The sequence below is a fragment of the Balaenoptera physalus genome (genome assembly GCF_965194825.1).
Source record: "Balaenoptera physalus genome assembly, chromosome: 8".
Lineage (NCBI taxonomy): Eukaryota > Metazoa > Chordata > Mammalia > Artiodactyla > Balaenopteridae > Balaenoptera > Balaenoptera physalus.
In genome coordinates, this window is record NC_138887.1 from 31,389,888 (window position 1) to 31,461,976 (window position 72,089).

Here is a 72,089-nt window from a genome sequence, read left to right on the forward strand (position 1 = left end):
CCCGATCACACGGTGTACCATCTTCTGGGTTTCTCATGCCTGTTTTCGATGTAGGAAGATGCCCTTGAACCTGGAGATTTGGGACCCATGGGATGGGTACCACGCAGTATTACTTTAAAGGGTCTGCGTTTGCTCACCCAACCTCACCAAACCTCTCAGCCCCAAGAGTGTCCACCCTTATGTCTCAATCAGCTGTGGGTCTAGATATGGTCAATCCAGGTGGCATCACAGCCCCTGAACGAATTTTGGAAGAATTTCTCTCTCTTTCACTGTCTTTGTTTCACGGGTTTTTAAAAGTAATTGATTTTTATAATGGGGTTTAGCTGCTTTTCACTGCTGTGTTTATGCCGCTTTACACCCACTTGACTCACTTACAGAGAGATATCAATACATAGGTTTTAAGATTCTTACTAGTCAGATATATTCTTGGGCGGTGAATAGGGGGTGTTGAGTCCAATTCACTGAACTAGGAGTAGGTCTTGTCTATTACCTATTGGGTTTATGGAACGGTATCTGAGCTAATTTGAAACCCTTGTTTTATGCATCACCCCACCTCACCTTTCCCGTTAAGCAGCCATAGTGTGTTTTCTAAACGTGTGACTCGGTTCTGTTTTGTAATTCAGTTCAAGGGTAGCGGTGTTTACACTCCCTCTATAAGTGATATCTTATGATAAGTGTCTTTTTCTGTGTGACTTATTTGACATAAAATCGTCGTACCTAAATCCACTCATCATGCTGCTACTAGCCTTATGACGTTGATTTCATGGCTGAGTGATATTCCATTGTACATAAGGACCACAACTTCTTTATTCATTTTTCTCTTTCCTGGGATATTTAAGGTGTAACGAAGTGGAGGTTCTTGTCAACAGAGCAGCCCTAAACTTTGGGGTGCCTGTGTCTTGCTGATTTTTAGTTTTCCCAATTTATACGCCCATGAGTGGAAGTACCCTATGATCTCTAAGCTGAGTTTTTTATATGTTTCAGGACACACCGTACACTTCTCCAGAGTGGCTGTTGGCAATTTACATCCTGCCCATCAGCGTAGCAAGGCTCCCGTTTCTCCATGGCCTGTCCTGCATTTCTGGTTTTGACACTTTATTCAGCATGGCCCTCTTGACCGATGGGAAGCGAGACTTCTTTGTAGCGCTGATTTGCCTTTCCAGGTTGCTTGGTTGGCCAAAAAGGGCGTATGCGTTTTTTCCTGAATATATTCAGGAAAAAACGCATACGCCCTTTTTGGCCAAGGGCATCATTGTCGAGGTTTTGCCGCTTTTCCTGTGCTTTAAAGGCGATTCGAATCTCCCTCCTGAAATCTGTTTCCTGCAATTCTGCCTTGCTTTCAAATCCTCTTCGTTGCCTTCCCTCAATATATTTGTGGACGAGAGTGATCATTTATAAGTCTGCAGGTTTGTGAATTGCAGTGCCCCTGAGCTCCATTTTTCAACTCGCTTTCTTGGGAGCTGGCCGCAAAAGCGCAGGATTGCTTCAGGCCCTCCTCTGGTCACGGGCGGCAGGCTGAGCCTGTGGTTAATTCTTCTTCCTGATGGGAAAATAGAGTGACCTGTGCCTGTCCCAACACCTAGAGCTAGTCTCTCATTGGTTCCCCCTCTTCCCGTTCATCCTCAGGACAAATTGCAACCTGTACGGAACAGGAGGTTAAAGGTGCTGATTCTCCAAGGAGGGAGATTGCTTGTAAAGCGGCTGGAATGGCGAACCCGCGCACAAGGAGATGAGAAATGAGGTGCGTTTTAGAAACCTTTCCCGATCACACGGTGTACCATCTTCTGGGTTTCTCATGCATGTTTTCGATGTAGGAAGATGCCCTTGAACCTGGAGATTTGGGACCCATGGGATGGGTACCACGCAGTATTACTTTAAAGGGTCTGCCTTTGCTCACCCAACCTCACCAAACCTCTCAGCCCCAAGAGTGTCCAGCCTTATGTCTCAATCAGCTGTGGGTCTAGATATGGTCAATCCAGGTGGCATCACAGCCCCTGAACGAATTTTGTAAAATTTCTCTCTTTCACTGTCTTTGTTTCACGGGTTTTTAAAAGTAATTGATTTTTATAATGGGGTTTAGCTGCTTTTCACTGCTGTGTTTATGCCGCTTTACACCCACTTGACTCACTTACAGAGAGATATCAATACATAGGTTTTAAGATTCTTACTAGTCAGATATATTCTTGGGCGGTGAATAGGGGATGTTGAGTCCAATTCACTGAGCTAGGAGTAAGTCTTGTCTATTACATATTGGGTTTATGGAACGGTATCTGAGCTAATTTGAAACCCTTGTTTTATGCATCACCCCACCTCACCTTTCCCGTTAAGCAGCCATAGTGTGTTTTCTAAACGTGTGACTCGGTTCTGTTTTGTAATTCAGTTCAAGGGTAGCGGTGTTTACACTCCCTCTATAAGTGATATCTTATGATAATTGTCTTTCTCTGTGTGACTTATTTCACTTAGAATCGTCGTACCTAAATCCACTCATCATGCTGCTGCTAGCCTTATGAGGTTGATTTCATAGCTGAGTGATATTCCATTGTACATAAGGACCACAACTTCTTTATCCATTTTTCTCTTTCCTGGGATATTTAAGGTGTAACGAAGTGGAGGTTCTTGTCAACAGAGCAGCCCTAAACTTTGGGGTGCCTGTGTCTTGCTGATTTTTAGTTTTCCCAATTTATAAGCCCATAAGTGGAAGTGCCCTATGCTCTCTAAGCTGAGTTTTTTAGATGTTTCAGGACACACGTTACACTTCTCCAGAGTGGCTGTTGGCAATTTACATCCTGTCCATCAGCGTAGCAAGGCTCCCGTTTCTCCATGGCCTGTCCTGCATTTCTGGTTTTGACACTTTATTCAGCATGGCCCTTTTGACCGATGGGAAGCGAGACTTCTTTGTAGCGCTGATTTGCCTTTCCAGGTTGCTTGGTTGGCCAAAAAGGGCGTATGCGTTTTTTCCTGAATATATTCAGGAAAAAACGCATACGCCCTTTTTGGCCAAGGGCATCATTGTCGAGGTTTTGCCGCTTTTCCTGTGCTTTAAAGGCGATTCGAATCTCCCTCCTGAAATCTGTTTCCTGCAATTCTGCCTGGCTTTCAAATCCTCTTCATTGCCTTCCCTCAATATATTTGTGGACGAGAGTAATCATTTATAAGTCTGCAGGTTTGTGAATTGCAGTGCCCCTGAGCTCCATTTTTCAACTCGCTTTCTTGGGAGCTGGCCGCAAAAGCGCAGGATTGCTTCAGGCCCTACTCTGGTCCCGGGCGGCAGGCTGAGCCTGTGGTTAATTCTTCTTCCTGATGGGAAAATACAGTGACCTGTGCCTGTCCCAACACCTAGAGCTAGTCTCTCATTGGTTCCCCCTCTTCCCGTTCATCCTCAGGACAAATTGCAACCTGTACGGAACAGGAGGTTAAAGGTGCTGATTCTCCAAGGAGGGAGATTGCTTGTAAAGCGGCTGGAATGGCGAACCCGCGCACAAGGAGATGAGAAATGAGGTGCGTTTTAGAAACCTTTCCCGATCACACGGTGTACCATCTTCTGGGTTTCTCATGCATGTTTTCGATGTAGGAAGATGCCCTTGAACCTGGAGATTTGGGACCCATGGGATGGGTACCACGCAGTATTACTTTAAAGGGTCTGCGTTTGCTCACCCAACCTCACCAAACCTCTCATCCCCAAGAGTGTCCAGCCTTATGTCTCAATCAGCTGTGGGTCTAGATATGGTCAATCCAGGTGGCATCACAGCCCCTGAACGAATTTTGGAAGAATTTCTCTCTCTTTCACTGTCTTTGTTTCACGGGTTTTTAAAAGTAATTGATTTTTATAATGGGGTTTAGCTGCTTTTCACTGCTGTGTTTATGCCGCTTTACACCCACTTGACTCACTTACAGAGAGATATCAATACATAGGTTTTAAGATTCTTACTAGTCAGATATATTCTTGGGCGGTAAATAGGGGGTGTTGAGTCCAATTCACTGAACTAGGAGTAGGTCTTGTCTATTACCTATTGGGTTTATGGAACGGTATCTGAGCTAATTTGAAACCCTTGTTTTATGCATCACCCCACCTCACCTTTCCCGTTAAGCAGCCATAGTGTGTTTTCTAAACGTGTGACTCGGTTCTGTTTTGTAATTCAGTTCAAGGGTAGCGGTGTTTACACTCCCTCTATAAGTGATATCTTATGATAAGTGTCTTTTTCTGTGTTACTTATTTGACATAAAATCGTCGTACCTAAATCCACTCATCATGCTGCTACTAGCCTTATGACGTTGATTTCATGGCTGAGTGATATTCCATTGTACATAAGGACCACAACTTCTTTATTCATTTTTCTCTTTCCTGGGATATTTAAGGTGTAACGAAGTGGAGGTTCTTGTCAACAGAGCAGCCCTAAACTTTGGGGTGCCTGTGTCTTGCTGATTTTTAGTTTTCCCAATTTATACGCCCATGAGTGGAAGTACCCTATGATCTCTAAGCTGAGTTTTTTATATGTTTCAGGACACACCGTACACTTCTCCAGAGTGGCTGTTGGCAATTTACATCCTGCCCATCAGCGTAGCAAGGCTCCCGTTTCTCCATGGCCTGTCCTGCATTTCTGGTTTTGACACATTATTCAGCATGGCCCTGTTGACCGATGGGAAGCGAGACTTCTTTGTAGCGCTGATTTGCCTTTCCAGGTTGCTTGGTTGGCCAAAAAGGGCGTATGCGTTTTTTCCTGAATATATTCAGGAAAAAACGCATACGCCCTTTTTGGCCAAGGGCATCATTGTCGAGGTTTTGCCGCTTTTCCTGTGCTTTAAAGGCGATTCGAATCTCCCTCCTGAAATCTGTTTCCTGCAATTCTGCCTTGCTTTCAAATCCTCTTCGTTGCCTTCCCTCAATATATTTGTGGACGAGAGTGATCATTTATAAGTCTGCAGGTTTGTGAATTGCAGTGCCCCTGAGCTCCATTTTTCAACTCGCTTTCTTGGGAGCTGGCCGCAAAAGCGCAGGATTGCTTCAGGCCCTACTCTGGTCACGGGCGGCAGGCTGAGCCTGTGGTTAATTCTTCTTCCTGATGGGAAAATAGAGTGACCTGTGCCTGTCCCAACACCTAGAGCTAGTCTCTCATTGGTTCCCCCTCTTCCCGTTCATCCTCAGGACAAATTGCAACCTGTACGGAACAGGAGGTTAAAGGTGCTGATTCTCCAAGGAGGGAGATTGCTTGTAAAGCCGCTGGAATGGCGAACCCGCGCACAAGGAGATGAGAAATGAGGTGCGTTTTAGAAACCTTTCCCGATCACACGGTGTACCATCTTCTGGGTTTCTCATGCATGTTTTCGATGTAGGAAGATGCCCTTGAACCTGGAGATTTGGGACTCATGGGATGGGTACCACTCAGTATTACTTTAAAGGGTCTGCCTTTGCTCACCCAACCTCACCAAACCTCTCAGCCCCAAGAGTGTCCAGCCTTATGTCTCAATCAGCTGTGGGTCTAGATATGGTCAATCCAGGTGGCATCACAGCCCCTGAACGAATTTTGTAAAATTTCTCTCTTTCACTGTCTTTGTTTCACGGGTTTTTAAAAGTAATTGATTTTTATAATGGGGTTTAGCTGCTTTTCACTGCTGTGTTTATGCCGCTTTACACCCACTTGACTCACTTACAGAGAGATATCAATACATAGGTTTTAAGATTCTTACTAGTCAGATATATTCTTGGGCGGTGAATAGGGGGTGTTGAGTCCAATTCACTGAGCTAGGAGTAAGTCTTGTCTATTACATATTGGGTTTATGGAACGGTATCTGAGCTAATTTGAAACCCTTGTTTTATGCATCACCCCACCTCACCTTTCCCGTTAAGCAGCCATAGTGTGTTTTCTAAACGTGTGACTCTGTTCTGTTTTGTAATTCAGTTCAAGGGTAGCGGTGTTTACACTCCCTCTATAAGTGATATCTTATGATAATTGTCTTTTTCTGTGTGACTTATTTCACTTAGAATCGTCGTACCTAAATCCACTCATCATGCTGCTGCTAGCCTTATGACGTTGATTTCATGGCTGAGTGATATTCCATTGTACATAAGGACCACAACTTCTTTATCCATTTTTCTCTTTGCTGGGATATTTAAGGTGTAACGAAGTGGAGGTTCTTGTCAACAGAGCAGCCCTAAACTTTGGGGTGCCTGTGTCTTGCTGATTTTTAGTTTTCCCAATTTATAAGCCCATAAGTGGAAGTGCCCTATGCTCTCTAAGCTGAGTTTTTTAGATGTTTCAGGAAACACGGTACACTTCTGCAGAGTGGCTGTTGTCAATTTACATCCTGTCCATCAGCGTAGCAAGGCTCCCGTTTCTCCATGGCCTGTCCTGCATTTCTGGTTTTGACACTTTATTCAGCATGGCCCTTTTGACCGAAGGGAAGCGAGACTTCATTGTAGCGCTGATTTGCCTTTCCAGGTTGCTTGGTTGGCCAAAAAGGGCGTATGCGTTTTTTCCTGAATATATTCAGGAAAAAACGCATACGCCCTTTTTGGCCAAGGGCATCATTGTCGAGGTTTTGCCGCTTTTCCTGTGCTTTAAAGGCGATTCGAATCTCCCTCCTGAAATCTGTTTCCTGCAATTCTGCCTTGCTTTCAAATCCTCTTCGTTGCCTTCCCTCAATATATTTGTGGACGAGAGTGATCATTTATAAGTCTGCAGGTTTGTGAATTGCAGTGCCCCTGAGCTCCATTTTTCAACTCGCTTTCTTGGGAGCTGGCCGCAAAAGCGCAGGATTGCTTCAGGCCCTACTCTGGTCCCGGGCGGCAGGCTGAGCCTGTGGTTAATTCTTCTTCCTGATGGGAAAATACAGTGACCTGTGCCTGTCCCAACACCTAGAGCTAGTCTCTCATTGGTTCCCCCTCTTCCCGTTCATCCTCAGGACAAATTGCAACCTGTACGGAACAGGAGGTTAAAGGTGCTGATTCTCCAAGGAGGGAGATTGCTTGTAAAGCGGCTGGAATGGCGAACCCGCGCACAAGGAGATGAGAAATGAGGTGCGTTTTAGAAACCTTTCCCGATCACACGGTGTACCATCTTCTGGGTTTCTCATGCATGTTTTCGATGTAGGAAGATGCCCTTGAACCTGGAGATTTGGGACCCATGGGATGGGTACCACGCAGTATTACTTTAAAGGGTCTGCGTTTGCTCACCCAACCTCACCAAACCTCTTATCCCCAAGAGTGTCCACCCTTATGTCTCAATCAGCTGTGGGTCTAGATATGGTCAATCCAGGTGGCATCACAGCCCCTGAACGAATTTTGGAAGAATTTCTCTCTCTTTCACTGTCTTTGTTTCACGGGTTTTTAAAAGTAATTGATTTTTATAATGGGGTTTAGCTGCTTTTCACTGCTGTGTTTATGCCGCTTTACACCCACTTGACTCACTTACAGAGAGATATCAATACATAGGTTTTAAGATTCTTACTAGTCAGATATATTCTTGGGCGGTGAATAGGGGGTGTTGAGTCCAATTCACTGAACTAGGAGTAGGTCTTGTCTATTACCTATTGGGTTTATGGAACGGTATCTGAGCTAATTTGAAACCCTTGTTTTATGCATCACCCCACCTCACCTTTCCCGTTAAGCAGCCATAGTGTGTTTTCTAAACGTGTGACTCGGTTCTGTTTTGTAATTCACTTCAAGGGTAGCGGTGTTTACACTCCCTCTATAAGTGATATCTTATGATAAGTGTCTTTTTCTGTGTGACTTATTTCACATAGAATCGTCGTACCTAAATCCACTCATCATGCTGCTACTAGCCTTATGACGTTGATTTCATGGCTGAGTGATATTCCATTGTACATAAGGACCACAACTTCTTTATTCATTTTTCTCTTTCCTGGGATATTTAACGTGTAACGAAGTGGAGGTTCTTGTCAACAGAGCAGCCCTAAACTTTGGGGTGCCTGTGTCTTGCTGATTTTTAGTTTTCCCAATTTATACGCCCATGAGTGGAAGTACCCTATGATCTCTAAGCTGAGTTTTTTATATGTTTCAGGACACACCGTACACTTCTCCAGAGTGGCTGTTGGCAATTTACATCCTGCCCATCAGCGTAGCAAGGCTCCCGTTTCTCCATGGCCTGTCCTGCATTTCTGGTTTTGACACTTTATTCAGCATGGCCCTCTTGACCGATGGGAAGCGAGACTTCTTTGTAGCGCTGATTTGCCTTTCCAGGTTGCTTGGTTGGCCAAAAAGGGCGTATGCGTTTTTTCCTGAATATATTCAGGAAAAAACGCATACGCCCTTTTTGGCCAAGGGCATCATTGTCGAGGTTTTGCCGCTTTTCCTGTGCTTTAAAGGCGATTCGAATCTCCCTCCTGAAATCTGTTTCCTGCAATTCTGCCTTGCTTTCAAATCCTCTTCGTTGCCTTCCCTCAATATATTTTTGGATGACAGTGATCATTTATAAGTCTGCAGGTTTGTGAATTGCAGTGCCCCTGAGCTCCATTTTTCAACTCGCTTTCTTGGGAGCTGGCCGCAAAAGCGCAGGATTGCTTCAGGCCCTCCTCTGGTCACGGGCGGCAGGCTGAGCCTGTGGTTAATTCTTCTTCCTGATGGGAAAATAGAGTGACCTGTGCCTGTCCCAACACCTAGAGCTAGTCTCTCATTGGTTCCCCCTCTTCCCGTTCATCCTCAGGACAAATTGCAACCTGTACGGAACAGGAGGTTAAAGGTGCTGATTCTCCAAGGAGGGAGATTGCTTGTAAAGCGGCTGGAATGGCGAACCCGCGCACAAGGAGATGAGAAATGAGGTGCGTTTTAGAAACCTTTCCCGATCACACGGTGTACCATCTTCTGGGTTTCTCATGCATGTTTTCGATGTAGGAAGATGCCCTTGAACCTGGAGATTTGGGACCCATGGGATGGGTACCACGCAGAATTACTTTAAAGGGTCTGCGTTTGCTCACCCAACCTCACCAAACCTCTCAGCCCCAAGAGTGTCCAGCCTTATGTCTCAATCAGCTGTGGGTCTAGATATGGTCAATCCAGGTGGCATCACAGCCCCTGAACGAATTTTGGAAGAATTTCTCTCTCTTTCACTGTCTTTGTTTCACGGGTTTTTAAAAGTAATTGATTTTTATAATGGGGTTTAGCTGCTTTTCACTGCTCTGTTTATGCCGCTTTACACCCACTTGACTCACTTACAGAGAGATATCAATACATAGGTTTTAAGATTCTTACTAGTCAGATATATTCTTGGGCGGTGAATAGGGGGTGTTGAGTCCAATTCACTGAACTAGGAGTAGGTCTTGTCTATTACCTATTGGGTTTATGGAACGGTATCTGAGCTAATTTGAAACCCTTGTTTTATGCATCACCCCACCTCACCTTTCCCGTTAAGCAGCCATAGTGTGTTTTCTAAACGTGTGACTCTGTTCTGTTTTGTAATTCAGTTCAAGGGTAGCGGTGTTTACACTCCCTCTATAAGTGATATCTTATGATAAGTGTCTTTTTCTGTGTGACTTATTTCACATAGAATCGTCGTACCTAAATCCACTCATCATGCTGCTACTAGCCTTATGACGTTGATTTCATGGCTGAGTGATATTCCATTGTACATAAGGACCACAACTTCTTTATTCATTTTTCTCTTTCCTGGGATATTTAAGGTGTAACGAAGTGGAGGTTCTTGTCAACAGAGCAGCCCTAAACTTTGGGGTGCCTGTGTCTTGCTGATTTTTAGTTTTCCCAATTTATACGCCCATGAGTGGAAGTACCCTATGATCTCTAAGCTGAGTTTTTTATATGTTTCAGGACACACCGTACACTTCTCCAGAGTGGCTGTTGGCAATTTACATCCTGCCCATCAGCGTAGCAAGGCTCCCGTTTCTCCATGGCCTGTCCTGCATTTCTGGTTTTGACACTTTATTCAGCATGGCCCTCTTGACCGATGGGAAGCGAGACTTCTTTGTAGCGCTGATTTGCCTTTCCAGGTTGCTTGGTTGGCCAAAAAGGGCGTATGCGTTTTTTCCTGAATATATTCAGGAAAAAACGCATACGCCCTTTTTGGCCAAGGGCATCATTGTCGAGGTTTTGCCGCTTTTCCTGTGCTTTAAAGGCGATTCGAATCTCCCTCCTGAAATCTGTTTCCTGCAATTCTGCCTTGCTTTCAAATCCTCTTCGTTGCCTTCCCTCAATATATTTTTGGACGAGAGTGATCATTTATAAGACTGCAGGTTTGTGAATTGCAGTGCCCCTGAGCTCCATTTTTCAACTCGCTTTCTTGGGAGCTGGCCGCAAAAGCGCAGGATTGCTTCAGGCCCTCCTCTGGTCACGGGCGGCAGGCTGAGCCTGTGGTTAATTCTTCTTCCTGATGGGAAAATAGAGTGACCTGTGCCTGTCCCAACACCTAGAGCTAGTCTCTCATTGGTTCCCCCTCTTCCCGTTCATCCTCAGGACAAATTGCAACCTGTACGGAACAGGAGGTTAAAGGTGCTGATTCTCCAAGGAGGGAGATTGCTTGTAAAGCGGCTGGAATGGCGAACCCGCGCACAAGGAGATGAGAAATGAGGTGCGTTTTAGAAACCTTTCCCGATCACACGGTGTACCATCTTCTGGGTTTCTCATGCATGTTTTCGATGTAGGAAGATGCCCTTGAACCTGGAGATTTGGGACCCATGGGATGGGTACCACGCAGTATTACTTTAAAGGGTCTGCGTTTGCTCACCCAACCTCACCAAACCTCTCAGCCCCAAGAGTGTCCAGCCTTATGTCTCAATCAGCTGTGGGTCTAGATATGGTCAATCCAGGTGGCATCACAGCCCCTGAACGAATTTTGGAAGAATTTCTCTCTCTTTCACTGTCTTTGTTTCACGGGTTTTTAAAAGTAATTGATTTTTATAATGGGGTTTAGCTGCTTTTCACTGCTGTGTTTATGCCGCTTTACACCCACTTGACTCACTTACAGAGAGATATCAATACATAGGTTTTAAGATTCTTACTAGTCAGATATATTCTTGGGCGGTGAATAGGGGGTGTTGAGTCCAATTCACTGAGCTAGGAGTAAGTCTTGTCTATTACATATTGGGTTTATGGAACGGTATCTGAGCTAATTTGAAACCCTTGTTTTATGCATCACCCCACCTCACCTTTCCCGTTAAGCAGCCATAGTGTGTTTTCTAAACGTGTGACTCTGTTCTGTTTTGTAATTCAGTTCAAGGGTAGCGGTGTTTACACTCCCTCTATAAGTGATATCTTATGATAATTGTCTTTCTCTGTGTGACTTATTTCACTTAGAATCATCGTACCTAAATCCACTCATCATGCTGCTGCTAGCCTTATGACGTTGATTTCATGGCTGAGTGATATTCCATTGTACATAAGGACCACAACTTCTTTATCCATTTTTCTCTTTCCTGGGATATTTAAGGTGTAACGAAGTGGAGGTTCTTGTCAACAGAGCAGCCCTAAACTTTGGGGTGCCTGTGTCTTGCTGATTTTTAGTTTTCCCAATTTATAAGCCCATAAGTGGAAGTGCCCTATGCTCTCTAAGCTGAGTTTTTTAGATGTTTCAGGACACACGTTACACTTCTCCAGAGTGGCTGTTGGCAATTTACATCCTGTCCATCAGCGTAGCAAGGCTCCCGTTTCTCCATGGCCTGTCCTGCATTTCTGGTTTTGACACTTTATTCAGCATGGCCCTTTTGACCGATGGGAAGCGAGACTTCTTTGTAGCGCTGATTTGCCTTTCCAGGTTGCTTGGTTGGCCAAAAAGGGCGTATGCGTTTTTTCCTGAATATATTCAGGAAAAAACGCATACGCCCTTTTTGGCCAAGGGCATCATTGTCGAGGTTTTGCCGCTTTTTCTTTGCTTTAAAGGCGATTCGAATCTCCCTCCTGAAATCTGTTTCCTGCAATTCTGCCTGGCTTTCAAATCCTCTTCGTTGCCTTCCCTCAATATATTTGTGGACGAGAGTGATCATTTATAAGTCTGCAGGTTTGTGAATTGCAGTGCCCCTGAGCTCCATTTTTCAACTCGCTTTCTTGGGAGCTGGCCGCAAAAGCGCAGGATTGCTTCAGGCCCTACTCTGGTCCCGGGCGGCAGGCTGAGCCTGTGGTTAATTCTTCTTCCTGATGGGAAAATACAGTGCCCTGTGCCTGTCCCAACACCTAGAGCTAGTCTCTCATTGGTTCCCCCTCTTCCCGTTCATCCTCAGGACAAATTGCAACCTGTACGGAACAGGAGGTTAAAGGTGCTGATTCTACAAGGAGGGAGATTGCTTGTAAAGCGGCTGGAATGGCGAACCCGCGCACAAGGAGATGAGAAATGAGGTGCGTTTTAGAAACCTTTCCCGATCACACGGTGTACCATCTTCTGGGTTTCTCATGCATGTTTTCGATGTAGGAAGATGCCCTTGAACCTGGAGATTTGGGACCCATGGGATGGGTACCACGCAGTATTACTTTAAAGGGTCTGCGTTTGCTCACCCAACCTCACCAAACCTCTCATCCCCAAGAGTGTCCACCCTTATGTCTCAATCAGCTGTGGGTCTAGATATGGTCAATCCAGGTGGCATCACAGCCCCTGAACGAATTTTGGAAGAATTTCTCTCTCTTTCACTGTCTTTGTTTCACGGGTTTTTAAAAGTAATTGATTTTTATAATGGGGTTTAGCTGCTTTTCACTGCTGTGTTTATGCCGCTTTACACCCACTTGACTCACTTACAGAGAGATATCAATACATAGGTTTTAAGATTCTTACTAGTCAGATATATTCTTGGGCGGTGAATAGGGGGTGTTGAGTCCAATTCACTGAACTAGGAGTAGGTCTTGTCTATTACCTATTGGGTTTATGGAACGGTATCTGAGCTAATTTGAAACCCTTGTTTTATGCATCACCCCACCTCACCTTTCCCGTTAAGCAGCCATAGTGTGTTTTCTAAACGTGTGACTCGGTTCTGTTTTGTAATTCAGTTCAAGGGTAGCGGTGTTTACACTCCCTCTATAAGTGATATCTTATGATAAGTGTCTTTTTCTGTGTGACTTATTTGACATAAAATCGTCGTACCTAAATCCACTCATCATGCTGCTACTAGCCTTATGACGTTGATTTCATGGCTGAGTGATATTCCATTGTACATAAGGACCACAACTTCTTTATTCATTTTTCTCTTTCCTGGGATATTTAAGGTGTAACGAAGTGGAGGTTCTTGTCAACAGAGCAGCCCTAAACTTTGGGGTGCCTGTGTCTTGCTGATTTTTAGTTTTCCCAATTTATACGCCCATGAGTGGAAGTACCCTATGATCTCTAAGCTGAGTTTTTTATATGTTTCAGGACACACCGTACACTTCTCCAGAGTGGCTGTTGGCAATTTACATCCTGCCCATCAGCGTAGCAAGGCTCCCGTTTCTCCATGGCCTGTCCTGCATTTCTGGTTTTGACACTTTATTCAGCATGGCCCTCTTGACCGATGGGAAGCGAGACTTCTTTGTAGCGCTGATTTGCCTTTCCAGGTTGCTTGGTTGGCCAAAAAGGGCGTATGCGTTTTTTCCTGAATATATTCAGGAAAAAACGCATACGCCCTTTTTGGCCAAGGGCATCATTGTCGAGGTTTTGCCGCTTTTCCTGTGCTTTAAAGGCGATTCGAATCTCCCTCCTGAAATCTGTTTCCTGCAATTCTGCCTTGCTTTCAAATCCTCTTCGTTGCCTTCCCTCAATATATTTGTGGACGAGAGTGATCATTTATAAGTCTGCAGGTTTGTGAATTGCAGTGCCCCTGAGCTCCATTTTTCAACTCGCTTTCTTGGGAGCTGGCCGCAAAAGCGCAGGATTGCTTCAGGCCCTCCTCTGGTCACGGGCGGCAGGCTGAGCCTGTGGTTAATTCTTCTTCCTGATGGGAAAATAGAGTGACCTGTGCCTGTCCCAACACCTAGAGCTAGTCTCTCATTGGTTCCCCCTCTTCCCGTTCATCCTCAGGACAAATTGCAACCTGTACGGAACAGGAGGTTAAAGGTGCTGATTCTCCAAGGAGGGAGATTGCTTGTAAAGCGGCTGGAATGGCGAACCCGCGCACAAGGAGATGAGAAATGAGGTGCGTTTTAGAAACCTTTCCCGATCACACGGTGTACCATCTTCTGGGTTTCTCATGCATGTTTTCGATGTAGGAAGATGCCCTTGAACCTGGAGATTTGGGACCCATGGGATGGGTACCACGCAGTATTACTTTAAAGGGTCTGCCTTTGCTCACCCAACCTCACCAAACCTCTCAGCCCCAAGAGTGTCCAGCCTTATGTCTCAATCAGCTGTGGGTCTAGATATGGTCAATCCAGGTGGCATCACAGCCCCTGAACGAATTTTGGAAGAATTTCTCTCTCTTTCACTGTCTTTGTTTCACGGGTTTTTAAAAGTAATTGATTTTTATAATGGGGTTTAGCTGCTTTTCACTGCTGTGTTTATGCCGCTTTACACCCACTTGACTCACTTACAGAGAGATATCAATACATAGGTTTTAAGATTCTTACTAGTCAGATATATTCTTGGGCGGTGAATAGGGGGTGTTGAGTCCAATTCACTGAACTAGGAGTAGGTCTTGTCTATTACCTATTGGGTTTATGGAACGGTATCTGAGCTAATTTGAAACCCTTGTTTTATGCATCACCCCACCTCACCTTTCCCGTTAAGCAGCCATAGTGTGTTTTCTAAACGTGTGACTCGGTTCTGTTTTGTAATTCAGTTCAAGGGTAGCGGTGTTTACACTCCCTCTATAAGTGATATCTTATGATAAGTGTCTTTTTCTGTGTTACTTATTTGACATAAAATCGTCGTACCTAAATCCACTCATCATGCTGCTACTAGCCTTATGACGTTGATTTCATGGCTGAGTGATATTCCATTGTACATAAGGACCACAACTTCTTTATTCATTTTTCTCTTTCCTGGGATATTTAAGGTGTAACGAAGTGGAGGTTCTTGTCAACAGAGCAGCCCTAAACTTTGGGGTGCCTGTGTCTTGCTGATTTTTAGTTTTCCCAATTTATACGCCCATGAGTGGAAGTACCCTATGATCTCTAAGCTGAGTTTTTTATATGTTTCAGGACACACCGTACACTTCTCCAGAGTGGCTGTTGGCAATTTACATCCTGCCCATCAGCGTAGCAAGGCTCCCGTTTCTCCATGGCCTGTCCTGCATTTCTGGTTTTGACACATTATTCAGCATGGCCCTGTTGACCGATGGGAAGCGAGACTTCTTTGTAGCGCTGATTTGCCTTTCCAGGTTGCTTGGTTGGCCAAAAAGGGCGTATGCGTTTTTTCCTGAATATATTCAGGAAAAAACGCATACGCCCTTTTTGGCCAAGGGCATCATTGTCGAGGTTTTGCCGCTTTTCCTGTGCTTTAAAGGCGATTCGAATCTCCCTCCTGAAATCTGTTTCCTGCAATTCTGCCTTGCTTTCAAATCCTCTTCGTTGCCTTCCCTCAATATATTTGTGGACGAGAGTGATCATTTATAAGTCTGCAGGTTTGTGAATTGCAGTGCCCCTGAGCTCCATTTTCCAACTCGCTTTCTTGGGAGCTGGCCGCAAAAGCGCAGGATTGCTTCAGGCCCTACTTCTGTCCCGGGCGGCAGGCTGAGCCTGTGGTTAATTCTTCTTCCTGATGGGAAAATAGAGTGACCTGTGTCTGTCCCAACACCTAGAGCTAGTCTCTCATTGGTTCCCCCTCTGCCCGTTCATCCTCAGGACAAATTGCAACCTGTACGGAACAGGAGGTTAAAGGTGCTGATTCTCCAAGGAGGGAGATTGCTAGTAAAGCGGCTGGAATGGCGAACCCGCGCACAAGGAGATGAGAAATGAGGTGCGTTTTAGAAACCTTTCCCGATCACACGGTGTACCATCTTCTGGGTTTCTCATGCATGTTTTCGATGTAGGAAGATGCCCTTGAACCTGGAGATTTGGGACCCATGGGATGGGTACCACGCAGTATTACTTTAAAGGGTCTGCGTTTGCTCACCCAACCTCACCAAACCTCTCAGCCCCAAGAGTGTCCAGCCTTATGTCTCAATCAGCTGTGTGTCTAGATATGGTCAATCCAGGTGGCATCACAGCCCCTGAACGAATTTTGGAAGAATTTCTCTCTCTTTCACTGTCTTTGTTTCACGGGTTTTTAAAAGTAATTGATTTTTATAATGGGGTTTAGCTGCTTTTCACTGCTGTGTTTATGCCGCTTTACACCCACTTGACTCACTTACAGAGAAATATCAATACATAGGTTTTAAGATTCTTACTAGTCAGATATATTCTTGGGCGGTGAATAGGGGGTGTTGAGTCCAATTCACTGAGCTAGGAGTAAGTCTTGTCTATTACCTATTGGGTTTATGGAACGGTATCTGAGCTAATTTGAAACCCTTGTTTTATGCATCACCCCACCTCACCTTTCCCGTTAAGCAGCCATAGTGGGTTTTCTAAACGTGTGACTCTGTTCTGTTTTGTAATTCAGTTCAAGGGTAGCGGTGTTTACACTCCCTCTATAAGTGATATCTTATGATAAGTGTCTTTTTCTGTGTGACTTATTTCACGTAGAATCGTCGTACCTAAATCCACTCATCATCCTGCTGCTAGCCTTATGACGTTGATTTCATGGCTGAGTGATATTCCATTGTACATAAGGACCACAACTTCTTTATCCATTTTTCTCTTTCCTGGGATATTTAAGGTGTAACGAAGTGGAGGTTCTTGTCAACAGAGCAGCCCTAAACTTTGGGGTGCCTGTGTCTTGCTGATTTTTAGTTTTCCCAATTTATAAGCCCATAAGTGGAAGTGCCCTATGCTCTCTAAGCTGAGTTTTTTAGATGTTTCAGGACACACGTTACACTTCTCCAGAGTGGCTGTTGTCAATTTACATCCTGTCCATCAGCGTAGCAAGGCTCCCGTTTCTCCATGGCCTGTCCTGCATTTCTGGTTTTGACACTTTATTCAGCATGGCCCTTTTGACCGATGGGAAGCGAGACTTCTTTGTAGCGCTGATTTGCCTTTCCAGGTTGCTTGGTTGGCCAAAAAGGGCGTATGTGTTTTTTCCTGAATATATTCAGGAAAAAACGCATACGCCCTTTTTGGCCAAGGGCATCATTGTCGAGGTTTTGCCGCTTTTCCTGTGCTTTAAAGGCGATTCGAATCTCCCTCCTGAAATCTGTTTCCTGCAATTCTGCCTGGCTTTCAAATCCTCTTCGTTGCCTTCCCTCAATATATTTGTGGACGAGAGTGATCATTTATAAGTCTGCAGGTTTGTGAATTGCAGTGCCCCTGAGCTCCATTTTTCAAGTCGCTTTCTTGGGAGCTGGCCGCAAAAGCACAGGATTGCTTCAGGCCCTACTCTGGTCCCGGGCGGCAGGCTGAGCCTGTGGTTAATTCTTCTTCCTGATGGGAAAATAGAGTGACCTGTTCCTGTCCCAACACCTAGAGCTAGTCTCTCATTGGTTCCCCCTCTTCCCGTTCATCCTCAGGACAAATTGCAACCTGTACGGAACAGGAGGTTAAAGGTGCTGATTCTCCAAGGAGGGAGAATGCTTGTAAAGCGGCTGGAATGGCGAACCCGCGCACAAGGAGATGAGAAATGAGGTGCGTTTTAGAAACCTTTCCCGATCACACGGTGTACCATCTTCTGGGTTTCTCATGCATGTTTTCGATGTAGGAAGATGCCCTTGAACCTGGAGATTTGGGACCCATGGGATGGGTACCACGCAGTATTACTTTAAAGGGTCTGCGTTTGCTCACCCAACCTCACCAAACCTCTCATCCCCAAGAGTGTCCACCCTTATGTCTCAATCAGCTGTGGGTCTAGATATGGTCAATCCAGGTGGCATCACAGCCCCTGAACGAATTTTGGAAGAATTTCTCTCTCTTTCACTGTCTTTGTTTCACGGGTTTTTAAAAGTAATTGATTTTTATAATGGGGTTTAGCTGCTTTTCACTGCTGTGTTTATGCCGCTTTACACCCACTTGACTCACTTACAGAGAGATATCAATACATAGGTTTTAAGATTCTTACTAGTCAGATATATTCTTGGGCGGTGAATAGGGGGTGTTGAGTCCAATTCACTGAACTAGGAGTAGGTCTTGTCTATTACCTATTGGGTTTATGGAACGGTATCTGAGCTAATTTGAAACCCTTGTTTTATGCATCACCCCACCTCACCTTTCCCGTTAAGCAGCCATAGTGTGTTTTCTAAACGTGTGACTCGGTTCTGTTTTGTAATTCAGTTCAAGGGTAGCGGTGTTTACACTCCCTCTATAAGTGATATCTTATGATAAGTGTCTTTTTCTGTGTGACTTATTTCACATAGAATCGTCGTACCTAAATCCACTCATCATGCTGCTACTAGCCTTATGACGTTGATTTCATGGCTGTGTGATATTCCATTGTACATAAGGACCACAACTTCTTTATTCATTTTTCTCTTTCCTGGGATATTTAAGGTGTAACGAAGTGGAGGTTCTTGTCAACAGAGCAGCCCTAAACTTTGGGGTGCCTGTGTCTTGCTGATTTTTAGTTTTCCCAATTTATACGCCCATGAGTGGAAGTACCCTATGATCTCTAAGCTGAGTTTTTTATATGTTTCAGGACACACCGTACACTTCTCCAGAGTGGCTGTTGGCAATTTACATCCTGCCCATCAGCGTAGCAAGGCTCCCGTTTCTCCATGGCCTGTCCTGCATTTCTGGTTTTGACACTTTATTCAGCATGGCCCTCTTGACCGATGGGAAGCGAGACTTCTTTGTAGCGCTGATTTGCCTTTCCAGGTTGCTTGGTTGGCCAAAAAGGGCGTATGCGATTTTTCCTGAATATATTCAGGAAAAAACGCATACGCCCTTTTTGGCCAAGGGCATCATTGTCGAGGTTTTGCCGCTTTTCCTGTGCTTTAAAGGCGATTCGAATCTCCCTCCTGAAATCTGTTTCCTGCAATTCTGCCTGGCTTTCAAATCCTCTTCGTTGCCTTCCCTCAATATATTTGTGGACGAGAGTGATCATTTATAAGTCTGCAGGTTTGTGAATTGCAGTGCCCCTGAGCTTCATTTTTCAACTCGCTTTCTTGGGAGCTGGGCGCAAAAGCGCAGACTTGCTTCAGGCCCTATTCTGGTCCCGGGCGGCAGGCTGAGCCTGTGGTTAATTCTTCTTCCTGATGGGAAAATAGAGTGACCTGTGCCTGTCCCAACACCTAGAGCTAGTCTCTCATTGGTTCCCCCTCTTCCCGTTCATCCTCAGGACAAATTGCAACCTGTACGGAACAGGAGGTTAAAGGTGCTGATTCTCCAAGGAGGGAGATTGCTAGTAAAGCGGCTGGATTGGTGAACCCGAGCACAAGGAGATGAGAAATGAGGTGCCTTTTAGAAACCTTTCCCGATCACACGGTGTACCATCTTCTGGGTTTCTCGTGCATGTTTTCGATGTAGGAAGATGCCCTTGAACCTGGAGATTTGGGACCCATGGGATGGGTACCAGGCAGTATTACTTTAAAGGGTCTGCGTTTGCTCACCCAACCTCACCAAACCTCTCAGCCCCAAGAGTGTCCACCCTTATGTCTCAATCAGCTGTGGGTCTAGATATGGTCAATCCAGGTGGCATCACAGCCCCTGAACGAATTTTGTAAGAATTTCTCTCTCTTTCACTGTCTTTGTTTCACGGATTTTTAAAAGTAATTGATTTTTATAATGGGGTTTAGCTGCTTTTCACTGCTGTGTTTATGCCGCTTTACACCCACTTGACTCACTTACAGAGAGATATCAATACATAGGTTTTAAGATTCTTACTAGTCAGATATATTCTTGGGAGGTGAATAGGGGGTGTTGAGTCCAATTCACTGAGAAAGGAGTAGGTCTTGTCTATTACCTATTGGGTTTATGGAACAGTATCTGAGCTAATTTGAAACCCTTGTTTTATGCACCACCCCACCTCACCTTTCCCGTTAAGCAGACATAGTGTGTTTTCTAAACGTGTGACTCTGTTCTGGTTTGTAAATCAGTTCAAGGGTAGCGGTTTTTACATTCCCTCTATAAGTGATATCTTATGATAAGTGTCTTTTTCTGTGTGACTTATTTCACTTAGAATCGTCGCACCTAAATCCACTCATTATGCTGCTACTAGCCTTATGACGTTGATTTCATGCCTGAGTGATATTCCATTGTACATAAGGACCACAACTTCTTTATCCATTTTTCTCTTTCCTGGGATATTTAAGGTGTAACGAAGTGGAGGTTCTTGTCAACAGAGCAGCCCTAAACTTTGGGGTGCCTGTGTCTTGCTGATTTTTAGTTTTCCCAATTTATACGCCCATGAGTGGAAGTGCCCTATGCTCTCTAAGCTGAGTGTTTTAGATGTTTCAGGACACACCGTACACTTCTCCAGAGTGGCTGTTGGCAATTTACATTCTGCCCATCAGCGTACCAAGGCTCCCGTTTCTCCATGGCCTGTCCTGCATTTCTGGTTTTGACACTTTATTCAGCATGGCCCTTTTGACCAATGAGAAGCGAGACTTCTTTGTAGCGCTGATTTGCCTTTCCAGGTTCCTTGGTTGGCCAAAAAGGGCGTATGCGTTTTTTCCTGAATATATTCAGGAAAAAACGTATACGCCCTTTTTGGCCAAGGGCATCATTGTCCAGGTTTTGCCGCTTTTCCTGTGCTTTAAAGGCGATTCGAATCTCCCTCCTGAAATCTGTTTCCTGCAATTCTGCCTTGCTTTCAAATCCTCTTCGTTGCCTTCCCTCAATATATTTGTGGACGAGAGTGATCATTTATAAGTCTGCAGATTTGTGAATTGCAGTGCCCCTGAGCTCCATTTTTCAACTCGCTTTCTTGGGAGCTGGCCGCAAAAGCGCAGGATTGCTTCAGGCCCTATTCTGGTCCCGGGCGGCAGGCTGAGCCTGTGGTTAATTCTTCTTCCTGATGGGAAAATAGATTGACCTGTGCCTGTTCCAACACCTAGAGGTTGTCTCTCATTGGTTCCCCCTCTTCCCGTTCATCCTCAGGACAAATTGCAACCTGTACGGAACAGGAGGTTAAAGGTGCTGATTCTCCAAGGAGGGAGATTGCTTGTAAAGCGGCTGGAATGGCGAACCCGCGCACAAGGAGATGAGAAATGAGGTGCGTTTTAGAAACCTTTCCCGATCACACGGTGTACCATCTTCTGGGTTTCTCATGCATGTTTTCGATGTAGGAAGATGCCCTTGAACCTGGAGATTTGGGACCCATGGGATGGGTACCACGCAGTATTACTTTAAAGGGTCTGCGTTTGCTCACCCAACCTCACCAAACCTCTCAGCCCCAAGAGTGTCCACCCTTATGTCTCAATCAGCTGTGGGTCTAGATATGGTGAATCCAGGTGGCATCACAGCCCCTGAACGAATTTTGTAAGAATTTCTCTCTCTTTCACTGTCTTTGTTTCACGGATTTTTAAAAGTAATTGATTTTTATAATGGGGTTTAGCTGCTTTTCACTGCTGTGTTTATGCCGCTTTGCACCCACTTGACTCACTTACAGAGAGATATCAATACATAGGTTTTAAGATTCTTACTAGTCAGATATATTCTTGGGCGGTGAATAGGGGGTGTTGAGTCCAATTCACTGAGAAAGGAGTAGGTCTTGTCTATTACCTATTGGGTTTATGGAACGGTATCTGAGCTAATTTGAAACCCTTGTTTTATGCACCACCCCACCTCACCTTTCCCGTTAAGCAGACATAGTGTGTTTTCTAAACGTGTGACTCTGTTCTGGTTTGTAAATCAGTTCAAGGGTAGCTGTTTTTACATTCCCTCTATAAGTGATATCTTATGATAAGTGTCTTTTTCTGTGTGACTTATTTCACTTAGAATCGTCGTACCTAAATCCACTCATCATGCTGCTACTAGCCTTATGACGTTGATTTCATGGCTGAGTGATATTCCATTGTACATAAGGACCACAACTTCTTTATCCATTTTTCTCTTTCCTGGGATATTTAAGGTGTAACGAAGTGGAGGTTCTTGTCAACAGAGCAGCCCTAAACTTTGGGGTGCCTGTGTCTTGCTGATTTTTAGTTTTCCCAATTTATACGCCCATGAGTGGAAGTGCCCTATGCTCTCTAAGCTGAGTTTTTTAGATGTTTCAGGACACACCGTACACTTCTCCAGAGTGTTTGTTGGCAGTTTACATCCTGCCCATCAGCGTACCAAGGCTCCCGTTTCTCCATGGCCTCTCCTGCATTTCTGGTTTTGACACTTTATTCAGCATGGCCCTTTTGACCGATGAGAAGCGAGACTTCTTTGTAGCGCTGATTTGCCTTTCCAGGTTCCTTGGTTGGCCAAAAAGGGCGTATGCGTTTTTTCCTGAATATATTCAGGAAAAAACGCATACGCCCTTTTTGGCCAAGGGCATCATTGTCGAGGTTTTGCCACTTTTCCTGTGCTTTAAAGGCGATTCGAATCTCCCTCCTGAAATCTGTTTCCTGCAATTCTGCCTTGCTTTCAAATCCTCTTCGTTCCCTTCCCTCAATATATTTGTGGACGAGAGTGATCATTTATAAGTCTGCAGGTTTGTGAATTGCAGTGCCCCTGAGCTCCATTTTTCAACTCGCTTTCTTGGGAGCTGGCCGCAAAAGCGCAGGATTGCTTCAGGCCCTACTCTGGTCCCGGGCGGCAGGCTGAGCCTGTGGTTAATTCTTCTTCCTGATGGGAAAATAGAGTGACCTGTGCCTGTCCCAACACCTAGAGCTAGTCTCTCATTGGTTCCCCCTCTTCCCGTTCATCCTCAGGACAAATTGCAACCTGTACGGAACAGGAGGTTAAAGGTGCTGATTCTCCAAGGAGGGAGATTGCTAGTAAAGCGGCTGGAATGGCCAACCCGAGCACAAGGAGATGAGAAATGAGGTGCGTTTTGGAAACCTTTCCCGATCACACGGTGTACCATCTTCTGGGTTTCTCATGCATGTTTTCGATGTAGGAAGATGCCCTTGAACCTGGAGATTTGGGTCCCATGGGATGGGTACCACGCAGTATTACTTTAAAGGGTCTGCGTTTCCTCATCCAAACTCAGCAAACCTCTCAGCCACAAGAGTGTCCACCCTTATGTCTCAATCAGCTGTGGGTCTAGATATGGTAAATCCAGGTGGCATCACACCCCCTGAACGAATTTTGTAAGAATTTCTCTCTCTTTCACTGTCTTTGTTTCACGGGTTTTTAAAAGTAATTGATTTTTATAATGGGGTTTATCTGCTTTTCACTGCTGTGTTTATGCTGCTTTACACCCACTTGACTCACTTATAGAGAGATATCAATACATAGGTTTTAAGATTCTTACTAGTCAGATATATTCTTGCGCGGTGAATAGGGGGTGTTGAGTCCAATTCACTGAACTAGGAGTAGGTCTTGTCTATTACCTATTGGGTTTATGGAACGGTATCTGAGCTAATTTGAAACCCTTGTTTTATGCATCATCCCACCTCACCTTTCCCGTTAAGCAGCCATAGTGTGTTTTCTAAACGTGTGACTCTGTTCTGTTTTGTAATTCAGTTCAAGGGTAGCGGTTTTTATGTTCCCTCTATAAGTGATATTTATGATAAGTGTCTTTTTCTGTGTGACTTATTTCACTTAGAATCGTCGTACCTCAATCCACTCATCATGCTGCTACTAGCCTTATGACGTTGATTTCATGGCTGAGTGATATTCCATTGTAAATAAGGACCACTACTTCTTTATCCAGTTTTCTCTTTCCTGGGATATTTAAGGTGTAACGAAATGGAGGTTCTTGTCAACAGAGCAGCCCTAAACTTTGGGGTGCCTGTGTCTTGCTGATTTTTAATTTTCCCAATTTATATGCCCATGAGTTGAAGTGCCCTATGCTCTCTAAGCTCAGTTTTTTAGATGTTTCAGGACACACCGTACACTTCTCCAGAAAGGCTGTTCGCAATTTACATCCTGCCCATCAGCGTAGCAAGGCTCCCGTTTCTCCATGGCCTGTCCTGCATTTCTGGATTTGACACTTTATTCAGCATGGCCCTTTTGACCGATGGGAAGCGATACTTCTTTGTAGCGCTGATTTGCCTTTCCAGGTTGCTTGGTTGGCCAAAAAGGGCGTATGCGTTTTTTCCTGAATATATTCAGGAAAAAACGCATACGCCCTTTTTGGCCAAGGGCATCATTGTCGAGGTTTTGCCGCTTTTCCTGTGCTTTAAAGGCGATTCGAATCTCCCTCTTGAAATCTGTTTCCTGCAATTCTGCCTTGCTTTCAAATCCTCTTCGTTGCCTTCCCTCAATATATTTGTGGACGAGAGTGATCATTTATAAGACTGCAGGTTTGTGAATTGCAGTGCCCCTGAGCTCCATTTTTCAACTCGCTTTCTTGGGAGCTGGCCGCAAAAGCGCAGGATTGCTTCAGGCCCTATTCTGGTCCCGGGCGGCAGGCTTAGCCTGTGGTTAATTCTTCTTCCTGATGGGAAAATAGAGTGACCTGTGCCTGTCCCAACACCTAGAGCTAGTCTCTCATTGGTTCCCCCTCTTCCCGTTCATCCTCAGGACAACTTGCAACCTGTACGGAACAGGAGGTTAAAGGTGCTGATTCTCCAAAGAGGGAGATTGCTAGTAAAGCGGCTGGAATGGCGAACCCGAGCACAAGGAGATGAGAAATTAGGTGCGTTTTAGAAACCTTTCCCGATCACACGGTGTGTGACTTCTGGGTTTCTCATGCATGTTTTCGATGTAGGAAGATGCCCTTGAACCTGGAGATTTGGGACCCATGGGATGGGTACCACGCAGTATTACTTTAAAGGGTGTGCATTTGCTCACCCAACCTCAGCAAACCTCTCAGCCCCAAGAGTGTCCAGCCTTATGTCTCAATCAGCTGTGGGTCTAGATATGGTCAATCCAGGTGGCATCACAGCCCCTGCACGAATTTTGTAAGAATTGTTCTCTCTTTCCCTGTCTTTGTTTCACGGGTTTTTAAAAGTAATTGATTTTTATAATGGGGTTTAGCTGCTTTTCACTGCTGTGTTTATGCCGCTTTACACCCACTTGACTCACTTGCAGAGAGATATCAATACATAGGTTTTAAGATTCTTACTAGTCTGATATATTCTTGGGCGGTGAATAGGGGGTGTTGAGTCCAATTCACTGAGCAAGCAGTAGGTCTTGTCTATTACATATTGGGTTTATGGAACGGTATCTGAGCTAATTTGAAACCCTTGTTTTATGCATCACCCCACCTCACCTTTCCCGTTAAGCAGCCATAGTGTGTTTTCTAAACGTGTGACTCTGTTCTGTTTTGTAATTCAGTTCAAGCGTAGCGGTTTTTATGTTCCCTCTATAAGTGATATCTTATGATAAGTGTCTTTTTCTGTGTGACTTATTTCACTTAGAATCGTCCTACCTAAATCCACTCATCATGCTGCTACTAGCCTTATGACGTTGATTTCATGGCTGAGTGATATTCCTTTGTACATAAGGACCACAACTTCTTTATCCATTTTTCTCTTTCCTGGGATATTTAAGGTGTAACGAAGTGGAGGTTCTTGTCAACAGAGCAGCCCTAAACTTTGGGGTGCCTGTGTCTTGCTGATTTTTAGTTTTCCCAATTTATACGCCCATAAGTGGAAGTGCCCTATGCTCTCTAAGTTGAGTTTTTTAGATGTTTCAGGACACACGCTACACTTCTCCAGAGTGGCTGTTGTCAATTTACATCCTGTCCATCAGCGTAGCAAGGCTCCCGTTTCTCCATGGCCTGTCCTGCATTTCTGGTTTTGACACTTTATTCAGCATGGCCCTTTTGACCGATGGGAAGCGAGACTTCTTTGTAGCGCTGATTTGCCTTTCCAGGTTGCTTGGTTGGCCAAAAGGGCGTATGCGTTTTTTCCTGAATATATTCAGGAAAAAACGCATACGCCCTTTTTGGCCAAGGGCATCATTGTCGAGGTTTTGCCGCTTTTCCTGTGCTTTAAAGGCGATTCGAATCTCCCTCCAGAAATCTGTTTCCTGCAATTCTGCCTTGCTTTCAAATCCTCTTCGTTGCCTTCTCTCAATATATTTGTGGACGAGAGTGATCATTTATAAGTCTGCAGGTTTGTGAATTGCAGTGCCCCTGAGCTCCATTTTTCAACTCGCTTTCTTGGGAGCTGGCCGCAAAAGCGCAGGATTGCTTCAGGCCTTACTCTGGTCCCGGGCGGCAGGCTGAGCCTGTGGTTAATTCTTCTTCCTGATGGGAAAATAGAGTGACCTGTGCCTGTCCCAACACCTAGAGCTAGTCTCTCATTGGTTCCCCCTCTTCCCGTTCATCCTCAGGACAAATTGCAACCTGTACGGAACAGGAGGTTAAAGGTGCTGATTCTCCAAGGAGGGAGATTGCTTGTAAAGCGGCTGGAATGGCGAACCCGCGCACAAGGAGATGAGAAATGAGGTGCGTTTTAGAAACCTTTCCCGATCACACAGTGTACCATCTTCTGGGTTTCTCATGCATGTTTTCGATGTAGGAAGATGCCCTTGAACCTGGAGATTTGCGACCCATGGGATGGGTACCACGCAGTATTACTTTAAAGGGTCTGCGTTTGCTCACCCAACCTCACCAAACCTCTCAGCCCCAAGAGTGTCCACCCTTATGTCTCAATCAGCTGTGTGTCTAGATATGGTCAATCCAGGTGGCATCACAGCTCTTGAACGAATTTTGGAAGAATTTCTCTCTCTTTCACTGTCTTTGTTTCACGGGTTTTTAAAAGTAATTGATTTTTATAATGGGGTTTAGCTGCTTTTCACTGCTGTGTTTATGCCGCTTTACACCCACTTGACTCACTTACAGAGAGATATCAATACATAGGATTTAAGATTCTTACTAGTCAGATATATTCTTCGGCGGTGAATAGGGGGTGTTGAGTCCAATTCACTGAGCTAGGAGTAAGTCTTGTCTATTACATATTGGGTTTATGGAACGGTATCTGAGCTAATTTGAAACCCTTGTTTTATGCATCACCCCACCTCACCTTTCCCGTTAAGCAGCCATAGTGTGTTTTCTAAACGTGTGACTCTGTTCTGTTTTGTAATTCAGTTCAAGGGTAGCGGTGTTTACACTCCCTCTATAAGTGATATCTTATGATAAGTGTCTTTTTCTGTGTGACTTATTTCACTTAGAATCGTCGTACCTAAATCCACTCATCATGCTGCTGCTAGCCTTAGGACGTTGATTTCATGGCTGAGTGATATTCCATTGTACATAAGGACCACAACTTCTTTATCCATTTTTCTCTTTCCTGGGATATTTAAGGTGTAACGAAGTGGAGGTTCTTGTCAACAGAGCAGCCCTAAACTTTGGGGTGCCTGTGTCTTGCTGATTTTTAGTTTTCCCAATTTATACGCCCATAAGTGGAAGTGCCCTATGCTCTCTAAGTTGAGTTTTTTAGATGTTTCAGGACACACGGTACACTTCTCCAGAGTGGCTGTTGTCAATTTACATCCTGTCCATCAGCGTAGCAAGGCTCCCGTTTCTCTATGGCCTGTCCTGCATTTCTGGTTTTGACACTTTATTCAGCATGGCCCTTTTGACCGATGGGAAGCGAGACTTCTTTGTAGCGCTGATTTGCCTTTCCAGGTTGCTTGGTTGGCCAAAAAGGGCGTATGAGTTTTTTAATGAATATATTCAGGAAAAAACGCATACGCCCTTTTTGGCCAATGGCATCATTGTCGAGGTTTTGCCGCTTTTCCTGTGCTTTAAAGGCGATTCGAATCTCCCTCCTGAAATCTGTTTCCTGCAATTCTGCCTTGCTTTCAAATCCTCTTCGTTGCCTTCCCTCAATATATTTGTGGACGAGAATGATCATTTATAAATCTGCAGGTTTGTGAATTGCAGTGCCCCTGAGCTCCATTTTTCAACTCGGTTTCTTGGGAGCTGGCCGCAAAAGCGCAGGATTGCTTCAGGCCCTACTCTGGTCCCAGGCGGCAGGCTGAGCCTGTGGTAAATTCTTCTTCCTGATGGGAAAATAGAGTGCCCTGTGCCTGTCCCAACACCTAGAGCTAGTCTCTCATTGGTTCCCCCTCTTCCCGTTCATCCTCAGGACAAATTGCAACCTGTACGGAACAGGAGGTTAAAGGTGCTGATTCTCCAAGGAGGGAGATTGCTTGTAAAGCGGCTGGAATGGCGAACCCGCGCACAAGGGAGATGAGAAATGAGGTGCGTTTTAGAAACCTTTCCCGATCACACGGTGTACCATCTTCTGGGTTTCTCATGCATGTTTTCGATGTAGGAAGATGCCCTTGAACCTGGAGATTTGGGACCCATGGGATGGGTACCACGCAGTATTACTTTAAAGGGTCTGCGTTTGCTCACCCAACCTCACCAAACCTCTCAGCCCCAAGAGTGTCCACCCTTATGTCTCAATCAGCTGTGGGTCTAGATATGGTCAATCCAGGTGGCATCACAGCCCCTGAACGAATTTTGTAAGAATTTCTCTCTCTTTCACTGTCTTTGTTTCACGGGTTTTTAAAAGTAATTGATTTTTATAATGGGGTATAGCTGCTTTTCACTGCTGTGTTTATGCCGCTTTACACCCACTTGACTCACTTACAGAGAGATATCAATACATAGGTTTTAAGATTCTTACTAGTCAGATATATTCTTGGGCGGTGAATAGGGGGTGTTGAGTCCAATTCACTGAGCTAGGAGTAAGTCTTGTCTATTACATATTGGGTTTATGGAACGGTGTCTGAGCTAATTTGAAACTCTTGTTTTATGCATCACCCCACCTCACCTTTCCCGTTAAGCAGCCATAGTGTGTTTTCTAAACGTGTGACTCTGTTCTGTTTTGTAATTCAGTTCAAGGGTAGCGGTGTTTACACTCCCTCTATAAGTGATATCTTATGATAAGTATCTTTTTCTGTGTGACTTATTTCACTTAGAATCGTCGTACCTAAATCCACTCATCATGCTGCTGCTAGCCTTATGACGTTGATTTCATGGCTGAGTGATATTCCATTGTACATAAGGACCACAACTTCTTTATCCATTTTTCTCTTTCCTGGGATATTTAAGGTGTAACGAAGTGGAGGTTCTTGTCAACAGAGCAGCCCTAAACTTTGGGGTGCCTGTGTCTTGCTGATTTTTAGTTTTCCCAATTTATACGCCCATGAGTGGAAGTACCCTATGATCTCTAAGCTGAGTTTTTTATATGTTTCAGGACACACCGTACACTTCTCCAGAGTGCCTGTTGGCAATTTACATCCTGCCCATCAGCGTAGCAAGGCTCCCGTTTCTCCATGGCCTGTCCTGCATTTCTGGTTTTGACACTTTATTCAGCATGGCCCTTTTGACCGATGGGAAGCGAGACTTCTTTGTAGCGCTGATTTGCCTTTCCAGGTTGCTTGGTTGGCCAAAAAGGGCGTATGCGTTTTTTCCTGAATATATTCAGGAAAAAACGCATACGCCCTTTTTGGCCAAGGGCATCATTGTCGAGGTTTTGCCGCTTTTCCTGTGCTTTAAAGGCGATTCGTATCTCCCTCCTGAAATCTGTTTCCTGCAATTCTGCCTTACTTTCAAATCCTCTTCGTTGCCTTCCCTCAATATATTTGTGGACGAGAGTGATCATTTATAAGTCTGCAGGTTTGTGAATTGCAGTGCCCCTGAGCTCCATTTTTCAACTCGCTTTCTTGGGAGCTGGCCGCAAAAGCGCAGGATTGCTTCAGGCCCTCCTCTGGTCACGGGCGGCAGGCTGAGCCTGTGGTTAATTCTTCTTCCTGATGGGAAAATAGAGTGACCTGTGCCTGTCCCAACACCTAGAGCTAGTCTCTCATTGGTTCCCCCTCTTCCCGTTCATCCTCAGGACAAATTGCAACCTGTACGGAACAGGAGGTTAAAGGTGCTGATTCTCCAAGGAGGGAGATTGCTTGTAAAGCGGCTGGAATGGCGAACCCGCGCACAAGGAGATGAGAAATGAGGTGCGTTTTAGAAACCTTTCCCGATCACACGGTGTACCATCTTCTGGGTTTCTCATGCATGTTTTCGATGTAGGAAGATGCCCTTGAACCTGGAGATTTGGGACCCATGGGATGGGTACCACGCAGTATTACTTTAAAGGGTCTGCGTTTGCTCACCCAACCTCACCAAACCTCTCAGCCCCAAGAGTGTCCAGCCTTATGTCTCAATCAGCTGTGGGTCTAGATATGGTCAATCCAGGTGGCATCACAGCCCCTGAACGAATTTTGGAAGAATTTCTCTCTCTTTCACTGTCTTTGTTTCACGGGTTTTTAAAAGTAATTGATTTTTATAATGGGGTTTAGCTGCTTTTCACTGCTGTGTTTATGCCGCTTTACACCCACTTGACTCACTTACAGAGAGATATCAATACATAGGTTTGAAGATTCTTACTAGTCAGATATATTCTTGGGCGGTGAATAGGGGGTGTTGAGTCCAATTCACTGAACTAGGAGTAGGTCTTGTCTATTACCTATTGGGTTTATGGAACGGTATCTGAGCTAATTTGAAACCCTTGTTTTATGCATCACCCCACCTCACCTTTCCCGTTAAGCAGCCATAGTGTGTTTTCTAAACGTGTGACTCGGTTCTGTTTTGTAATTCAGGTCAAGGGTAGCGGTGTTTACACTCCCTCTATAAGTGATATCTTATGATAAGTGTCTTTTTCTGTGTGACTTATTTCACATAGAATCGTCGTACCTAAATCCACTCATCATGCTGCTACTAGCCTTATGACGTTGATTTCATGGCTGAGTGATATTCCATTGTACATAAGGACCACAACTTCTTTATTCATTTTTCTCTTTCCTGGGATATTTAAGGTGTAACGAAGTGGAGGTTCTTGTCAACAGAGCAGCCCTAAACTTTGGGGTGCCTGTGTCTTGCTGATTTTTAGTTTTCCCAATTTATACGCCCATGAGTGGAAGTACCCTATGATCTCTAAGCTGAGTTTTTTATATGTTTCAGGACACACCGTACACTTCTCCAGAGTGGCTGTTGGCAATTTACATCCTGCCCATCAGCGTAGCAAGGCTCCCGTTTCTCCATGGCCTGTCCTGCATTTCTGGTTTTGACACTTTATTCAGCATGGCCCTCTTGACCGATGGGAAGCGAGACTTCTTTGTAGCGCTGATTTGCCTTTCCAGGTTGCTTGGTTGGCCAAAAAGGGCGTATGCGTTTTTTCCTGAATATATTCAGGAAAAAACGCATACGCCCTTTTTGGCCAAGGGCATCATTGTTGAGGTTTTGCCGCTTTTCCTGTGCTTTAAAGGCGATTCGAATCTCCCTCCTGAAATCTGTTTCCTGCAATTCTGCCTTGCTTTCAAATCCTCTTCGTTGCCTTCCCTCAATATATTTTTGGACGAGAGTGATCATTTATAAGTCTGCAGGTTTGTGAATTGCAGTGCCCCTGAGCTCCATTTTTCAACTCGCTTTCTTGGGAGCTGGCCGCAAAAGCGCAGGATTGCTTCAGGCCCTCCTCTGGTTACGGGTGGCAGGCTGAGCCTGTGGTTAATTCTTCTTCCTGATGGGAAAATAGAGTGACCTGTGCCTGTCCCAACACCTAGAGCTAGTCTCTCATTGGTTCCCCCTCTTCCCGTTCATCCTCAGGACAAATTGCAACCTGTACGGAACAGGAGGTTAAAGGTGCTGATTCTCCAAGGAGGGAGATTGCTTGTAAAGCGGCTGGAATGGCGAACCCGCGCACAAGGAGATGAGAAATGAGGTGCGTTTTAGAAACCTTTCCCGATCACACGGTGTAGCATCTTCTGGGTTTCTCATGCATGTTTTCGATGTAGGAAGATGCCCTTGAACCTGGATATTTGGGACCCATGGGATGGGTACCACGCAGTATTACTTTAAAGGGTCTGCGTTTGCTCACCCAACCTCACCAAACCTCTCAGCCCCAAGAGTGTCCACCCTTATGTCTCAATCAGCTGTGGGTCTAGATATGGTCAATCCAGGTGGCATCACAGCCACTGAACGAATTTTGGAAGAATTTCTCTCTCTTTCACTGTCTTTGTTTCACGGGTTTTTAAAAGTAATTGATTTTTATAATGGGGTTTAGCTGCTTTTCACTGCTGTGTTTATGCCGCTTTACACCTACTTGACTCACTTACAGAGAGATATCAATACATAGGTTTGAAGATTCTTACTAGTCAGATATATTCTTGGACGGTGAATAGGGGGTGTTGAGTCCAATTCACTGAACTAGGAGTAGGTCTTGTCTATTACCTATTGGGTTTATGGAACGGTATCTGAGCTAATTTGAAACCCTTGTTTTATGCATCACCCCACCTCACCTTTCCCGTTAAGCAGCCATAGTGTGTTTTCTAAACGTGTGACTCTGTTCTGTTTTGTAATTCAGTTCAAGGGTAGCGGTGTTTACACTCCCTCTATAAGTGATATCTTATGATAAGTGTCTTTTTCTGTGTGACTTATTTCACATAGAATCGTCGTACCTAAATCCACTCATCATGCTGCTACTAGCCTTATGACGTTGATTTCATGGCTGAGTGATATTCCATTGTACATAAGGACCACAACTTCTTTATTCATTTTTCTCTTTCCTGGGATATTTAAGGTGTAACGAAGTGGAGGTTCTTGTCAACAGAGCAGCCCTAAACTTTGGGGTGCCTGTGTCTTGCTGATTTTTAGTTTTCCCAATTTATACGCCCATGAGTGGAAGTGCCCTATGCTCTCTAAGCTGAGTTTTTTAGATGTTTCAGGACACACGGTACACTTCTCCAGAGTGGCTGTTGTCAATTTACATCCTGTCCATCAGCGTAACAAGGCTCCCGTTTCTCCATGGCCTGTCCTGCATTTCTGGTTTTGACACTTTATTCAGCATGGCCCTTTTGACCGATGGGAAGCGAGACTTCTTTGTAGCGCTGATTTGCCTTTCCAGGTTGCTTGGTTGGCCAAAAGGGCGTATGCGTTTTTTCCTGAATATATTCAGGAAAAAACGCATACGCCCTTTTTGGCCAAGGGCATCATTGTCGAGGTTTTGCCGCTTTTCCTGTGCTTTAAAGGCGATTCGAATCTCCCTCCAGAAATCTGTTTCCTGCAATTCTGCCTTGCTTTCAAATCCTCTTCGTTGCCTTCTCTCAATATATTTGTGGACGAGAGTGATCATTTATAAGTCTGCAGGTTTGTGAATTGCAGTGCCCCTGAGCTCCATTTTTCAACTCGCTTTCTTGGGAGCTGGCCGCAAAAGCGCAGGATTGCTTCAGGCCTTACTCTGGTCCCGGGCGGCAGGCTGAGCCTGTGGTTAATTCTTCTTCCTGATGGGAAAATAGAGTGACCTGTGCCTGTCCCAACACCTAGAGCTAGTCTCTCATTGGTTCCCCCTCTTCCCGTTCATCCTCAGGACAAATTGCAACCTGTACGGAACAGGAGGTTAAAGGTGCTGATTCTCCAAGGAGGGAGATTGCTTGTAAAGCGGCTGGAATGGCGAACCCGCGCACAAGGAGATGAGAAATGAGGTGCGTTTTAGAAACCTTTCCCGATCACACGGTGTACCATCTTCTGGGTTTCTCATGCATGTTTTCGATGTAGGAAGATGCCCTTGAACCTGGAGATTTGGGACCCATGGGATGGGTACCACGCAGTATTACTTTAAAGGGTCTGCGTTTGCTCACCCAACCTCACCAAACCTCTCAGCCCCAAGAGTGTCCAGCCTTATGTCTCAATCAGCTGTGGGTCTAGATATGGTCAATCCAGGTGGCATCACAGCCCCTGAACGAATTTTGGAAGAATTTCTCTCTCTTTCACTGTCTTTGTTTCACGGGTTTTTAAAAGTAATTGATTTTTATAATGGGGTTTAGCTGCTTTTCACTGCTGTGTTTATGCCGCTTTACACCCACTTGACTCACTTACAGAGAGATATCAATACATAGGTTTGAAGATTCTTACTAGTCAGATATATTCTTGGGCGGTGAATAGGGGGTGTTGAGTCCAATTCACTGAACTAGGAGTAGGTCTTGTCTATTACCTATTGGGTTTATGGAACGGTATCAGAGCTAATTTGAAACCCTTGTTTTATGCATCACCCCACCTCACCTTTCCCGTTAAGCAGCCATAGTTTGTTTTCTAAACGTGTGACTCTGTTCTGTTTTGTAATTCAGTTCAAGGGTAGCGGTGTTTACACTCCCTCTATAAGTGATATCTTATGATAAGTGTCTTTTTCTGTGTGACTTATTTCACATAGAATCGTCGTACCTAAATCCACTCATCATGCTGCTACTAGCCTTATGACGTTGATTTCATGGCTGAGTGATATTCCATTGTACATAAGGACCACAACTTCTTTATTCATTTTTCTCTTTCCTGGGATATTTAAGGTGTAACGAAGTGGAGGTTCTTGTCAACAGAGCAGCCCTAAACTTTGGGGTGCCTGTGTCTTGCTGATTTTTAATTTTCCCAATTTATACGCCCATGAGTGGAAGTACCCTATGATCTCTAAGCTGAGTTTTTTATATGTTTCAGGATACACCGTACACTTCTCCAGAGTGGCTGTTGGCAATTTACATCCTGCCCATCAGCGTAGCAAGGCTCCCGTTTCTCCATGGCCTCTCCTGCATTTCTGGTTTTGACACTTTATTCAGCATGGCCCTCTTGACCGATGGGAAGCGAGACTTCTTTGTAGCGCTGATTTGCCTTTCCAGGTTGCTTGGTTGGCCAAAAAGGGCGTATGCGTTTTTTCCTGAATATATTCAGGAAAAAACGCATACGCCCTTTTTGGCCAAGGGCATCATTGTCGAGGTTTTGCCGCTTTTCCTGTGCTTTAAAGGCGATTCGAATCTCCCTCCTGAAATCTGTTTCCTGCAATTCTGCCTTGCTTTCAAATCCTCTTCGTTGCCTTCCCTCAATATATTTGTGGACGAGAGTGATCATTTATAAGTCTGCAGGTGTGTGAATTGCAGTGCCCCTGAGCTCCATTTTTCAACTCGCTTTCTTGGGAGCTGGCCGCAAAAGCACAGGATTGCTTCAGGCCCTACTCTTGTCCCGGGCGGCAGGCTGAGCCTGTGGTTAACTCTTCTTCCTGATGGGAAAATAGAGTGACCTGTGTCTGTCCCAACAACTAGAGCTAGTCTCTCATTGGTTCCCCCTCTGCCCGTTCATCCTCAGGACAAATTGCAACCTGTACGGAACAGGAGGTTAAAGGTGCTGATTCTCCAAGGAGGGAGATTGCTAGTAAAGCGGCTGGAATGGCGAACCCGCGCACAAGGAGATGAGAAATGAGGTGCGTTTTAGAAACCTTTCCCGATCACACGGTGTACCATCTTCTGGGTTTCTCATGCATGTTTTCGATGTAGGAAGATGCCCTTGAACCTGGAGATTTGGGACCCATGGGATGGGTACCACGGAGTATTACTTTAAAGGGTCTGCGTTAGCTCACCCAACCTCACCAAACCTCTCAGCCCCAAGAGTGTCCAGCCTTATGTCTCAATCAGCTGTGGGTCTAGATATGGTCAATCCAGGTGGCATCACAGCCCCTGAACGAATTTTGGAAGAATTTCTCTCTCTTTCACTGTCTTTGTTTCACGGGTTTTTAAAAGTAATTGATTTTTATAATGGGGTTTAGCTGCTTTTCACTGCTGTGTTTATGCCGCTTTACACCCACTTGACTCACTTACAGAGAGATATCAATACATAGGTTTTAAGATTCTTACTAGTCAGATATATTCTTGGGCGGTGAATAGGGGGTGTTGAGTCCAATTCACTGAACTAGGAGTAGGTCTTGTCTATTACCTATTGGGTTTATGGAACGGTATCTGAGCTAATTTGAAACCCTTGTTTTATGCATCACCCCACCTCACCTTTCCCGTTAAGCAGCCATAGTGTGTTTTCTAAACGTGTGACTCGGTTCTGTTTTGTAATTCAGGTCAAGGGTAGCGGTGTTTACACTCCCTCTATAAGTGATATCTTATGATAAGTGTCTTTTTCTGTGTGACTTATTTCACATAGAATCGTCGTACCTAAATCCACTCATCATGCTGCTACTAGCCTTATGACGTTGATTTCATGGCTGAGTGATATTCCATTGTACATAAGGACCACAACTTCTTTATTCATTTTTCTCTTTCCTGGGATATTTAAGGTGTAACGAAGTGGAGGTTCTTGTCAACAGAGCAGCCCTAAACTTTGGGGTGCCTGTGTCTTGCTGATTTTTAGTTTTCCCAATTTATACGCCCATGAGTGGAAGTACCCTATGATCTCTAAGCTGAGTTTTTTATATGTTTCAGGACACACCGTACACTTCTCCAGAGTGGCTGTTGGCAATTTACATCCTGCCCATCAGCGTAGCAAGGCTCCCGTTTCTCCATGGCCTGTCCTGCATTTCTGGTTTTGACACTTTATTCAGCATGGCCCTCTTGACCGATGGGAAGCGAGACTTCTTTGTAGCGCTGATTTGCCTTTCCAGGTTGCTTGGTTGGCCAAAAAGGGCGTATGCGTTTTTTCCTGAATATATTCAGGAAAAAACGCATACGCCCTTTTTGGCCAAGGGCATCATTGTTGAGGTTTTGCCGCTTTTCCTGTGCTTTAAAGGCGATTCGAATCTCCCTCCTGAAATCTGTTTCCTGCAATTCTGCCTTGCTTTCAAATCCTCTTCGTTGCCTTCCCTCAATATATTTTTGGACGAGAGTGATCATTTATAAGTCTGCAGGTTTGTGAATTGCAGTGCCCCTGAGCTCCATTTTTCAACTCGCTTTCTTGGGAGCTGGCCGCAAAAGCGCAGGATTGCTTCAGGCCCTCCTCTGGTTACGGGTGGCAGGCTGAGCCTGTGGTTAATTCTTCTTCCTGATGGGAAAATAGAGTGACCTGTGCCTGTCCCAACACCTAGAGCTAGTCTCTCATTGGTTCCCCCTCTTCCCGTTCATCCTCAGGACAAATTGCAACCTGTACGGAACAGGAGGTTAAAGGTGCTGATTCTCCAAGGAGGGAGATTGCTTGTAAAGCGGCTGGAATGGCGAACCCGCGCACAAGGAGATGAGAAATGAGGTGCGTTTTAGAAACCTTTCCCGATCACACGGTGTAGCATCTTCTGGGTTTCTCATGCATGTTTTCGATGTAGGAAGATGCCCTTGAACCTGGATATTTGGGACCCATGGGATGGGTACCACGCAGTATTACTTTAAAGGGTCTGCGTTTGCTCACCCAACCTCACCAAACCTCTCAGCCCCAAGAGTGTCCACCCTTATGTCTCAATCAGCTGTGGGTCTAGATATGGTCAATCCAGGTGGCATCACAGCCACTGAACGAATTTTGGAAGAATTTCTCTCTCTTTCACTGTCTTTGTTTCACGGGTTTTTAAAAGTAATTGATTTTTATAATGGGGTTTAGCTGCTTTTCACTGCTGTGTTTATGCCGCTTTACACCCACTTGACTCACTTACAGAGAGATATCAATACATAGGTTTGAAGATTCTTACTAGTCAGATATATTCTTGGACGGTGAATAGGGGGTGTTGAGTCCAATTCACTGAACTAGGAGTAGGTCTTGTCTATTACCTATTGGGTTTATGGAACGGTATCTGAGCTAATTTGAAACCCTTGTTTTATGCATCACCCCACCTCACCTTTCCCGTTAAGCAGCCATAGTGTGTTTTCTAAACGTGTGACTCTGTTCTGTTTTGTAATTCAGTTCAAGGGTAGCGGTGTTTACACTCCCTCTATAAGTGATATCTTATGATAAGTGTCTTTTTCTGTGTGACTTATTTCACATAGAATCGTCGTACCTAAATCCACTCATCATGCTGCTACTAGCCTTATGACGTTGATTTCATGGCTGAGTGATATTCCATTGTACATAAGGACCACAACTTCTTTATTCATTTTTCTCTTTCCTGGGATATTTAAGGTGTAACGAAGTGGAGGTTCTTGTCAACAGAGCAGCCCTAAACTTTGGGGTGCCTGTGTCTTGCTGATTTTTAGTTTTCCCAATTTATACGCCCATGAGTGGAAGTGCCCTATGCTCTCTAAGCTGAGTTTTTTAGATGTTTCAGGACACACGGTACACTTCTCCAGAGTGGCTGTTGTCAATTTACATCCTGTCCATCAGCGTAACAAGGCTCCCGTTTCTCCATGGCCTGTCCTGCATTTCTGGTTTTGACACTTTATTCAGCATGGCCCTTTTGACCGATGGGAAGCGAGACTTCTTTGTAGCGCTGATTTGCCTTTCCAGGTTGCTTGGTTGGCCAAAAGGGCGTATGCGTTTTTTCCTGAATATATTCAGGAAAAAACGCATACGCCCTTTTTGGCCAAGGGCATCATTGTCGAGGTTTTGCCGCTTTTCCTGTGCTTTAAAGGCGATTCGAATCTCCCTCCAGAAATCTGTTTCCTGCAATTCTGCCTTGCTTTCAAATCCTCTTCGTTGCCTTCTCTCAATATATTTGTGGACGAGAGTGATCATTTATAAGTCTGCAGGTTTGTGAATTGCAGTGCCCCTGAGCTCCATTTTTCAACTCGCTTTCTTGGGAGCTGGCCGCAAAAGCGCAGGATTGCTTCAGGCCTTACTCTGGTCCCGGGCGGCAGGCTGAGCCTGTGGTTAATTCTTCTTCCTGATGGGAAAATAGAGTGACCTGTGCCTGTCCCAACACCTAGAGCTAGTCTCTCATTGGTTCCCCCTCTTCCCGTTCATCCTCAGGACAAATTGCAACCTGTACGGAACAGGAGGTTAAAGGTGCTGATTCTCCAAGGAGGGAGATTGCTTGTAAAGCGGCTGGAATGGCGAACCCGCGCACAAGGAGATGAGAAATGAGGTGCGTTTTAGAAACCTTTCCCGATCACACAGTGTACCATCTTCTGGGTTTCTCATGCATGTTTTCGATGTAGGAAGATGCCCTTGAACCTGGAGATTTGCGACCCATGGGATGGGTACCACGCAGTATTACTTTAAAGGGTCTGCGTTTGCTCACCCAACCTCACCAAACCTCTCAGCCCCAAGAGTGTCCACCCTTATGTCTCAATCAGCTGTGTGTCTAGATATGGTCAATCCAGGTGGCATCACAGCTCTTGAACGAATTTTGGAAGAATTTCTCTCTCTTTCACTGTCTTTGTTTCACGGGTTTTTAAAAGTAATTGATTTTTATAATGGGGTTTAGCTGCTTTTCACTGCTGTGTTTATGCCGCTTTACACCCACTTGACTCACTTACAGAGAGATATCAATACATAGGTTTTAAGATTCTTACTAGTCAGATATATTCTTGGGCGGTGAATAGGGGGTGTTGAGTCCAATTCACTGAGCTAGGAGTAAGTCTTGTCTATTACATATTGGGTTTATGGAACGGTGTCTGAGCTAATTTGAAACTCTTGTTTTATGCATCACCCCACCTCACCTTTCCCGTTAAGCAGCCATAGTGTGTTTTCTAAACGTGTGACTCTGTTCTGTTTTGTAATTCAGTTCAAGGGTAGCGGTGTTTACACTCCCTCTATAAGTGATATCTTATGATAAGTATCTTTTTCTGTGTGACTTATTTCACTTAGAATCGTCGTACCTAAATCCACTCATCATGCTGCTGCTAGCCTTATGACGTTGATTTCATGGCTGAGTGATATTCCATTGTACATAAGGACCACAACTTCTTTATCCATTTTTCTCTTTCCTGGGATATTTAAGGTGTAACGAAGTGGAGGTTCTTGTCAACAGAGCAGCCCTAAACTTTGGGGTGCCTGTGTCTTGCTGATTTTTAGTTTTCCCAATTTATACGCCCATGAGTGGAAGTACCCTATGATCTCTAAGCTGAGTTTTTTATATGTTTCAGGACACACCGTACACTTCTCCAGAGTGCCTGTTGGCAATTTACATCCTGCCCATCAGCGTAGCAAGGCTCCCGTTTCTCCATGGCCTGTCCTGCATTTCTGGTTTTGACACTTTATTCAGCATGGCCCTTTTGACCGATGGGAAGCGAGACTTCTTTGTAGCGCTGATTTGCCTTTCCAGGTTGCTTGGTTGGCCAAAAAGGGCGTATGCGTTTTTTCCTGAATATATTCAGGAAAAAACGCATACGCCCTTTTTGGCCAAGGGCATCATTGTCGAGGTTTTGCCGCTTTTCCTGTGCTTTAAAGGCGATTCGTATCTCCCTCCTGAAATCTGTTTCCTGCAATTCTGCCTTACTTTCAAATCCTCTTCGTTGCCTTCCCTCAATATATTTGTGGACGAGAGTGATCATTTATAAGTCTGCAGGTTTGTGAATTGCAGTGCCCCTGAGCTCCATTTTTCAACTCGCTTTCTTGGGAGCTGGCCGCAAAAGCGCAGGATTGCTTCAGGCCCTCCTCTGGTCACGGGCGGCAGGCTGAGCCTGTGGTTAATTCTTCTTCCTGATGGGAAAATAGAGTGACCTGTGCCTGTCCCAACACCTAGAGCTAGTCTCTCATTGGTTCCCCCTCTTCCCGTTCATCCTCAGGACAAATTGCAACCTGTACGGAACAGGAGGTTAAAGGTGCTGATTCTCCAAGGAGGGAGATTGCTTGTAAAGCGGCTGGAATGGCGAACCCGCGCACAAGGAGATGAGAAATGAGGTGCGTTTTAGAAACCTTTCCCGATCACACGGTGTACCATCTTCTGGGTTTCTCATGCATGTTTTCGATGTAGGAAGATGCCCTTGAACCTGGAGATTTGGGACCCATGGGATGGGTACCACGCAGTATTACTTTAAAGGGTCTGCGTTTGCTCACCCAACCTCACCAAACCTCTCAGCCCCAAGAGTGTCCAGCCTTATGTCTCAATCAGCTGTGGGTCTAGATATGGTCAATCCAGGTGGCATCACAGCCCCTGAACGAATTTTGGAAGAATTTCTCTCTCTTTCACTGTCTTTGTTTCACGGGTTTTTAAAAGTAATTGATTTTTATAATGGGGTTTAGCTGCTTTTCACTGCTGTGTTTATGCCGCTTTACACCCACTTGACTCACTTACAGAGAGATATCAATACATAGGTTTGAAGATTCTTACTAGTCAGATATATTCTTGGGCGGTGAATAGGGGGTGTTGAGTCCAATTCACTGAACTAGGAGTAGGTCTTGTCTATTACCTATTGGGTTTATGGAACGGTATCTGAGCTAATTTGAAACCCTTGTTTTATGCATCACCCCACCTCACCTTTCCCGTTAAGCAGCCATAGTGTGTTTTCTAAACGTGTGACTCGGTTCTGTTTTGTAATTCAGGTCAAGGGTAGCGGTGTTTACACTCCCTCTATAAGTGATATCTTATGATAAGTGTCTTTTTCTGTGTGACTTATTTCACATAGAATCGTCGTACCTAAATCCACTCATCATGCTGCTACTAGCCTTATGACGTTGATTTCATGGCTGAGTGATATTCCATTGTACATAAGGACCACAACTTCTTTATTCATTTTTCTCTTTCCTGGGATATTTAAGGTGTAACGAAGTGGAGGTTCTTGTCAACAGAGCAGCCCTAAACTTTGGGGTGCCTGTGTCTTGCTGATTTTTAGTTTTCCCAATTTATACGCCCATGAGTGGAAGTACCCTATGATCTCTAAGCTGAGTTTTTTATATGTTTCAGGACACACCGTACACTTCTCCAGAGTGGCTGTTGGCAATTTACATCCTGCCCATCAGCGTAGCAAGGCTCCCGTTTCTCCATGGCCTGTCCTGCATTTCTGGTTTTGACACTTTATTCAGCATGGCCCTCTTGACCGATGGGAAGCGAGACTTCTTTGTAGCGCTGATTTGCCTTTCCAGGTTGCTTGGTTGGCCAAAAAGGGCGTATGCGTTTTTTCCTGAATATATTCAGGAAAAAACGCATACGCCCTTTTTGGCCAAGGGCATCATTGTTGAGGTTTTGCCGCTTTTCCTGTGCTTTAAAGGCGATTCGAATCTCCCTCCTGAAATCTGTTTCCTGCAATTCTGCCTTGCTTTCAAATCCTCTTCGTTGCCTTCCCTCAATATATTTTTGGACGAGAGTGATCATTTATAAGTCTGCAGGTTTGTGAATTGCAGTGCCCCTGAGCTCCATTTTTCAACTCGCTTTCTTGGGAGCTGGCCGCAAAAGCGCAGGATTGCTTCAGGCCCTCCTCTGGTTACGGGTGGCAGGCTGAGCCTGTGGTTAATTCTTCTTCCTGATGGGAAAATAGAGTGACCTGTGCCTGTCCCAACACCTAGAGCTAGTCTCTCATTGGTTCCCCCTCTTCCCGTTCATCCTCAGGACAAATTGCAACCTGTACGGAACAGGAGGTTAAAGGTGCTGATTCTCCAAGGAGGGAGATTGCTTGTAAAGCGGCTGGAATGGCGAACCCGCGCACAAGGAGATGAGAAATGAGGTGCGTTTTAGAAACCTTTCCCGATCACACGGTGTAGCATCTTCTGGGTTTCTCATGCATGTTTTCGATGTAGGAAGATGCCCTTGAACCTGGATATTTGGGACCCATGGGATGGGTACCACGCAGTATTACTTTAAAGGGTCTGCGTTTGCTCACCCAACCTCACCAAACCTCTCAGCCCCAAGAGTGTCCACCCTTATGTCTCAATCAGCTGTGGGTCTAGATATGGTCAATCCAGGTGGCATCACAGCCACTGAACGAATTTTGGAAGAATTTCTCTCTCTTTCACTGTCTTTGTTTCACGGGTTTTTAAAAGTAATTGATTTTTATAATGGGGTTTAGCTGCTTTTCACTGCTGTGTTTATGCCGCTTTACACCTACTTGACTCACTTACAGAGAGATATCAATACATAGGTTTGAAGATTCTTACTAGTCAGATATATTCTTGGACGGTGAATAGGGGGTGTTGAGTCCAATTCACTGAACTAGGAGTAGGTCTTGTCTATTACCTATTGGGTTTATGGAACGGTATCTGAGCTAATTTGAAACCCTTGTTTTATGCATCACCCCACCTCACCTTTCCCGTTAAGCAGCCATAGTGTGTTTTCTAAACGTGTGACTCTGTTCTGTTTTGTAATTCAGTTCAAGGGTAGCGGTGTTTACACTCCCTCTATAAGTGATATCTTATGATAAGTGTCTTTTTCTGTGTGACTTATTTCACATAGAATCGTCGTACCTAAATCCACTCATCATGCTGCTACTAGCCTTATGACGTTGATTTCATGGCTGAGTGATATTCCATTGTACATAAGGACCACAACTTCTTTATTCATTTTTCTCTTTCCTGGGATATTTAAGGTGTAACGAAGTGGAGGTTCTTGTCAACAGAGCAGCCCTAAACTTTGGGGTGCCTGTGTCTTGCTGATTTTTAGTTTTCCCAATTTATACGCCCATGAGTGGAAGTGCCCTATGCTCTCTAAGCTGAGTTTTTTAGATGTTTCAGGACACACGGTACACTTCTCCAGAGTGGCTGTTGTCAATTTACATCCTGTCCATCAGCGTAACAAGGCTCCCGTTTCTCCATGGCCTGTCCTGCATTTCTGGTTTTGACACTTTATTCAGCATGGCCCTTTTGACCGATGGGAAGCGAGACTTCTTTGTAGCGCTGATTTGCCTTTCCAGGTTGCTTGGTTGGCCAAAAGGGCGTATGCGTTTTTTCCTGAATATATTCAGGAAAAAACGCATACGCCCTTTTTGGCCAAGGGCATCATTGTCGAGGTTTTGCCGCTTTTCCTGTGCTTTAAAGGCGATTCGAATCTCCCTCCAGAAATCTGTTTCCTGCAATTCTGCCTTGCTTTCAAATCCTCTTCGTTGCCTTCTCTCAATATATTTGTGGACGAGAGTGATCATTTATAAGTCTGCAGGTTTGTGAATTGCAGTGCCCCTGAGCTCCATTTTTCAACTCGCTTTCTTGGGAGCTGGCCGCAAAAGCGCAGGATTGCTTCAGGCCTTACTCTGGTCCCGGGCGGCAGGCTGAGCCTGTGGTTAATTCTTCTTCCTGATGGGAAAATAGAGTGACCTGTGCCTGTCCCAACACCTAGAGCTAGTCTCTCATTGGTTCCCCCTCTTCCCGTTCATCCTCAGGACAAATTGCAACCTGTACGGAACAGGAGGTTAAAGGTGCTGATTCTCCAAGGAGGGAGATTGCTTGTAAAGCGGCTGGAATGGCGAACCCGCGCACAAGGAGATGAGAAATGAGGTGCGTTTTAGAAACCTTTCCCGATCACACGGTGTACCATCTTCTGGGTTTCTCATGCATGTTTTCGATGTAGGAAGATGCCCTTGAACCTGGAGATTTGGGACCCATGGGATGGGTACCACGCAGTATTACTTTAAAGGGTCTGCGTTTGCTCACCCAACCTCACCAAACCTCTCAGCCCCAAGAGTGTCCAGCCTTATGTCTCAATCAGCTGTGGGTCTAGATATGGTCAATCCAGGTGGCATCACAGCCCCTGAACGAATTTTGGAAGAATTTCTCTCTCTTTCACTGTCTTTGTTTCACGGGTTTTTAAAAGTAATTGATTTTTATAATGGGGTTTAGCTGCTTTTCACTGCTGTGTTTATGCCGCTTTACACCCACTTGACTCACTTACAGAGAGATATCAATACATAGGTTTGAAGATTCTTACTAGTCAGATATATTCTTGGGCGGTGAATAGGGGGTGTTGAGTCCAATTCACTGAACTAGGAGTAGGTCTTGTCTATTACCTATTGGGTTTATGGAACGGTATCAGAGCTAATTTGAAACCCTTGTTTTATGCATCACCCCACCTCACCTTTCCCGTTAAGCAGCCATAGTTTGTTTTCTAAACGTGTGACTCTGTTCTGTTTTGTAATTCAGTTCAAGGGTAGCGGTGTTTACACTCCCTCTATAAGTGATATCTTATGATAAGTGTCTTTTTCTGTGTGACTTATTTCACATAGAATCGTCGTACCTAAATCCACTCATCATGCTGCTACTAGCCTTATGACGTTGATTTCATGGCTGAGTGATATTCCATTGTACATAAGGACCACAACTTCTTTATTCATTTTTCTCTTTCCTGGGATATTTAAGGTGTAACGAAGTGGAGGTTCTTGTCAACAGAGCAGCCCTAAACTTTGGGGTGCCTGTGTCTTGCTGATTTTTAATTTTCCCAATTTATACGCCCATGAGTGGAAGTACCCTATGATCTCTAAGCTGAGTTTTTTATATGTTTCAGGATACACCGTACACTTCTCCAGAGTGGCTGTTGGCAATTTACATCCTGCCCATCAGCGTAGCAAGGCTCCCGTTTCTCCATGGCCTCTCCTGCATTTCTGGTTTTGACACTTTATTCAGCATGGCCCTCTTGACCGATGGGAAGCGAGACTTCTTTGTAGCGCTGATTTGCCTTTCCAGGTTGCTTGGTTGGCCAAAAAGGGCGTATGCGTTTTTTCCTGAATATATTCAGGAAAAAACGCATACGCCCTTTTTGGCCAAGGGCATCATTGTCGAGGTTTTGCCGCTTTTCCTGTGCTTTAAAGGCGATTCGAATCTCCCTCCTGAAATCTGTTTCCTGCAATTCTGCCTTGCTTTCAAATCCTCTTCGTTGCCTTCCCTCAATATATTTGTGGACGAGAGTGATCATTTATAAGTCTGCAGGTGTGTGAATTGCAGTGCCCCTGAGCTCCATTTTTCAACTCGCTTTCTTGGGAGCTGGCCGCAAAAGCACAGGATTGCTTCAGGCCCTACTCTTGTCCCGGGCGGCAGGCTGAGCCTGTGGTTAACTCTTCTTCCTGATGGGAAAATAGAGTGACCTGTGTCTGTCCCAACAACTAGAGCTAGTCTCTCATTGGTTCCCCCTCTGCCCGTTCATCCTCAGGACAAATTGCAACCTGTACGGAACAGGAGGTTAAAGGTGCTGATTCTCCAAGGAGGGAGATTGCTAGTAAAGCGGCTGGAATGGCGAACCCGCGCACAAGGAGATGAGAAATGAGGTGCGTTTTAGAAACCTTTCCCGATCACACGGTGTACCATCTTCTGGGTTTCTCATGCATGTTTTCGATGTAGGAAGATGCCCTTGAACCTGGAGATTTGGGACCCATGGGATGGGTACCACGGAGTATTACTTTAAAGGGTCTGCGTTAGCTCACCCAACCTCACCAAACCTCTCAGCCCCAAGAGTGTCCAGCCTTATGTCTCAATCAGCTGTGGGTCTAGATATGGTCAATCCAGGTGGCATCACAGCCCCTGAACGAATTTTGGAAGAATTTCTCTCTCTTTCACTGTCTTTGTTTCACGGGTTTTTAAAAGTAATTGATTTTTATAATGGGGTTTAGCTGCTTTTCACTGCTGTGTTTATGCCGCTTTACACCCACTTGACTCACTTACAGAGAGATATCAATACATAGGTTTTAAGATTCTTACTAGTCAGATATATTCTTGGGCGGTGAATAGGGGGTGTTGAGTCCAATTCACTGAACTAGGAGTAGGTCTTGTCTATTACCTATTGGGTTTATGGAACGGTATCTGAGCTAATTTGAAACCCTTGTTTTATGCATCACCCCACCTCACCTTTCCCGTTAAGCAGCCATAGTGTGTTTTCTAAACGTGTGACTCGGTTCTGTTTTGTAATTCAGGTCAAGGGTAGCGGTGTTTACACTCCCTCTATAAGTGATATCTTATGATAAGTGTCTTTTTCTGTGTGACTTATTTCACATAGAATCGTCGTACCTAAATCCACTCATCATGCTGCTACTAGCCTTATGACGTTGATTTCATGGCTGAGTGATATTCCATTGTACATAAGGACCACAACTTCTTTATTCATTTTTCTCTTTCCTGGGATATTTAAGGTGTAACGAAGTGGAGGTTCTTGTCAACAGAGCAGCCCTAAACTTTGGGGTGCCTGTGTCTTGCTGATTTTTAGTTTTCCCAATTTATACGCCCATGAGTGGAAGTACCCTATGATCTCTAAGCTGAGTTTTTTATATGTTTCAGGACACACCGTACACTTCTCCAGAGTGGCTGTTGGCAATTTACATCCTGCCCATCAGCGTAGCAAGGCTCCCGTTTCTCCATGGCCTGTCCTGCATTTCTGGTTTTGACACTTTATTCAGCATGGCCCTCTTGACCGATGGGAAGCGAGACTTCTTTGTAGCGCTGATTTGCCTTTCCAGGTTGCTTGGTTGGCCAAAAAGGGCGTATGCGTTTTTTCCTGAATATATTCAGGAAAAAACGCATACGCCCTTTTTGGCCAAGGGCATCATTGTTGAGGTTTTGCCGCTTTTCCTGTGCTTTAAAGGCGATTCGAATCTCCCTCCTGAAATCTGTTTCCTGCAATTCTGCCTTGCTTTCAAATCCTCTTCGTTGCCTTCCCTCAATATATTTTTGGACGAGAGTGATCATTTATAAGTCTGCAGGTTTGTGAATTGCAGTGCCCCTGAGCTCCATTTTTCAACTCGCTTTCTTGGGAGCTGGCCGCAAAAGCGCAGGATTGCTTCAGGCCCTCCTCTGGTTACGGGTGGCAGGCTGAGCCTGTGGTTAATTCTTCTTCCTGATGGGAAAATAGAGTGACCTGTGCCTGTCCCAACACCTAGAGCTAGTCTCTCATTGGTTCCCCCTCTTCCCGTTCATCCTCAGGACAAATTGCAACCTGTACGGAACAGGAGGTTAAAGGTGCTGATTCTCCAAGGAGGGAGATTGCTTGTAAAGCGGCTGGAATGGCGAACCCGCGCACAAGGAGATGAGAAATGAGGTGCGTTTTAGAAACCTTTCCCGATCACACGGTGTAGCATCTTCTGGGTTTCTCATGCATGTTTTCGATGTAGGAAGATGCCCTTGAACCTGGATATTTGGGACCCATGGGATGGGTACCACGCAGTATTACTTTAAAGGGTCTGCGTTTGCTCACCCAACCTCACCAAACCTCTCAGCCCCAAGAGTGTCCACCCTTATGTCTCAATCAGCTGTGGGTCTAGATATGGTCAATCCAGGTGGCATCACAGCCACTGAACGAATTTTGGAAGAATTTCTCTCTCTTTCACTGTCTTTGTTTCACGGGTTTTTAAAAGTAATTGATTTTTATAATGGGGTTTAGCTGCTTTTCACTGCTGTGTTTATGCCGCTTTACACCCACTTGACTCACTTACAGAGAGATATCAATACATAGGTTTGAAGATTCTTACTAGTCAGATATATTCTTGGACGGTGAATAGGGGGTGTTGAGTCCAATTCACTGAACTAGGAGTAGGTCTTGTCTATTACCTATTGGGTTTATGGAACGGTATCTGAGCTAATTTGAAACCCTTGTTTTATGCATCACCCCACCTCACCTTTCCCGTTAAGCAGCCATAGTGTGTTTTCTAAACGTGTGACTCTGTTCTGTTTTGTAATTCAGTTCAAGGGTAGCGGTGTTTACACTCCCTCTATAAGTGATATCTTATGATAAGTGTCTTTTTCTGTGTGACTTATTTCACATAGAATCGTCGTACCTAAATCCACTCATCATGCTGCTACTAGCCTTATGACGTTGATTTCATGGCTGAGTGATATTCCATTGTACATAAGGACCACAACTTCTTTATTCATTTTTCTCTTTCCTGGGATATTTAAGGTGTAACGAAGTGGAGGTTCTTGTCAACAGAGCAGCCCTAAACTTTGGGGTGCCTGTGTCTTGCTGATTTTTAGTTTTCCCAATTTATACGCCCATGAGTGGAAGTGCCCTATGCTCTCTAAGCTGAGTTTTTTAGATGTTTCAGGACACACGGTACACTTCTCCAGAGTGGCTGTTGTCAATTTACATCCTGTCCATCAGCGTAACAAGGCTCCCGTTTCTCCATGGCCTGTCCTGCATTTCTGGTTTTGACACTTTATTCAGCATGGCCCTTTTGACCGATGGGAAGCGAGACTTCTTTGTAGCGCTGATTTGCCTTTCCAGGTTGCTTGGTTGGCCAAAAGGGCGTATGCGTTTTTTCCTGAATATATTCAGGAAAAAACGCATACGCCCTTTTTGGCCAAGGGCATCATTGTCGAGGTTTTGCCGCTTTTCCTGTGCTTTAAAGGCGATTCGAATCTCCCTCCAGAAATCTGTTTCCTGCAATTCTGCCTTGCTTTCAAATCCTCTTCGTTGCCTTCTCTCAATATATTTGTGGACGAGAGTGATCATTTATAAGTCTGCAGGTTTGTGAATTGCAGTGCCCCTGAGCTCCATTTTTCAACTCGCTTTCTTGGGAGCTGGCCGCAAAAGCGCAGGATTGCTTCAGGCCTTACTCTGGTCCCGGGCGGCAGGCTGAGCCTGTGGTTAATTCTTCTTCCTGATGGGAAAATAGAGTGACCTGTGCCTGTCCCAACACCTAGAGCTAGTCTCTCATTGGTTCCCCCTCTTCCCGTTCATCCTCAGGACAAATTGCAACCTGTACGGAACAGGAGGTTAAAGGTGCTGATTCTCCAAGGAGGGAGATTGCTTGTAAAGCGGCTGGAATGGCGAACCCGCGCACAAGGAGATGAGAAATGAGGTGCGTTTTAGAAACCTTTCCCGATCACACAGTGTACCATCTTCTGGGTTTCTCATGCATGTTTTCGATGTAGGAAGATGCCCTTGAACCTGGAGATTTGCGACCCATGGGATGGGTACCACGCAGTATTACTTTAAAGGGTCTGCGTTTGCTCACCCAACCTCACCAAACCTCTCAGCCCCAAGAGTGTCCACCCTTATGTCTCAATCAGCTGTGTGTCTAGATATGGTCAATCCAGGTGGCATCACAGCTCTTGAACGAATTTTGGAAGAATTTCTCTCTCTTTCACTGTCTTTGTTTCACGGGTTTTTAAAAGTAATTGATTTTTATAATGGGGTTTAGCTGCTTTTCACTGCTGTGTTTATGCCGCTTTACACCCACTTGACTCACTTACAGAGAGATATCAATACATAGGATTTAAGATTCTTACTAGTCAGATATATTCTTCGGCGGTGAATAGGGGGTGTTGAGTCCAATTCACTGAGCTAGGAGTAAGTCTTGTCTATTACATATTGGGTTTATGGAACGGTATCTGAGCTAATTTGAAACCCTTGTTTTATGCATCACCCCACCTCACCTTTCCCGTTAAGCAGCCATAGTGTGTTTTCTAAACGTGTGACTCTGTTCTGTTTTGTAATTCAGTTCAAGGGTAGCGGTGTTTACACTCCCTCTATAAGTGATATCTTATGATAAGTGTCTTTTTCTGTGTGACTTATTTCACTTAGAATCGTCGTACCTAAATCCACTCATCATGCTGCTGCTAGCCTTAGGACGTTGATTTCATGGCTGAGTGATATTCCATTGTACATAAGGACCACAACTTCTTTATCCATTTTTCTCTTTCCTGGGATATTTAAGGTGTAACGAAGTGGAGGTTCTTGTCAACAGAGCAGCCCTAAACTTTGGGGTGCCTGTGTCTTGCTGATTTTTAGTTTTCCCAATTTATACGCCCATAAGTGGAAGTGCCCTATGCTCTCTAAGTTGAGTTTTTTAGATGTTTCAGGACACACGGTACACTTCTCCAGAGTGGCTGTTGTCAATTTACATCCTGTCCATCAGCGTAGCAAGGCTCCCGTTTCTCTATGGCCTGTCCTGCATTTCTGGTTTTGACACTTTATTCAGCATGGCCCTTTTGACCGATGGGAAGCGAGACTTCTTTGTAGCGCTGATTTGCCTTTCCAGGTTGCTTGGTTGGCCAAAAAGGGCGTATGAGTTTTTTAATGAATATATTCAGGAAAAAACGCATACGCCCTTTTTGGCCAATGGCATCATTGTCGAGGTTTTGCCGCTTTTCCTGTGCTTTAAAGGCGATTCGAATCTCCCTCCTGAAATCTGTTTCCTGCAATTCTGCCTTGCTTTCAAATCCTCTTCGTTGCCTTCCCTCAATATATTTGTGGACGAGAATGATCATTTATAAATCTGCAGGTTTGTGAATTGCAGTGCCCCTGAGCTCCATTTTTCAACTCGGTTTCTTGGGAGCTGGCCGCAAAAGCGCAGGATTGCTTCAGGCCCTACTCTGGTCCCAGGCGGCAGGCTGAGCCTGTGGTTAATTCTTCTTCCTGATGGGAAAATAGAGTGCCCTGTGCCTGTCCCAACACCTAGAGCTAGTCTCTCATTGGTTCCCCCTCTTCCCGTTCATCCTCAGGACAAATTGCAACCTGTACGGAACAGGAGGTTAAAGGTGCTGATTCTCCAAGGAGGGAGATTGCTTGTAAAGCGGCTGGAATGGCGAACCCGCGCACAAGGGAGATGAGAAATGAGGTGCGTTTTAGAAACCTTTCCCGATCACACGGTGTACCATCTTCTGGGTTTCTCATGCATGTTTTCGATGTAGGAAGATGCCCTTGAACCTGGAGATTTGGGACCCATGGGATGGGTACCACGCAGTATTACTTTAAAGGGTCTGCGTTTGCTCACCCAACCTCACCAAACCTCTCAGCCCCAAGAGTGTCCACCCTTATGTCTCAATCAGCTGTGGGTCTAGATATGGTCAATCCAGGTGGCATCACAGCCCCTGAACGAATTTTGTAAGAATTTCTCTCTCTTTCACTGTCTTTGTTTCACGGGTTTTTAAAAGTAATTGATTTTTATAATGGGGTATAGCTGCTTTTCACTGCTGTGTTTATGCCGCTTTACACCCACTTGACTCACTTACAGAGAGATATCAATACATAGGTTTTAAGATTCTTACTAGTCAGATATATTCTTGGGCGGTGAATAGGGGGTGTTGAGTCCAATTCACTGAGCTAGGAGTAAGTCTTGTCTATTACATATTGGGTTTATGGAACGGTATCTGAGCTAATTTGAAACCCTTGTTTTATGCATCACCCCACCTCACCTTTCCCGTTAAGCAGCCATAGTGTGTTTTCTAAACGTGTGACTCTGTTCTGTTTTGTAATTCAGTTCAAGGGTAGCGGTGTTTACACTCCCTCTATAAGTGATATCTTATGATAAGTATCTTTTTCTGTGTGACTTATTTCACTTAGAATCGTCGTACCTAAATCCACTCATCATGCTGCTGCTAGCCTTATGACGTTGATTTCATGGCTGAGTGATATTCCATTGTACATAAGGACCACAACTTCTTTATCCATTTTTCTCTTTCCTGGGATATTTAAGGTGTAACGAAGTGGAGGTTCTTGTCAACAGAGCAGCCCTAAACTTTGGGGTGCCTGTGTCTTGCTGATTTTTAGTTTTCCCAATTTATACGCCCATGAGTGGAAGTACCCTATGATCTCTAAGCTGAGTTTTTTATATGTTTCAGGACACACCGTACACTTCTCCAGAGTGCCTGTTGGCAATTTACATCCTGCCCATCAGCGTAGCAAGGCTCCCGTTTCTCCATGGCCTGTCCTGCATTTCTGGTTTTGACACTTTATTCAGCATGGCCCTTTTGACCGATGGGAAGCGAGACTTCTTTGTAGCGCTGATTTGCCTTTCCAGGTTGCTTGGTTGGCCAAAAAGGGCGTATGCGTTTTTTCCTGAATATATTCAGGAAAAAACGCATACGCCCTTTTTGGCCAAGGGCATCATTGTCGAGGTTTTGCCGCTTTTCCTGTGCTTTAAAGGCGATTCGAATCTCCCTCCTGAAATCTGTTTCCTGCAATTCTGCCTTACTTTCAAATCCTCTTCGTTGCCTTCCCTCAATATATTTGTGGACGAGAGTGATCATTTATAAGTCTGCAGGTTTGTGAATTGCAGTGCCCCTGAGCTCCATTTTTCAACTCGCTTTCTTGGGAGCTGGCCGCAAAAGCGCAGGATTGCTTCAGGCCCTCCTCTGGTCACGGGCGGCAGGCTGAGCCTGTGGTTAATTCTTCTTCCTGATGGGAAAATAGAGTGACCTGTGCCTGTCCCAACACCTAGAGCTAGTCTCTCATTGGTTCCCCCTCTTCCCGTTCATCCTCAGGACAAATTGCAACCTGTACGGAACAGGAGGTTAAAGGTGCTGATTCTCCAAGGAGGGAGATTGCTTGTAAAGCGGCTGGAATGGCGAACCCGCGCACAAGGAGATGAGAAATGAGGTGCGTTTTAGAAACCTTTCCCGATCACACGGTGTACCATCTTCTGGGTTTCTCATGCATGTTTTCGATGTAGGAAGATGCCCTTGAACCTGGAGATTTGGGACCCATGGGATGGGTACCACGCAGTATTACTTTAAAGGGTCTGCGTTTGCTCACCCAACCTCACCAAACCTCTCAGCCCCAAGAGTGTCCAGCCTTATGTCTCAATCAGCTGTGGGTCTAGATATGGTCAATCCAGGTGGCATCACAGCCCCTGAACGAATTTTGGAAGAATTTCTCTCTCTTTCACTGTCTTTGTTTCACGGGTTTTTAAAAGTAATTGATTTTTATAATGGGGTTTAGCTGCTTTTCACTGCTGTGTTTATGCCGCTTTACACCCACTTGACTCACTTACAGAGAGATATCAATACATAGGTTTGAAGATTCTTACTAGTCAGATATATTCTTGGGCGGTGAATAGGGGGTGTTGAGTCCAATTCACTGAACTAGGAGTAGGTCTTGTCTATTACCTATTGGGTTTATGGAACGGTATCAGAGCTAATTTGAAACCCTTGTTTTATGCATCACCCCACCTCACCTTTCCCGTTAAGCAGCCATAGTTTGTTTTCTAAACGTGTGACTCTGTTCTGTTTTGTAATTCAGTTCAAGGGTAGCGGTGTTTACACTCCCTCTATAAGTGATATCTTATGATAAGTGTCTTTTTCTGTGTGACTTATTTCACATAGAATCGTCGTACCTAAATCCACTCATCATGCTGCTACTAGCCTTATGACGTTGATTTCATGGCTGAGTGATATTCCATTGTACATAAGGACCACAACTTCTTTATTCATTTTTCTCTTTCCTGGGATATTTAAGGTGTAACGAAGTGGAGGTTCTTGTCAACAGAGCAGCCCTAAACTTTGGGGTGCCTGTGTCTTGCTGATTTTTAATTTTCCCAATTTATACGCCCATGAGTGGAAGTACCCTATGATCTCTAAGCTGAGTTTTTTATATGTTTCAGGATACACCGTACACTTCTCCAGAGTGGCTGTTGGCAATTTACATCCTGCCCATCAGCGTAGCAAGGCTCCCGTTTCTCCATGGCCTCTCCTGCATTTCTGGTTTTGACACTTTATTCAGCATGGCCCTCTTGACCGATGGGAAGCGAGACTTCTTTGTAGCGCTGATTTGCCTTTCCAGGTTGCTTGGTTGGCCAAAAAGGGCGTATGCGTTTTTTCCTGAATATATTCAGGAAAAAACGCATACGCCCTTTTTGGCCAAGGGCATCATTGTCGAGGTTTTGCCGCTTTTCCTGTGCTTTAAAGGCGATTCGAATCTCCCTCCTGAAATCTGTTTCCTGCAATTCTGCCTTGCTTTCAAATCCTCTTCGTTGCCTTCCCTCAATATATTTGTGGACGAGAGTGATCATTTATAAGTCTGCAGGTGTGTGAATTGCAGTGCCCCTGAGCTCCATTTTTCAACTCGCTTTCTTGGGAGCTGGCCGCAAAAGCGCAGGATTGCTTCAGGCCCTACTCTTGTCCCGGGCGGCAGGCTGAGCCTGTGGTTAACTCTTCTTCCTGATGGGAAAATAGAGTGACCTGTGTCTGTCCCAACAACTAGAGCTAGTCTCTCATTGGTTCCCCCTCTGCCCGTTCATCCTCAGGACAAATTGCAACCTGTACGGAACAGGAGGTTAAAGGTGCTGATTCTCCAAGGAGGGAGATTGCTAGTAAAGCGGCTGGAATGGCGAACCCGCGCACAAGGAGATGAGAAATGAGGTGCGTTTTAGAAACCTTTCCCGATCACACGGTGTACCATCTTCTGGGTTTCTCATGCATGTTTTCGATGTAGGAAGATGCCCTTGAACCTGGAGATTTGGGACCCATGGGATGGGTACCACGGAGTATTACTTTAAAGGGTCTGCGTTTGCTCACCCAACCTCACCAAACCTCTCAGCCCCAAGAGTGTCCAGCCTTATGTCTCAATCAGCTGTGGGTCTAGATATGGTCAATCCAGGTGGCATCACAGCCCCTGAACGAATTTTGGAAGAATTTCTCTCTCTTTCACTGTCTTTGTTTCACGGGTTTTTAAAAGTAATTGATTTTTATAATGGGGTTTAGCTGCTTTTCACTGCTGTGTTTATGCCGCTTTACACCCACTTGACTCACTTACAGAGAGATATCAATACATAGGTTTGAAGATTCTTACTAGTCAGATATATTCTTGGACGGTGAATAGGGGGTGTTGAGTCCAATTCACTGAACTAGGAGTAGGTCTTGTCTATTACCTATTGGGTTTATGGAACGGTATCTGAGCTAATTTGAAACCCTTGTTTTATGCATCACCCCACCTCACCTTTCCCGTTAAGCAGCCATAGTGTGTTTTCTAAACGTGTGACTCTGTTCTGTTTTGTAATTCAGTTCAAGGGTAGCGGTGTTTACACTCCCTCTATAAGTGATATCTTATGATAAGTGTCTTTTTCTGTGTGACTTATTTCACATAGAATCGTCGTACCTAAATCCACTCATCATGCTGCTACTAGCCTTATGACGTTGATTTCATGGCTGAGTGATATTCCATTGTACATAAGGACCACAACTTCTTTATTCATTTTTCTCTTTCCTGGGATATTTAAGGTGTAACGAAGTGGAGGTTCTTGTCAACAGAGCAGCCCTAAACTTTGGGGTGCCTGTGTCTTGCTGATTTTTAGTTTTCCCAATTTATACGCCCATGAGTGGAAGTACCCTATGATCTCTAAGCTGAGTTTTTTATATGTTTCAGGACACACCGTACACTTCTCCAGAGTGGCTGTTGGCAATTTACATCCTGCCCATCAGCGTAGCAAGGCTCCCGTTTCTCCATGGCCTGTCCTGCATTTCTGGTTTTGACACTTTATTCAGCATGGCCCTCTTGACCGATGGGAAGCGAGACTTCTTTGTAGCGCTGATTTGCCTTTCCAGGTTGCTTGGTTGGCCAAAAAGGGCGTATGCGTTTTTTCCTGAATATATTCAGGAAAAAACGCATACGCCCTTTTTGGCCAAGGGCATCATTGTCGAGGTTTTGCCGCTTTTCCTGTGCTTTAAAGGCGATTCGAATCTCCCTCCTGAAATCTGTTTCCTGCAATTCTGCCTTGCTTTCAAATCCTCTTCGTTGCCTTCCCTCAATATATTTGTGGACGAGAGTGATCATTTATAAGTCTGCAGGTTTGTGAATTGCAGTGCCCCTGAGCTCCATTTTTCAACTCGCTTTCTTGGGAGCTGGCCGCAAAAGCGCAGGATTGCTTCAGGCCCTACTCTGGTCCCGGGCGGCAGGCTGAGCCTGTGGTTAATTCTTCTTCCTGATGGGAAAATACAGTGACCTGAGCCTGTCCCAACACCTAGAGCTAGTCTCTCATTGGTTCCCCCTCTTCCCGTTCATCCTCAGGACAAATTGCAACCTGTACGGAACAGGAGGTTAAAGGTGCTGATTCTCCAAGGAGGGAGATTGCTTGTAAAGCAGCTGGAATGGCGAACCCGCGCACAAGGAGATGAGAAATGAGGTGCGTTTTAGAAACCTTTCCCGATCACACGGTGTACCATCTTCCGGGTTTCTCATGCATGTTTTCGATGTAGGAAGATTAACTTGAACCTGGAGATTTGGGACCCATGGGATGGGTACCACGCAGTATTACTTTAAAGGGTCTGCGTTTGCTCACCCAACCTCACCAAACCTCTCATCCCCAAGAGTGTCCACCCTTATGTCTCAATCAGCTGTGGGTCTAGATATGGTCAATCCAGGTGGCATCACAGCCCCTGAACGAATTTTGGAAGAATTTCTCTCTCTTTCACTGTCTTTGTTTCACGGGTTTTTAAAAGTAATTGATTTTTATAATGGGGTTTAGCTGCTTTTCACTGATGTGTTTATGCCGCTTTACACCCACTTGACTCACTTACAGAGAGATATCAATACATAGGTTTTAAGATTCTTACTAGTCAGATATATTCTTGGGCGGTGAATAGGGGGTGTTGAGTCCAATTCACTGAACTAGGAGTAGGTCTTGTCTATTACCTATTGGGTTTATGGAACGGTATCTGAGCTAATTTGAAACCCTTGTTTTATGCATCACCCCACCTCACCTTTCCCGTTAAGCAGCCATAGTGTGTTTTCTAAACGTGTGACTCGGTTCTGTTTTGTAATTCAGTTCAAGGGTAGCGGTGTTTACACTCCCTCTATAAGTGATATCTTATGATAAGTGTCTTTTTCTGTGTGACTTATTTCACATAGAATCGTCGTACCTAAATCCACTCATCATGCTGCTACTAGCCTTATGACGTTGATTTCATGGCTGAGTGATATTCCATTGTACATAAGGACCACAACTTCTTTATTCATTTTTCTCTTTCCTGGGATATTTAAGGTGTAATGAAGTGGAGGTTCTTGTCAAGAGAGCAGCCCTAAACTTTGGGGTGCCTGTGTCTTGCTGATTTTTAGTTTTCCCAATTTATACGCCCATGAGTGGAAGTACCCTATGATCTCTAAGCTGAGTTTTTTATATGTTTCAGGACACACCGTACACTTCTCCAGAGTGGCTGTTGGCAATTTACATCCTGCCCATCAGCGTAGCAAGGCTCCCGTTTCTCCATGGCCTGTCCTGCATTTCTGGTTTTGACACTTTATTCAGCATGGCCCTCTTGACCGATGGGAAGCGAGACTTCTTTGTAGCGCTGATTTGCCTTTCCAGGTTGCTTGGTTGGCCAAAAAGGGCGTATGCGTTTTTTCCTGAATATATTCAGAAAAAACGCATACGCCCTTTTTGGCCAAGGGCATCATTGTCGAGGTTTTGCCGCTTTTCCTGTGCTTTAAAGGCGATTCGAATCTCCCTCCTGAAATCTGTTTCCTGCAATTCTGCCTTGCTTTCAAATCCTCTTCGTTGCCTTCCCTCAATATATTTGTGGACGAGAGTGATCATTTATAAGTCTGCAGGTTTGTGAATTGCAGTGCCCCTGAGCTCCATTTTTCAACTCGCTTTCTTGGGAGCTGGCCGCAAAAGCTCAGGATTGCTTCAGGCCCTACTCTGGTCACGGGTGGCAGGCTGAGCCTGTGGTTAATTCTTCTTCCTGATGGGAAAATAGAGTGACCTGTGCCTGTCCCAACACCTAGAGCTAGTCTCTCATTGGTTCCCCCTCTTCCCGTTCATCCTCAGGACAAATTGCAACCTGTACGGAACAGGAGGTTAAAGGTGCTGATTCTCCAAGGAGGGAGATTGCTTGTAAAGCGGCTGGAATGGCGAACCCGCGCACAAGGAGATGAGAAATGAGGTGCGTTTTAGAAACCTTTCCCGATCACACGGTGTACCATCTTCTGGGTTTCTCATGCCTGTTTTCGATGTAGGAAGATGCCCTTGAACCTGGAGATTTGGGACCCATGGGATGGGTACCACGCAGTATTACTTTAAAGGGTCTGCGTTTGCTCACCCAACCTCACCAAACCTCTCAGCCCCAAGAGTGTCCACCCTTATGTCTCAATCAGCTGTGGGTCTAGATATGGTCAATCCAGGTGGCATCACAGCCCCTGAACGAATTTTGGAAGAATTTCTCTCTCTTTCACTGTCTTTGTTTCACGGGTTTTTAAAAGTAATTGATTTTTATAATGGGGTTTAGCTGCTTTTCACTGCTGTGTTTATGCCGCTTTACACCCACTTGACTCACTTACAGAGAGATATCAATACATAGGTTTTAAGATTCTTACTAGTCAGATATATTCTTGGGCGGTGAATAGGGGGTGTTGAGTCCAATTCACTGAACTAGGAGTAGGTCTTGTCTATTACCTATTGGGTTTATGGAACGGTATCTGAGCTAATTTGAAACCCTTGTTTTATGCATCACCCCACCTCACCTTTCCCGTTAAGCAGCCATAGTGTGTTTTCTAAACGTGTGACTCGGTTCTGTTTTGTAATTCAGTTCAAGGGTAGCGGTGTTTACACTCCCTCTATAAGTGATATCTTATGATAAGTGTCTTTTTCTGTGTGACTTATTTCACATAGAATCGTCGTACCTAAATCCACTCATCATGCTGCTACTAGCCTTATGACGTTGATTTCATGGCTGAGTGATATTCCATTGTACATAAGGACCACAACTTCTTTATTCATTTTTCTCTTTCCTGGGATATTTAAGGTGTAACGAAGTGGAGGTTCTTGTCAACAGAGCAGCCCTAAACTTTGGGGTGCCTGTGTCTTGCTGATTTTTAGTTTTCCCAATTTATACGCCCATGAGTGGAAGTACCCTATGATCTCTAAGCTGAGTTTTTTATATGTTTCAGGACACACCGTACACTTCTCCAGAGTGGCTGTTGGCAATTTACATCCTGCCCATCAGCGTAGCAAGGCTCCCGTTTCTCCATGGCCTGTCCTGCATTTCTGGTTTTGACACTTTATTCAGCATGGCCCTCTTGACCGATGGGAAGCGAGACTTCTTTGTAGCGCTGATTTGCCTTTCCAGGTTGCTTGGTTGGCCAAAAAGGGCGTATGCGTTTTTTCCTGAATATATTCAGGAAAAAACGCATACGCCCTTTTTGGCCAAGGGCATCATTGTCGAGGTTTTGCCGCTTTTCCTGTGCTTTAAAGGGGATTCGAATCTCCCTCCTGAAATCTGTTTCCTGCAATTCTGCCTTGCTTTCAAATCCTCTTCGTTGCCTTCCCTCAATATATTTGTGGACGAGAGTGATCATTTATAAGTCTGCAGGTTTGTGAATTGCAGTGCCCCTGAGCTCCATTTTTCAACTCGCTTTCTTGGGAGCTGGCCGCAAAAGCGCAGGATTGCTTCAGGCCCTACTCTGGTCACGGGCGGCAGGCTGAGCCTGTGGTTAATTCTTCTTCCTGATGGGAAAATAGAGTGACCTGTGCCTGTCCCAACACCTAGAGCTAGTCTCTCATTGGTTCCCCCTCTTCCCGTTCATCCTCAGGACAAATTGCAACCTGTACGGAACAGGAGGTTAAAGGTGCTGATTCTCCAAGGAGGGAGATTGCTTGTAAAGCGGCTGGAATGGCGAACCCGCGCACAAGGAGATGAGAAATGAGGTGCGTTTTAGAAACCTTTCCCGATCACACGGTGTACCATCTTCTGGGTTTCTCATGCATGTTTTCGATGTAGGAAGATGCCCTTGAACCTGGAGATTTGGGACCCATGGGATGGGTACCACGCAGTATTACTTTAAAGGGTCTGCGTTTGCTCACCCAACCTCACCAAACCTCTCAGCCCCAAGAGTGTCCACCCTTATGTCTCAATCAGCTGTGGGTCTAGATATGGTCAATCCAGGTGGCATCACAGCCCCTGAACGAATTTTGGAAGAATTTCTCTCTCTTTCACTGTCTTTGTTTCACGGGTTTTTAAAAGTAATTGATTTTTATAATGGGGTTTAGCTGCTTTTCACTGCTGTGTTTATGCCGCTTTACACCCACTTGACTCACTTACAGAGAGATATCAATACATAGGTTTTAAGATTCTTACTAGTCAGATATATTCTTGGGCGGTGAATAGGGGGTGTTGAGTCCAATTCACTGAACTAGGAGTAGGTCTTGTCTATTACCTATTGGGTTTATGGAACGGTATCTGAGCTAATTTGAAACCCTTGTTTTATGCATCACCCCACCTCACCTTTCCCGTTAAGCAGCCATAGTGTGTTTTCTAAACGTGTGACTCGGTTCTGTTTTGTAATTCAGTTCAAGGGTAGCGGTGTTTACACTCCCTCTATAAGTGATATCTTATGATAAGTGTCTTTTTCTGTGTGACTTATTTCACATAGAATCGTCGTACCTAAATCCACTCATCATGCTGCTACTAGCCTTATGACGTTGATTTCATGGCTGAGTGATATTCCATTGTACATAAGGACCACAACTTCTTTATTCATTTTTCTCTTTCCTGGGATATTTAAGGTGTAACGAAGTGGAGGTTCTTGTCAACAGAGCAGCCCTAAACTTTGGGGTGCCTGTGTCTTGCTGATTTTTAGTTTTCCCAATTTATACGCCCATGAGTGGAAGTACCCTATGATCTCTAAGCTGAGTTTTTTATATGTTTCAGGACACACCGTACACTTCTCCAGAGTGGCTGTTGGCAATTTACATCCTGCCCATCAGCGTAGCAAGGCTCCCGTTTCTCCATGGCCTGTCCTGCATTTCTGGTTTTGACACTTTATTCAGCATGGCCCTCTTGACCGATGGGAAGCGAGACTTCTTTGTAGCGCTGATTTGCCTTTCCAGGTTGCTTGGTTGGCCAAAAAGGGCGTATGCGTTTTTTCCTGAATATATTCAGGAAAAAACGCATACGCCCTTTTTGGCCAAGGGCATCATTGTCGAGGTTTTGCCGCTTTTCCTGTGCTTTAAAGGGGATTCGAATCTCCCTCCTGAAATCTGTTTCCTGCAATTCTGCCTTGCTTTCAAATCCTCTTCGTTGCCTTCCCTCAATATATTTGTGGACGAGAGTGATCATTTATAAGTCTGCAGGTTTGTGAATTGCAGTGCCCCTGAGCTCCATTTTTCAACTCGCTTTCTTGGGAGCTGGCCGCAAAAGCGCAGGATTGCTTCAGGCCCTACTCTGGTCACGGGCGGCAGGCTGAGCCTGTGGTTAATTCTTCTTCCTGATGGGAAAATAGAGTGACCTGTGCCTGTCCCAACACCTAGAGCTAGTCTCTCATTGGTTCCCCCTCTTCCCGTTCATCCTCAGGACAAATTGCAACCTGTACGGAACAGGAGGTTAAAGGTGCTGATTCTCCAAGGAGGGAGATTGCTTGTAAAGCGGCTGGAATGGCGAACCCGCGCACAAGGAGATGAGAAATGAGGTGCGTTTTAGAAACCTTTCCCGATCACACGGTGTACCATCTTCTGGGTTTCTCATGCATGTTTTCGATGTAGGAAGATGCCCTTGAACCTGGAGATTTGGGACCCATGGGATGGGTACCACGCAGTATTACTTTAAAGGGTCTGCCTTTGCTCACCCAACCTCACCAAACCTCTCAGCCCCAAGAGTGTCCACCCTTATGTCTCAATCAGCTGTGGGTCTAGATATGGTCAATCCAGGTGGCATCACAGCCCCTGAACGAATTTTGGAAGAATTTCTCTCTCTTTCACTGTCTTTGTTTCACGGGTTTTTCAAAGTAATTGATTTTTATAATGGGGTTTAGCTGCTTTTCACTGCTGTGTTTATGCCGCTTTACACCCACTTGACTCACTTACAGAGAGATATCAATACATAGGTTTTAAGATTCTTACTAGTCAGATATATTCTTGGGCGGTGAATAGGGGGTGTTGAGTCCAATTCACTGAACTAGGAGTAGGTCTTGTCTATTACCTATTGGGTTTATGGAACGGTATCTGAGCTAATTTGAAACCCTTGTTTTATGCATCACCCCACCTCACCTTTCCCGTTAAGCAGCCATAGTGTGTTTTCTAAACGTGTGACTCGGTTCTGTTTTGTAATTCAGTTCAAGGGTAGCGGTGTTTACACTCCCTCTATAAGTGATATCTTATGATAAGTGTCTTTTTCTGTGTGACTTATTTCACATAGAATCGTCGTACCTAAATCCACTCATCATGCTGCTACTAGCCTTATGACGTTGATTTCATGGCTGAGTGATATTCCATTGTACATAAGGACCACAACTTCTTTATTCATTTTTCTCTTTCCTGGGATATTTAAGGTGTAACGAAGTGGAGGTTCTTGTCAACAGAGCAGCCCTAAACTTTGGGGTGCCTGTGTCTTGCTGATTTTTAGTTTTCCCAATTTATACGCCCATGAGTGGAAGTACCCTATGATCTCTAAGCTGAGTTTTTTATATGTTTCAGGACACACCGTACACTTCTCCAGAGTGGCTGTTGGCAATTTACATCCTGCCCATCAGCGTAGCAAGGCTCCCGTTTCTCCATGGCCTGTCCTGCATTTCTGGTTTTGACACTTTATTCAGCATGGCCCTCTTGACCGATGGGAAGCGAGACTTCTTTGTAGCGCTGATTTGCCTTTCCAGGTTGCTTGGTTGGCCAAAAAGGGCGTATGCGTTTTTTCCTGAATATATTCAGGAAAAAACGCATACGCCCTTTTTGGCCAAGGGCATCATTGTCGAGGTTTTGCCGCTTTTCCTGTGCTTTAAAGGGGATTCGAATCTCCCTCCTGAAATCTGTTTCCTGCAATTCTGCCTTGCTTTCAAATCCTCTTCGTTGCCTTCCCTCAATATATTTGTGGACGAGAGTGATCATTTATAAGTCTGCAGGTTTGTGAATTGCAGTGCCCCTGAGCTCCATTTTTCAACTCGCTTTCTTGGGAGCTGGCCGCAAAAGCGCAGGATTGCTTCAGGCCCTACTCTGGTCACGGGCGGCAGGCTGAGCCTGTGGTTAATTCTTCTTCCTGATGGGAAAATAGAGTGACCTGTGCCTGTCCCAACACCTAGAGCTAGTCTCTCATTGGTTCCCCCTCTTCCCGTTCATCCTCAGGACAAATTGCAACCTGTACGGAACAGGAGGTTAAAGGTGCTGATTCTCCAAGGAGGGAGATTGCTTGTAAAGCCGCTGGAATGGCGAACCCGCGCACAAGGAGATGAGAAATGAGGTGCGTTTTAGAAACCTTTCCCGATCACACGGTGTACCATCTTCTGGGTTTCTCATGCATGTTTTCGATGTAGGAAGATGCCCTTGAACCTGGAGATTTGGGACTCATGGGATGGGTACCACTCAGTATTACTTTAAAGGGTCTGCCTTTGCTCACCCAACCTCACCAAACCTCTCAGCCCCAAGAGTGTCCAGCCTTATGTCTCAATCAGCTGTGGGTCTAGATATGGTCAATCCAGGTGGCATCACAGCCCCTGAACGAATTTTGTAAAATTTCTCTCTTTCACTGTCTTTGTTTCACGGGTTTTTAAAAGTAATTGATTTTTATAATGGGGTTTAGCTGCTTTTCACTGCTGTGTTTATGCCGCTTTACACCCACTTGACTCACTTACAGAGAGATATCAATACATAGGTTTTAAGATTCTTACTAGTCAGATATATTCTTGGGCGGTGAATAGGGGGTGTTGAGTCCAATTCACTGAGCTAGGAGTAAGTCTTGTCTATTACATATTGGGTTTATGGAACGGTATCTGAGCTAATTTGAAACCCTTGTTTTATGCATCACCCCACCTCACCTTTCCCGTTAAGCAGCCATAGTGTGTTTTCTAAACGTGTGACTCTGTTCTGTTTTGTAATTCAGTTCAAGGGTAGCGGTGTTTACACTCCCTCTATAAGTGATATCTTATGATAATTGTCTTTTTCTGTGTGACTTATTTCACTTAGAATCGTCGTACCTAAATCCACTCATCATGCTGCTGCTAGCCTTATGACGTTGATTTCATGGCTGAGTGATATTCCATTGTACATAAGGACCACAACTTCTTTATCCATTTTTCTCTTTGCTGGGATATTTAAGGTGTAACGAAGTGGAGGTTCTTGTCAACAGAGCAGCCCTAAACTTTGGGGTGCCTGTGTCTTGCTGATTTTTAGTTTTCCCAATTTATAAGCCCATAAGTGGAAGTGCCCTATGCTCTCTAAGCTGAGTTTTTTAGATGTTTCAGGAAACACGGTACACTTCTGCAGAGTGGCTGTTGTCAATTTACATCCTGTCCATCAGCGTAGCAAGGCTCCCGTTTCTCCATGGCCTGTCCTGCATTTCTGGTTTTGACACTTTATTCAGCATGGCCCTTTTGACCGAAGGGAAGCGAGACTTCATTGTAGCGCTGATTTGCCTTTCCAGGTTGCTTGGTTGGCCAAAAAGGGCGTATGCGTTTTTTCCTGAATATATTCAGGAAAAAACGCATACGCCCTTTTTGGCCAAGGGCATCATTGTCGAGGTTTTGCCGCTTTTCCTGTGCTTTAAAGGCGATTCGAATCTCCCTCCTGAAATCTGTTTCCTGCAATTCTGCCTTGCTTTCAAATCCTCTTCGTTGCCTTCCCTCAATATATTTGTGGACGAGAGTGATCATTTATAAGTCTGCAGGTTTGTGAATTGCAGTGCCCCTGAGCTCCATTTTTCAACTCGCTTTCTTGGGAGCTGGCCGCAAAAGCGCAGGATTGCTTCAGGCCCTACTCTGGTCCCGGGCGGCAGGCTGAGCCTGTGGTTAATTCTTCTTCCTGATGGGAAAATACAGTGACCTGTGCCTGTCCCAACACCTAGAGCTAGTCTCTCATTGGTTCCCCCTCTTCCCGTTCATCCTCAGGACAAATTGCAACCTGTACGGAACAGGAGGTTAAAGGTGCTGATTCTCCAAGGAGGGAGATTGCTTGTAAAGCGGCTGGAATGGCGAACCCGCGCACAAGGAGATGAGAAATGAGGTGCGTTTTAGAAACCTTTCCCGATCACACGGTGTACCATCTTCTGGGTTTCTCATGCATGTTTTCGATGTAGGAAGATGCCCTTGAACCTGGAGATTTGGGACCCATGGGATGGGTACCACGCAGTATTACTTTAAAGGGTCTGCGTTTGCTCACCCAACCTCACCAAACCTCTTATCCCCAAGAGTGTCCACCCTTATGTCTCAATCAGCTGTGGGTCTAGATATGGTCAATCCAGGTGGCATCACAGCCCCTGAACGAATTTTGTAAAATTTCTCTCTTTCACTGTCTTTGTTTCACGGGTTTTTAAAAGTAATTGATTTTTATAATGGGGTTTAGCTGCTTTTCACTGCTGTGTTTATGCCGCTTTACACCCACTTGACTCACTTACAGAGAGATATCAATACATAGGTTTTAAGATTCTTACTAGTCAGATATATTCTTGGGCGGTGAATAGGGGGTGTTGAGTCCAATTCACTGAGCTAGGAGTAAGTCTTGTCTATTACATATTGGGTTTATGGAACGGTATCTGAGCTAATTTGAAACCCTTGTTTTATGCATCACCCCACCTCACCTTTCCCGTTAAGCAGCCATAGTGTGTTTTCTAAACGTGTGACTCTGTTCTGTTTTGTAATTCAGTTCAAGGGTAGCGGTGTTTACACTCCCTCTATAAGTGATATCTTATGATAATTGTCTTTTTCTGTGTGACTTATTTCACTTAGAATCGTCGTACCTAAATCCACTCATCATGCTGCTGCTAGCCTTATGACGTTGATTTCATGGCTGAGTGATATTCCATTGTACATAAGGACCACAACTTCTTTATCCATTTTTCTCTTTGCTGGGATATTTAAGGTGTAACGAAGTGGAGGTTCTTGTCAACAGAGCAGCCCTAAACTTTGGGGTGCCTGTGTCTTGCTGATTTTTAGTTTTCCCAATTTATAAGCCCATAAGTGGAAGTGCCCTATGCTCTCTAAGCTGAGTTTTTTAGATGTTTCAGGAAACACGGTACACTTCTGCAGAGTGGCTGTTGTCAATTTACATCCTGTCCATCAGCGTAGCAAGGCTCCCGTTTCTCCATGGCCTGTCCTGCATTTCTGGTTTTGACACTTTATTCAGCATGGCCCTTTTGACCGAAGGGAAGCGAGACTTCATTGTAGCGCTGATTTGCCTTTCCAGGTTGCTTGGTTGGCCAAAAAGGGCGTATGCGTTTTTTCCTGAATATATTCAGGAAAAAACGCATACGCCCTTTTTGGCCAAGGGCATCATTGTCGAGGTTTTGCCGCTTTTCCTGTGCTTTAAAGGCGATTCGAATCTCCCTCCTGAAATCTGTTTCCTGCAATTCTGCCTTGCTTTCAAATCCTCTTCGTTGCCTTCCCTCAATATATTTGTGGACGAGAGTGATCATTTATAAGTCTGCAGGTTTGTGAATTGCAGTGCCCCTGAGCTCCATTTTTCAACTCGCTTTCTTGGGAGCTGGCCGCAAAAGCGCAGGATTGCTTCAGGCCCTACTCTGGTCCCGGGCGGCAGGCTGAGCCTGTGGTTAATTCTTCTTCCTGATGGGAAAATACAGTGACCTGTGCCTGTCCCAACACCTAGAGCTAGTCTCTCATTGGTTCCCCCTCTTCCCGTTCATCCTCAGGACAAATTGCAACCTGTACGGAACAGGAGGTTAAAGGTGCTGATTCTCCAAGGAGGGAGATTGCTTGTAAAGCGGCTGGAATGGCGAACCCGCGCACAAGGAGATGAGAAATGAGGTGCGTTTTAGAAACCTTTCCCGATCACACGGTGTACCATCTTCTGGGTTTCTCATGCATGTTTTCGATGTAGGAAGATGCCCTTGAACCTGGAGATTTGGGACCCATGGGATGGGTACCACGCAGTATTACTTTAAAGGGTCTGCGTTTGCTCACCCAACCTCACCAAACCTCTTATCCCCAAGAGTGTCCACCCTTATGTCTCAATCAGCTGTGGGTCTAGATATGGTCAATCCAGGTGGCATCACAGCCCCTGAACGAATTTTGGAAGAATTTCTCTCTCTTTCACTGTCTTTGTTTCACGGGTTTTTAAAAGTAATTGATTTTTATAATGGGGTTTAGCTGCTTTTCACTGCTGTGTTTATGCCGCTTTACACCCACTTGACTCACTTACAGAGAGATATCAATACATAGGTTTTAAGATTCTTACTAGTCAGATATATTCTTGGGCGGTGAATAGGGGGTGTTGAGTCCAATTCACTGAACTAGGAGTAGGTCTTGTCTATTACCTATTGGGTTTATGGAACGGTATCTGAGCTAATTTGAAACCCTTGTTTTATGCATCACCCCACCTCACCTTTCCCGTTAAGCAGCCATAGTGTGTTTTCTAAACGTGTGACTCGGTTCTGTTTTGTAATTCAGTTCAAGGGTAGCGGTGTTTACACTCCCTCTATAAGTGATATCTTATGATAAGTGTCTTTTTCTGTGTGACTTATTTCACATAGAATCGTCGTACCTAAATCCACTCATCATGCTGCTACTAGCCTTATGACGTTGATTTCATGGCTGAGTGATATTCCATTGTACATAAGGACCACAACTTCTTTATTCATTTTTCTCTTTCCTGGGATATTTAACGTGTAACGAAGTGGAGGTTCTTGTCAACAGAGCAGCCCTAAACTTTGGGGTGCCTGTGTCTTGCTGATTTTTAGTTTTCCCAATTTATACGCCCATGAGTGGAAGTACCCTATGATCTCTAAGCTGAGTTTTTTATATGTTTCAGGACACACCGTACACTTCTCCAGAGTGGCTGTTGGCAATTTACATCCTGCCCATCAGCGTAGCAAGGCTCCCGTTTCTCCATGGCCTGTCCTGCATTTCTGGTTTTGACACTTTATTCAGCATGGCCCTCTTGACCGATGGGAAGCGAGACTTCTTTGTAGCGCTGATTTGCCTTTCCAGGTTGCTTGGTTGGCCAAAAAGGGCGTATGCGTTTTTTCCTGAATATATTCAGGAAAAAACGCATACGCCCTTTTTGGCCAAGGGCATCATTGTCGAGGTTTTGCCGCTTTTCCTGTGCTTTAAAGGCGATTCGAATCTCCCTCCTGAAATCTGTTTCCTGCAATTCTGCCTTGCTTTCAAATCCTCTTCGTTGCCTTCCCTCAATATATTTTTGGATGACAGTGATCATTTATAAGTCTGCAGGTTTGTGAATTGCAGTGCCCCTGAGCTCCATTTTTCAACTCGCTTTCTTGGGAGCTGGCCGCAAAAGCGCAGGATTGCTTCAGGCCCTCCTCTGGTCACGGGCGGCAGGCTGAGCCTGTGGTTAATTCTTCTTCCTGATGGGAAAATAGAGTGACCTGTGCCTGTCCCAACACCTAGAGCTAGTCTCTCATTGGTTCCCCCTCTTCCCGTTCATCCTCAGGACAAATTGCAACCTGTACGGAACAGGAGGTTAAAGGTGCTGATTCTCCAAGGAGGGAGATTGCTTGTAAAGCGGCTGGAATGGCGAACCCGCGCACAAGGAGATGAGAAATGAGGTGCGTTTTAGAAACCTTTCCCGATCACACGGTGTACCATCTTCTGGGTTTCTCATGCATGTTTTCGATGTAGGAAGATGCCCTTGAACCTGGAGATTTGGGACCCATGGGATGGGTACCACGCAGAATTACTTTAAAGGGTCTGCGTTTGCTCACCCAACCTCACCAAACCTCTCAGCCCCAAGAGTGTCCAGCCTTATGTCTCAATCAGCTGTGGGTCTAGATATGGTCAATCCAGGTGGCATCACAGCCCCTGAACGAATTTTGGAAGAATTTCTCTCTCTTTCACTGTCTTTGTTTCACGGGTTTTTAAAAGTAATTGATTTTTATAATGGGGTTTAGCTGCTTTTCACTGCTCTGTTTATGCCGCTTTACACCCACTTGACTCACTTACAGAGAGATATCAATACATAGGTTTTAAGATTCTTACTAGTCAGATATATTCTTGGGCAGTGAATAGGGGGTGTTGAGTCCAATTCACTGAGCTAGGAGTAAGTCTTGTCTATTACATATTGGGTTTATGGAACGGTATCTGAGCTAATTTGAAACCCTTGTTTTATGCATCACCCCACCTCACCTTTCCCGTTAAGCAGCCATAGTGTGTTTTCTAAACGTGTGACTCTGTTCTGTTTTGTAATTCAGTTCAAGGGTAGCGGTGTTTACACTCCCTCTATAAGTGATATCTTATGATAATTGTCTTTCTCTGTGTGACTTATTTCACTTAGAATCATCGTACCTAAATCCACTCATCATGCTGCTGCTAGCCTTATGACGTTGATTTCATGGCTGAGTGATATTCCATTGTACATAAGGACCACAACTTCTTTATCCATTTTTCTCTTTCCTGGGATATTTAAGGTGTAACGAAGTGGAGGTTCTTGTCAACAGAGCAGCCCTAAACTTTGGGGTGCCTGTGTCTTGCTGATTTTTAGTTTTCCCAATTTATAAGCCCATAAGTGGAAGTGCCCTATGCTCTCTAAGCTGAGTTTTTTAGATGTTTCAGGACACACGTTACACTTCTCCAGAGTGGCTGTTGGCAATTTACATCCTGTCCATCAGCGTAGCAAGGCTCCCGTTTCTCCATGGCCTGTCCTGCATTTCTGGTTTTGACACTTTATTCAGCATGGCCCTTTTGACCGATGGGAAGCGAGACTTCTTTGTAGCGCTGATTTGCCTTTCCAGGTTGCTTGGTTGGCCAAAAAGGGCGTATGCGTTTTTTCCTGAATATATTCAGGAAAAAACGCATACGCCCTTTTTGGCCAAGGGCATCATTGTCGAGGTTTTGCCGCTTTTTCTTTGCTTTAAAGGCGATTCGAATCTCCCTCCTGAAATCTGTTTCCTGCAATTCTGCCTGGCTTTCAAATCCTCTTCGTTGCCTTCCCTCAATATATTTGTGGACGAGAGTGATCATTTATAAGTCTGCAGGTTTGTGAATTGCAGTGCCCCTGAGCTCCATTTTTCAACTCGCTTTCTTGGGAGCTGGCCGCAAAAGCGCAGGATTGCTTCAGGCCCTACTCTGGTCCCGGGCGGCAGGCTGAGCCTGTGGTTAATTCTTCTTCCTGATGGGAAAATACAGTGCCCTGTGCCTGTCCCAACACCTAGAGCTAGTCTCTCATTGGTTCCCCCTCTTCCCGTTCATCCTCAGGACAAATTGCAACCTGTACGGAACAGGAGGTTAAAGGTGCTGATTCTCCAAGGAGGGAGATTGCTTGTAAAGCGGCTGGAATGGCGAACCCGCGCACAAGGAGATGAGAAATGAGGTGCGTTTTAGAAACCTTTCCCGATCACACGGTGTACCATCTTCTGGGTTTCTCATGCATGTTTTCGATGTAGGAAGATGCCCTTGAACCTGGAGATTTGGGACCCATGGGATGGGTACCACGCAGTATTACTTTAAAGGGTCTGCGTTTGCTCACCCAACCTCACCAAACCTCTCATCCCCAAGAGTGTCCACCCTTATGTCTCAATCAGCTGTGGGTCTAGATATGGTCAATCCAGGTGGCATCACAGCCCCTGAACGAATTTTGGAAGAATTTCTCTCTCTTTCACTGTCTTTGTTTCACGGGTTTTTAAAAGTAATTGATTTTTATAATGGGGTTTAGCTGCTTTTCACTGCTGTGTTTATGCCGCTTTACACCCACTTGACTCACTTACAGAGAGATATCAATACATAGGTTTTAAGATTCTTACTAGTCAGATATATTCTTGGGCGGTGAATAGGGGGTGTTGAGTCCAATTCACTGAACTAGGAGTAGGTCTTGTCTATTACCTATTGGGTTTATGGAACGGTATCTGAGCTAATTTGAAACCCTTGTTTTATGCATCACCCCACCTCACCTTTCCCGTTAAGCAGCCATAGTGTGTTTTCTAAACGTGTGACTCGGTTCTGTTTTGTAATTCAGTTCAAGGGTAGCGGTGTTTACACTCCCTCTATAAGTGATATCTTATGATAAGTGTCTTTTTCTGTGTGACTTATTTGACATAAAATCGTCGTACCTAAATCCACTCATCATGCTGCTACTAGCCTTATGACGTTGATTTCATGGCTGAGTGATATTCCATTGTACATAAGGACCACAACTTCTTTATTCATTTTTCTCTTTCCTGGGATATTTAAGGTGTAACGAAGTGGAGGTTCTTGTCAACAGAGCAGCCCTAAACTTTGGGGTGCCTGTGTCTTGCTGATTTTTAGTTTTCCCAATTTATACGCCCATGAGTGGAAGTACCCTATGATCTCTAAGCTGAGTTTTTTATATGTTTCAGGACACACCGTACACTTCTCCAGAGTGGCTGTTGGCAATTTACATCCTGCCCATCAGCGTAGCAAGGCTCCCGTTTCTCCATGGCCTGTCCTGCATTTCTGGTTTTGACACTTTATTCAGCATGGCCCTCTTGACCGATGGGAAGCGAGACTTCTTTGTAGCGCTGATTTGCCTTTCCAGGTTGCTTGGTTGGCCAAAAAGGGCGTATGCGTTTTTTCCTGAATATATTCAGGAAAAAACGCATACGCCCTTTTTGGCCAAGGGCATCATTGTCGAGGTTTTGCCGCTTTTCCTGTGCTTTAAAGGCGATTCGAATCTCCCTCCTGAAATCTGTTTCCTGCAATTCTGCCTTGCTTTCAAATCCTCTTCGTTGCCTTCCCTCAATATATTTGTGGACGAGAGTGATCATTTATAAGTCTGCAGGTTTGTGAATTGCAGTGCCCCTGAGCTCCATTTTTCAACTCGCTTTCTTGGGAGCTGGCCGCAAAAGCGCAGGATTGCTTCAGGCCCTCCTCTGGTCACGGGCGGCAGGCTGAGCCTGTGGTTAATTCTTCTTCCTGATGGGAAAATAGAGTGACCTGTGCCTGTCCCAACACCTAGAGCTAGTCTCTCATTGGTTCCCCCTCTTCCCGTTCATCCTCAGGACAAATTGCAACCTGTACGGAACAGGAGGTTAAAGGTGCTGATTCTCCAAGGAGGGAGATTGCTTGTAAAGCGGCTGGAA